The sequence below is a fragment of the Gorilla gorilla genome, chromosome 13 (assembly GCF_029281585.2).
Source record: "Gorilla gorilla gorilla isolate KB3781 chromosome 13, NHGRI_mGorGor1-v2.1_pri, whole genome shotgun sequence".
In the NCBI taxonomy this organism is placed as follows: domain Eukaryota; kingdom Metazoa; phylum Chordata; class Mammalia; order Primates; family Hominidae; genus Gorilla; species Gorilla gorilla.
Window position 1 is genome coordinate 50,365,001 of NC_073237.2, and position 63,117 is coordinate 50,428,117.

At 39.9% G+C, this 63,117-nt stretch overlaps 1 protein-coding gene and 1 pseudogene across 1 annotated transcript; one reads left to right on the plus strand and one right to left on the minus strand.

Annotated features, from left to right (window-relative positions):
• Positions 1-9,582: 9,582 nt before the first annotated feature.
• On the minus strand, positions 9,583-10,032 carry LOC101141427 (ATP synthase subunit d, mitochondrial-like). Its single transcript, XM_055351113.2, has one exon. The coding sequence runs from the start codon at positions 10,015-10,017 to the stop codon at positions 9,583-9,585; it is 435 nt and encodes a 144-aa protein (XP_055207088.1). The 5' UTR covers positions 10,018-10,032.
• Positions 10,033-37,227: 27,195 nt separating this feature from the next.
• Positions 37,228-38,373, plus strand: LOC101145462 (large ribosomal subunit protein uL3-like; annotated as a pseudogene).
• Positions 38,374-63,117: the final 24,744 nt, after the last annotated feature.

The window sequence follows — 63,117 nt, forward strand, 5'->3', positions numbered from 1 at the left end:
GGAGCTGTAGGCAGCTCATGAGCTGCCTTTACATATAAGGCTTGTTATTTTACAGAACACCCTCACTGCCTCTCGTACATGTGACTGTTGAGGAAAATGCATGGGATCTGCATTGTTTTATGGCCCATGGCTCTATTGGATCCATCCCCACCACCTCTACCAGTGTCCTGTACCCGCACCCCACAAGGTACAGAGGGAAAAGAGATTCCTTCCAGAAAGAGACAGAATTTTAAGGGAATCCACCATGTACTTATCACATGTGTTTCTCCCAATTACTCTTTCTCAGATTTTTATCCAATACTGCAGAATCAAAATTTTCTATGTTAGTGCAAAACTTATAAGCCTTTACACCTATTCAGAGAAATAACAGAAATGACAGGCCTGGAGCAGTGGCTCATGCCTGTAGTCCCAGCACTTTGAGAGGCCAAGGCAGGTGGATCACTTTAGCCCAGGATTTCAAGACCAGCCTGGGCAATATGGGGAAACCCCATCTCTACAAAAAATGCAAAACTTAGCTGGTTGTGGTGACATGTGCCTGTAGTCCCAGCTACTCAGGAGGCTGTGGTGGGAGATGAGCTTTGGGAAGTTGAGACTGCAGTGAGCCAAGATTTCACTACCACTGCACTCCAGCCTGGGTGACAGAGTAAGACCCTGTCTCAAAAAAAAAAAAAAAAAAAAAAAAGAATGACGATGTTGGAACTTTGGCATAATAAATTCAAATTAAAATATTTGAAAATAAAATTTCAGCACAATATCCATTTCTACCTCAGTTCTTTGTCTTATTTGTAAAAATCACATAAACAACCTGGTGTTTCCAGTACCTTACCAAATTATCCAGTATATTTAAATATCCCCATTTCTTAACTGCCTTGTAATTATTGCTTGATTTATTAAACAGAAGACTGATTGAATCGAGAATCATTGATTTTTCTATGCCAAAAAATGTTGACTTCTATTAAAGCATATTCTATGCAAGACAATGTAAACTGGATTTCAAGAAAGTGCAGAAGTGGGAGTATATGGGTTTATTGTGGACTTTTATTTGTGAAACTGCTGAGATTGTTTCATAACCCAGCAAAGTAATCAGTTCCAAATTAGTGTTCAGATTAGATAATGATAACTTAAACATATCTCGCCCTATTTGTAAACATAAGCACTCTTTTCCATTCCAGAGTTTTCAGAAAAACGCACATATTAAGAAGTGTAGGGTTAAACCTAATTTTAATTGTACTTTCTATCCTATTGACATCATAGGCAGGGTAAATGAAGGGAAAGGAAGTAATAGTCGCCTTTGCTTTCTTCTTTTGGAAGAAACATATACAAACTAGAAGGTAATCAACCACCTTTAATGAACCCAAATATTAATATTTTAATGTGTGCAACAAAGCCTGGAAAAAGCAAGAATCATATTAAAATTAGGGGGGAAAACCCAAAAGATAAGAAAAAATGTAAATAACATTCTTGGGTAGTAGGAAATAATTAAGACCACAAATTTTTTTTATAAACCTATCAATTTTACATTTTAGTTGTAGCTCCACAATCATCACAGAATTATAGCTAGCTCTTAACTAATTAAATAACTGATTAGACAGAATACAGTAGAGACCAAACAATTCTTAAATGTTCTTGACTTTTTTCTGATACATTTGTGTCCTTCACAAATACAACATATACGTATATCTTCAGTTTTCCTGAGAAGTTCCAATTATATCTACTCATCTCTAAAATTAACTTAATTAAACTTGTAAGCACATTTAATTTTATGTCCTTATAAAAATTTAGCATAGAAGATTATTATTTAAGCAGAAAAATACCCAAATATGTTTTGAGGTTTGGAATAAAAGGTATACCACCAAATCCAGAAAGTACTGGAATCTCACCTGTGAAGACACAAACCCATTGGTCTGGTAGAGATCACATTAATATTCACATTGATCTCTTGCCTGGGTAGCCTGAAATCAAACTAGGTTCTAGCTTATGTCCTTTCTGGGAATACTGATCAAATCGTGAGCATGTTACCTGAGCCAGTGCCATCCATGTGGGCCACCCTGGCTTTGGTGCGTCTCCCCTTCTTGCTCTCTGTTGATGCAGCGCCATTCCCACAGGCTGCCCCTCTGGTGAGAAGCCTGAGTGCACATTCTCTGTTGAGTTTAAAGGAAGGTTGTGAGGAGAAATAAGTCAAATTAATAGCACATGTTAGAAATCACCGAGCCGCCAATGTCAAGATTTTCCTGTTAACAGTAACAAAGGTCCATCACAGAGGATGCTAGAGGGCAGGAAACAGTTCAAATAAGAGGGAAACAGTTTTGTTGGCAGCAATGTAAGAGTAAACGGAGTTACCATTTGTTGAATTATTACTGAGTCATGCCCTGGGCTAAGTCTTTCACTTGTATTATCTTATTTAATCCTCATAAGACTGATAAAAGAGAAGTATACTGATAATACTCTTATTTTACAGATGAGGAAACTGAGGCACAGAGAGACGAAGTGATTTGTCCCAACAAATAGCAGGAAATAATAGATTTAAATAGCATCTGACTAGCAGACCTAAACTGCTTAACGTTTGTCTTAAAATTTGGTCCAATGAAGTATGTGCTTTTTTTTTTTTTCAATATTATAGAACTTGAAGATTTCGGAATTCTCTTAACCCCACATTTTGATTACAAACCAAAGCAACCATTGATCTCTGTTTTCTAGGATTTGTGTGATGCATAATAGTTTGGTCACCAATTTCAGTTTCAAAATTATACACCTCCATACATTTTGGTGAAGGCTGGACATTCAAAACTTAATATATTGTCAGTTATTCTACCACCATATTTTTAAACTTAATTCATCATTGGGTTTTTAGTGAAACAACAGAGTAATAGCTATAATTTATTAAGGACTCATTACTGTGGGTTAGGACCTGTGCTTAATATTTTACAGCCAGTATTTTAAATTAAATTCTCAAAAATAAGCATAATCATTTCCATTTTACAGATGAAAAAAGAGAGATTCAGAGATTAAGCAATCTACTCCAAACTCATGCATTATTAATATGGTGGACCCAAGATTCAAACCCAGGTGTACCTGAATATGAAAGCCATGAACTGCAGTGTGGGATGCTATCTTGTGGCTCTGGTTAAGACCTGGTTCAGGTAGGTGACCAGGTCTCTCACTCATGGTGTTCTCACAGATCTGAGGATTGTGAGAATGCCTAAGATTGCTCTGTGCCCTTGTGAAAACTAAAGCATCCAGAAGTCACAGGACAGAATTATAGCATGTGTAGTGCTCTGCATTCTTCAAGCCTAACATTCTTCAGAGGCAGGAGGAGCACAGAGCCAATACTAACTCTGCCTTGCCCCATGGCTTTGCAGGTACCCAAGATTTGGAAGTAGCTTCATGTGTTCACCAAGAGACGTTGGTGGTTAACTGTTGGCCCAGAAGCCTAATTATGATGAAAGTGGGCTTCCAGGCCTCAACAAGTTTTCTTTCACAGTAGGTGCCCTGAGGAGAAAGGAGGGGTTTTGGGTATGGACTTATTGTTTGAGCCTGCCGTGCAGGTGCAGGTGCCTGCTGCAAAACAATGAACTCCATTGATGGCAATGCCTGGCCCTGCACATGCCAAAGCCAACGCATATTGCTCTAGGCAGGTATGGAAGTCAACAGTGAGGCGTACCCAGGTGGGGGTTCAGGATCTCAAATGGCCTCCTCCTCAGAGCTGACAGAATTAATCATGGCCACGCTGGAGAGCAGACTACCTACAATATATTGAAAAACTGATCTGTGAGTTCGGACAGATACACCAGTGTCAAAGCTCTGGCATTGGGGCAGATGCATCTATTTTCAGAAGTTTCTCCACAAATGGAGAACTGTTTGTCTTAAAGTTGGAAAATTACATGTATTTTACTATTTTAAAGAAGGTATATCTGAATTGCCTTTCCTGCAAAAGAGGAAAAGGAATCCTATGAACATCTTTGGATTTCTTTCTTTCTTTCTTTCTTTTTTGAGATGGAGTCTCACTCTGTTGCCCAGGCTGGAGTGCAGTGGTGCCATCTTGGCTCACTTCAACCTCCGCCTTGCAGTTCAAGTGATTGTCCTGCCCCAGCTTTCCGAGTAGCTGGGACTACAGGCACACACCACCACGCCCAGCTAATTTTTGTATTTGTAGTAGAGGCGGAGTTTCACCTTGTTGGCCAGGATGTTCTCGGTCTTTTGACCTCATGATCTGCCCGCTTCAACCTCCCAAAGTGCTGGGATTACAGGCGTGAGCCACCACACTCAGCCTATTTCTTTCTTTTTTGTTTTCTGAGGAAATAAATATAGATAAGAGGGTAAAATGTATCTTTAAAAAAAACATTTCTGTGATTTTTCAATGAGGAATTGTTAAGTGCCTTATTTCACATGGCTAAGCTTCAACTTCAGACTTGACACTTTTGCAAATCAAAAGCTTATAAGCAGAGGCCACAGACTTGGAAATACATCCAGCCAACTGGAAAGGGGCGGGGTATAGGAGTGTAGTCCAGTCTTGCTTTGAAACACTCTTGAGAGAAAGATCGTTTATGAAACACTTACGAATCTCATATAATCTGGCACTACACAGTGTCTTGGACATCAGTTTTTCAGGCTTCTTGAATTCCAACCTAGGGAAGATAGCTCGCTTTTAAGCAGGAGCCAAGATGGACCATTTTCATTTTCTGATAAAATCTTATTAACAACAACTGTGCCAGCATCAGGATTTGCACTGGGGACACGAGAGTAAGCAAAATCGGCCCAAGCTTTCTTTTTCCTTGGCTCAGGGCAGGGCTTCTAATGAGTGTTTCCTGGTTAAGTAGAATCTGAGAGCAACACGAGTTCAATAGAAATAAATGAGGCAAGTGATGACAAATGCCCCAAGGAGAGCCAAAATTTGTGGGTGAATTACTAAAACTCTCGAGACCTCAGTATCTTCATCTATGAAAAGGAAACAATAAGACCCACCTTAAAGTTTGTTGTGGGGAATTAAATGAGATCATATATTATGCCTTGTACAGTCAGACATGGTGGCTCACGCCTGTAATCCCAGCACTTTGGGAGGCCAAGGTGGGTGGATCACCTGAGGTCGGGAGTTTGAGACCAACCTGACCAACGTGGAGAAACCCCATCTCTACTAAAAATAAAAAATTAGCTGGGCATGGTGGCGCATGCCTGTAATCCCAGCTACTCGAGAGGCTGAGGCAGGAGAATCACCTGAACCTGGGAGGCGGAGGTTGTGGTGAGCCAAGATCAGGCCATTGCACTCCAGCCTGGGCAATTAGAGCAAAACTCGGTCTCAAAAAAAAGAAAATAAATAAATAAAAGAAAAAAATTATGCCTGGTACATAGTAGACCAGAAAGGATGCTAGACATTGTCATGATCAGTTTTGGATCTCTCTCTTCTTGACCTTTTTATAGATGAATTTATGGGCAGCCCCATAGATTGAGGCCACACTTAGTGCCCCTAAGGTTCTAACTTCAAAGGGGATAAAAACAGACTTCAGCTTCTTAAAATTCTCACACTCCTGTCTGATTAGCACCATATTCCAGCCTTCCTTCCTCCAGTGCACCTTCATCAGGCATCACCTCCACATCACACTGCATTAGTTTTCTCTTTCTTCGCGCAACAGGGATAGAGGGATAGAGGACAGGGAGGGTTTCCCCTTTTCTGATTCCCAAGATCACCGTCATTCTCAGTCCCTGCTGAGGGAGCAGGCTTGTCATTCGGGGAGATTTGAAAATCAACCCTAGGGCTTGGCTTGCCAGCATGGATGTGTGGGCAGCAGCCAATCTGAGAAACAATCTGGATATCACATTGGCCAAGAAAAGGGGATGTCCCTCTGGGAAATATGCCTGGCTCTGTTTGTATTGGCTTTCAGAGAACTCTTCTGACCTGACATGGTGCTAACTTGGTATTGTGGGAAAGTCCGTCTGACCACTGGCTTCCTGCAGTTGCCTTTTGATTATGCCAAAGGAGGGACCTAAGAAGCAGTGTGCAGATATGGTCTCCAGGGAGAGATGAAATCCCTCCTTCTGTCAGCACCAGCACCCACCTCCCCTTGTTTGGATGAGAGAAGAGGAGACCAGGGAAGAATTTAACCCAATCTTGGGAATGTTGCACGCTCAGACTAAAAGTTAGGTTTTTCATTTCTTGGCTTAACCTAAAATGTAGGCGCTGGCCCTCCAGTTGGCTGCCATGCGACAAAGGTTGTTTTTCTGGCTAGGGCCAAAAAGAGTGGAATCTCAGCACAGAGTAAAATTTAACTTTGGTTTTTTTGTTTGTTTTTTTTTTTTTTTCCCTCTTATTACACCTTTGACCCCAAACCACACTCCTCCTTCCCTCTCTGCCTCTTTTTCTCACCAACTTCCTGATCAGTCTTCTCAAGTTGCAGCCATGAAACTAGAAATCTATTCCCTGCCTTTGACTTATTGGCATTCCCATGATTATTGGTTAATCTTACAAGAATTAAATGAGTTTTCCTTGGCAGGAGCAGAGAGGAGGAGCAGGTTTTAGGAGGGAAAAAGCAAAGTTTATAGTGTTAAATTACCTTGGCCTTATCTGACCGCTTTGAACACTCACTCCCCTCTTCACTCTCCTCTCCCCTTCTCTCCCCAGTGCTTGATAGGATGCAAGTTCTGGTTCTCCAGAGTATCCCAGCTGATCTCTCCCTCTGCCTGGTTCCTTCTCACTGACAGAAGGGGAGTTAACACATTGAAGTATGAATGACACTAGTCACTAATCTCTTGGCCCCACCCTTTCCACTGTCCCCGAGGTGTTTTCTTGGGCGGACTTCATTTAATTTCGGGATCAAATAATGACACTCTGTAGAAGGTAAGAGTTAAGGACTGGCAATATGGCATAGAAAGACATAAGTTACAGAGCCAGATAGATTTGGGCTCGTTCTAGCCTTTTGGGCAAGTTAACTAACCACTCTGAGCTCTGATATCCCCATTAATAGGGATAATATACCTTTGCAAAAATATAATATACGTAAAGCATCTAGCTTGGTGCCACATAGCGGATACTTAGATACTTAATCATCAATATGATCATTATTATTGGGCTGCTCTGTCTCCTCCTGAGTGCAGTTTTAGGTGGAGGATGATTGTTAAGGAAGGCCACAATATTGGGAGGTATTATTACCACAGCTGCCTTGACCTCCCCATTCGTTTTGTGTCCTGAGGCTCCCTCTGAGGAAATCCAGCAGCCCAAGAAGTTGATGAGGGAGAAGCCGGCAGAGGGCACGTGCTGCTTGGCTTGGAGCCACCACCTAGTGGTGACTGGCTTGGTCACCCAGGGACATATGGGTTTTATTCACCCGAGGAGACCAGAGGCACAGTGGTCTGAGGCTCTTGGATAATGAGCAAAATTAGCTACTCTCTGCTGATGTTGGGGACTCTCTTTCTGAGGGGTTCCCAGCTTCTCTGGTGACCCCCACTTCCACAGGCCACCATTTTCTTTCTATGCCAGTGATTCTCAATACTGGCTTCACATTAGAATCTCATAAAGGAGTGGGCCTGGCTAATGGTAACAGCTCCCCAGGTGAATCAAATGTGCAGAGTTGAGAATCACTGTCTGAGACCCAGACTGAGCTTTTTGGAACTTCTCCTGCAGAGGCAAACTTGGGTTTTTGGTTGTGCTGTTCTCCCCCGGATGGATCCCAAATGATTACTGGAGCTTAATGTAAGTATTTATGTTGCTTAACTTGTGGCATCCTTTAAAACCATGTATTGATTTACTTTGAAAAGTAGACACTCCTTATTCCAACAAGCACAGCCTAATATGGCATGGTCATATTGCTCAGGTAGTATATTTCTTGCTTCCAATTTAAGAAAAAGGAAGAAGAAAGTCATTAAGTTCTTTTCTGGAAAAACAGCAGAGAGTAATCTAGAGTATTAAATATATCTTGATGAGGGGAAGTTGAGGAAACCTTCCTAGATGACTCTTCTATTTCTCTGAACTGGTCAGTTAGCCCCGACACAAAGCCTCACACATAATGATTGTCTCCCATGAGGCCTCCATTGTCTAAGCTGCTCTTTGTGAAAAAGCAGATGCTCTCCAATCCACACACCTGTGACCAGAAGCCTGAACACTAATGGTTGACCAAGTTCCTACTCTCGTTGCAAAGATGAAGCTGTGACATCCCCCACTTTTTGGGAAGCTCTATTTTACTCTAAAGAACTAATGTGAAAGTTACTGTAGGCACAGTAAGTATAAAGAAAAACTGAACTCGATAACACTGTTGATAGCTTGATAACACTGTTGAAGCTTACCTGGAAGGATTGGGTCATCCATTAGTGTAAAATACTGAATTTCTATCACATAGAAGACTGATGTAACTTAGGCTCAAGGAAACACAAGTTGGACTCAGGGTTAGAAGTTACAGTAAGACACATTTCCACTGAGTATTCAGTAGACCCTTTTGCTGGCTGAAGATGGAATGAATGAGATCACACCATAGCATCTGTTCAGCAATCAGTAGCTCGAAGGTCAGAATGGTGAGTGCCAAAAGGGGAGCACCTGGATTACTGGTTACACCCGAGACATTCACCTGGCCAATCAAAAGTTAGTTTGATTGAGTGTTCTACGTGTATGCTTATTTCCAAACCACATTGGCCAGGCATGGTGGCTTACACCTGTAACCTCAGCACTTTGGGAGGCTAAGGAGGGCAGATCACTTGATCCCAGGGGTTCGAGACCAGCCTGGCCAACATAGCAAAACTCTCTCTCTACTAAAAATACAAAAATTAGTCGGGCATGGTGGCACATGCCTGTAATCCCAGCTACTTGGGAGGCTGAGGCATGAGAATCGATTGAACCCAGGAGGCAGAGGTTGCAGTGAGCTGAGATCACGCCATTGCACTCCATCCTGGGCAACAGAGCAAGACTCTGTTTAAAAAAAATCACATTGTACACAATAAATATATATAATTTTTATATATTATAAAAATTTATTCAAGCATTCTATCTTCATGGTTCAATATATATCAGAAACTTGAAAGGTTTTAGAGATTCATATATGAATAAATTATGGTACTTAGCTCACAGACACACTTAAGTGAAATAAATAACAATACAGTATCAAATAGAGACCTAAAAAAAGTGAAAAGGGGAAAGGGCAATACATTCTCTTGGGGCAATTCAGTTTGGGCAATGCGGAGGTAAAGTAGGGCATCAGGCCTGAAGGAAGCTTCTAGAAGGAGTTGGCATTTGAGCTAGGCCTTTAAGAACAGATAAAATTTTGCCATGTGGGGACAAGGAAGGGCATTTTAGTTGGTGGTAAAAAGTGATGCACAGCATTGGAGTGTGGAAGTGTCCTTATGTTCAGAGAAGAATGTGTTGTGTGTTGACTTCTCTAGTAAACACAAGAGGTACATGAAGGCAGTTGGGGGAGGAGGAAGATATCTAGCAAGCTTTAAACTCCAACCAAGGTATATAAATGCATCTTATTGGATTTTTTCTACATAATTATTTTTATTTTTAATGTCCAGAATGTGTAATGTAAGAGCCAAAACTTCCTCCTGGACTCAACTTTATAAATTCTCGATTGGTTGATGAGGCCAATAGGGATACTTTCTCTTGTCTCATTTGGTTTCTGGGAAAGCTTCGTTCAGGTCCTCAGTGGTCGTCTGATCAAATGGAATTAAGTTCCTCATCTTCTCCAGCTGTTTCTCATATTGTCCAGTCCTGGCCTTTGAGAGAGATATCCACTCAGCACAAGTTTTCACACCTTCTTTTTCTTCAGCATCCACTTGGGCAGTATATTTATCCTCTGGTACAGGAAACTTCAGGGCATTAAACTTCTTCTCAAAGTCATCCACCAAGCATGCCTTGGCCACACTGGCCTTGTAGTAAGTCCAGTCAGTAGATGGTGCATTCTCAGGTAAAGTAGCCAATCTGGAGGTAAGAATCTCATTCCAGGATGTCAGGGAATTAGCAATGGCCTTTTGGTTTCGGGATATGCTCTCCCAAGAAGTTACCCAGTCAATGATTTTTAGAGCAAGTTTTTGCCCAGCCATCTTGGGATCCTTCACCGACCCCAGCGGCCCATAGTCCACAGCAGCACCTAGCGGCTCTTACTGGATTTTTTAGGGCAGTTGTGGCTATGTATTAAAATTTGGACTTTATGCTTCAGGAATGGGGAAGAATCACAGGTTTTGGAGAGTAGAGGAAGCCATAATCTAGAAAAATTATGGAATTGCTTGGTATACGGCACCACCAAAGCTTAACTATCTCTGTGGTAGTGATTTCTCCCTCACCCTCTGCACTTTTCCCCGTAGTGAATTTCCCCAGGCCCATTGTTTTCCAACTTAGAGTCTTTAGATTCCTTGCAGATTCATGAAGATGGAAATGAGGGATTCATGAAGTATTTTCAACATTGCAATAAGCTTAAATAAATTATGCACTGACTATCACTATCACAGAGATAGTTAAGCTTTGGTGGTGCCCTATACCAAGCAATTCCATTACTTTTCTAGATTATGGCTTCCTCTACTTTCCCTGTGCTTATTCCCCATTCCTGAAGCACAAAGTTCAAATTTTAATATATGGCCACAACTGCCCTAAAAAACCCTAATAAGATTCATGTATTTACTTTGGTTGGAGTTTAAAGCTTTGCAGGCTGTCTTCCAACCCACTGTTCGCATATACCTCATGCATCCACTGGAGAAGTCAACACACAACACACGTTCTTCTCAGAACACAAGGACATTTCCACACTCCAATGCTGTGCATCACTTTTTACCACCACTTAAAAGGTTAGCACCAACCTTTTCATTGAAGCAAAAGGACCCTTGCTTTAGTTACAACTCTTCAGTAAGGGCCCCTAGCCACCAACTTTGGGAAGGTCTTCCTCTTAGAGAGCTTACATGGTATAGGATTTATAGGTATGGGCTTTAGAGGCAGACAGGCTTGAGTTTAAATATTGGCTGCCACTTATGAGCTATATGATGTTGGACAACTTATTTAATCTCTGTAAGCCTCACTTTCTGTGGTTAACTCATAGGGTATATTGTATATCTGTTGTGTCTGTCAGTATAGTCTTAACTCATAGAATATATTGTATATCTGTCAATTACACACTTTATTGTATAATCTGTCTTATTACGTAAGTATAGAGTGTTGCCTGCCTATAGAAGTTAAAAATGCCGCTAGGTAAATCACAATCTTTTATGTGTCCATCAGCATCATTGGCCACTATTGGTCCTTCCTATTTGGGGTCTCCACTGAAGGTCTTTGAGAGAGGCTGCTTCTAGCATTTAGATGACCACACTCTTGGCTCTCCAGTTTGCTGCTGTGTCTGCTGATAACTGTATCTGAGTGCCTCTGAGCTCCCCAGTGATCTTCCCAGTGCCTTGCTGAGCAGATATCCTGAGGGTGGCTGCTTGCCTCCGTCTTGCAGAGGCCAGAGGGAAACATTCTCAATGCTATTTTCCACCCAGCTCATTAGTCAACTTCAGGACTTCAAAAGGCATGCTCTGTTTGACTCTGCTGTTCTCTATACCTGACACGTATACAAATGTGTTCAATGCACACTTCCTATGCTTCGTCGTGGCTTTGGAAGCCCTACTCGAGACTCAGTGGTTTTATGCTTTTTAGTCTACATTGCCTAAGAGAACTGATACAGAGGCTAAGCAAAGGGGTGGTAAATATGGATGTCATTTAATACTACAGTCATACGGCAAGTCTGAAAATGGTCTTGTCAAAGTTAGTGGTGTGGCCTAAATGGCCACATAAGTCTGTCTTGAAAACGATTTGAATTTTCACTTTCTTTTATTCAGTTGAGTCCTAGGAATATAGACACATGGACAACATGTATCCAGCGCTGTTCATTGTATGGTGCTGGGTAAATATAAAATGATTCTCTTTGGATAGCTGCCCATGTACTTTACTGTTCATGTGCACTTTCCAACCTTTCAGTGCTGGAAAAACATAAAAAAGTCAGGAAGTCTCACCTGAACAAGCTTTCTTGGGCAGATTTTTGGCAGGTAATGCTTCCTGTTACATAGGAAATGCTTTTAAGCTTAGCTTCATTTATAGTACTTTGGTTTGCCTATGAAGCTATGAATTCTGTTTGGTTGCTAGTAACAAATCTTAGAAAGCAAAACAAACAACAGCCACAATGACAAAATGGTGGCTTGAAGACATTGGGGGTTTATTTTTGTCTCATGTAAAACACATTTGGAGATGGGCACTCAGGCTGAGGCAGTGAAAGACTTAAGGCCTTTCTAGCTTTGTGCTCCTCCATTTGTACGACTTTTTTTTTTTTTTCGTGACAGGGTCTTGCGCTGTTGTTCAAGCTGGAGTGCACTGGCACAATCAGATCTCCCTGGCTCAAGTTCAAGTGACCCTCCCACCTCAGCCTCCCAAGTAGCTGGGACTACAGGCTTGTGCCACCATACCCCACTAATTTTTGCCTTTCTTTTAGAGACAGGGTTTCATCATGTTGCCTAGGCTGGTCTCGAACTCCGGGGTTCAAGTGATCAACCTGCTTTGTCCTCCCAAAGTGCTGGGATTACAGGTGTGAGCCACCACGCCCAGCCCTAGGGCATAATTCCTATCCTCCTGCTCTCAAGGTGACTGCTGGTATGCCGGCAATCATGTCCACGTTCAGACAGGAAAAACTGGGTGAGTAAAAGGCAAAAATAAATGTGCCAATTTTTGTTTTAAGAGATATTTGGGGAGTCCTTCTCTCATTTATACTCCTATCACATTACTCATAATACGGTCACGTGACATCCCCCAACTGCAAGGGAGGTTGGATACATATTTGGATAAGCCCATTTCCTCCTTTAGTAAAACTGATGTTTGTTCACAAGGAAAGAATGGCCATTGGGTAAGCAAGTAGCAGCCCCTGGCACATCTACCTTTAATCCTAGCTAGACATTTTACTTATCTTGGTTAAAAAGTCTTAAGGGGAACCTTAAGACTTAACCTTCTAACCATAAGCAGATTTGAAATACTTTTCTAATAATGAAGAGCTAATTAATTATTTCCAAATCTACAACACTGTATTTGAGAAGACTTCCCTTATTTGGTTTTCACTATCCCCTAAGCACTTGGAATCTTAAACCTATGGGGTCTCTTGTATTAATTTGTTCTCTTGTACATGTTCAGTGAAAGCTTCGTGATGTTTTGATCTTATTTTAGGGAAGAAGGACATTTGGATGGAAGATAACATGGAAACTCTAGGCTCCAAGCACAATGCCTAAAATTGTTTTATTGCTTTCTTATAATGGTTGCAATGAGTTAGGTAGTAGGAAGGAAACAAATAATACAACCTGTGACAAAAACTCCAGGGTGGTATAGTGCAGGGTTTTTCAATTATCTTTAGTGGTAAAATTGTGTCTTCAAATGAAATTATACTGAGGACATTTAACTATACAAAAGAGATAAAAAGCTGACTTTCTCTAGTTGAAGTAAGACTGGAGGGACCCCTCCACTCTTTTCACCCACTCCCTATCTCCTTCATGATCCTTGGGGTGCAAGACCACAGAGAGAAAATTTGAAAATCATCATTTCGCTAGGTATTTGTCTCAGCTCTGCCGTTAGCTGGCTCTGTGACCGCGGACAAATTACTTGCCTTCTCTGGCCCCCAGGTTTCTGATGTAAAATACAGAAGGGTTGGGTCAGTTGATCCTGAAAAGTCCATCTAGCCCATGTTTCTAGGATTTTCCTGGCTACCAGTGTGTACATAGACAGCTTCTAGTGATGAGTGTTATCTGTGCTTTTCTCATCAAATTGGCTGGAGGCAAAAGGAAAAAAATCCATCCATTAGTATTGACTAGCAAGAAAAATGGGAAATAAGGATGCTTTTCTCTTAAATATTTTCCTGCTCATAGGAAAAAAAAAAGAACTGAAGGAAAGTTGGAGTGAAATTCAAATCCCACTGCAGCATTTATCACATTGATCTAGATCTATAGAAAGAAGCCAAGGCTAGTGAAAACTGTCGATTTCAGAAAGTCTATTATGTGCAAAATACAATAATAGTTCTTTTATATTTTATTTTATTTCATTTAAATTACACAAGACTAATCAGAGGTGATACTATTTCTTTTATTATACAGGAACCTGGACCAAATTTATTCTGGATTAGAACTTATATCTTCTTTCATTAATGTTTCCATTGAATGAGTTGCACCTGGGCCTAGCTACTATTATAAGCTCAGAATCCCAAACCTAATAAGGCCGCGGGTCTGTCCTAAGGAGCTTTAGTAACTTCTGCCCTTTAAGTCCAGTGTGTTTTCCTTGATACTGTAGATGTCAATCTTTGTCTCAACTTTTGTTATACGTTGAAATTAATGGGGGGGAGTTGATTAAAATTTCAGTGTTTCTGTTCCCCTCCCACTCTACACTACTTCATTTCGGCAGGATCTGGAGTGGATTCCAGGCATCTGCAGTTTAAACTCACCGCTCATAGCTCTGTCGCCCGGCAAAGTTAGGAAACTACAGCTTTATACTGATCAGGGTTATTGATGTGAACTTCTGCCTTCATAGCCAGATCGTGGGCCCTCATTGGTTGAGCACTGGGCCTCTTTTATTTTTTGTATACTTGGCATATTGTAGGCACTTTCAAAAATATTGCAGACTAGAAGAAAAAGAAGAGGAGGAGGAGGAGGAGAGAAGAAAACTTGTATAGCACTGAATTCACCCACACCACTGAAAAATAGACTCCGTAACAGGACACACAAAAAGAGAGGGGTTATGGGCATTTCAGGGTTTTGATGAGATGGCCAAGACGCAGCCCCTGTCTCCTCCCACCCCCATTCATTCTTCTTATGCTGATTTATTTTGTCTAAGAATTTAACACCTGCTTGTTCTGTCCTGCTCACCAAATCCACTACTACTAGTATAAGTTGCTCTAGAGCCAGAATCTGGTCTACTGTTCACTTTTGTACTCCCAGTACATACAACAGTCTCTGGCACATAATGAAGGGAATGAAAAAAGAATTATGTGATGGCCTGAACCACAGCAGGAAGGAGTGAGACTGGAAGGGATACAGGCTAGTCTTGAGTATTGCAGGACTCATGAGGCAAAATGCTAAGTTACTCCAACACTTAATTAGCTATTTTTATTAAGTGTCCAAGCCTCCTTCATTTAATGGGTGTTTTACTGCTTTTATCTCAAGAAAGATGGCAGAAGTTTGTGTCTTTTGGCTTTGATCACATTATTTCTGGGTTTTGTTACTTAATAAGGCAGAAGCTTAAATTAACATCATTCTCCATTGCCTGTTTTTGGGTTAGCTGTACAGTATAGAGTGCTGGCAATTTTTCAATGGAGGAAAGAAAAGGAAACCTCTGTTTGGGAGCTTTAGGGGGAAAGGAGGGAAAGCCATTTACCTGAGCCCCTGGGGCTACATCTGCTTCTCAGAAAAGATCTGCCATCAAATCAAGCCACCGGACCCCTGTGGGGGCTACAGCTCAGGGACAGGTTGAAGGAGGACTGGGCCAGCTATAGCCTTCAATTGTCAAGGCGGCAAAGAAGGCTGGAAGGTGAATTCACAGTCATTTCTGTGTTCAGGGGTACATTTTAATAGCTGAGGTAAAAAAGTGTTGTCAGAATGAACAAAAGCCACCTCTGCAAGTCCCCTCTTAAAACGTGAAATTGCCTGGGCTATGATCTGAGGTTTATGCCAACTGAATGTGCATTTATTTCTTTTTTCCCTCTTCAGTCACTCACTGCAGGGTTAGCTTGATGGTTTACAGAACATGGTAACACTTGCTGCACTTTGGATCACTTCAGCGAAAGGTTTGTTGCTGTATTAATTGGCTTCAGCGAAAACATTGCCTTCACTTAAACGGTTTGAATACCTCTTGTTGAATCATAGGCCTGAGTCAAGTGTTATTAATTCAAGAATCTTTTGTCCATATCAGATAAACGTTGCCATAGCAAATGTAGCGTAAACAGATCTGTTCAAGTCACAACAACCTATAGAAGCCCACAGACAAAGCAGGACCAGTTTTGTCTTCACAGAAGGCCTGGTGCTGCATTAAATGCTATCCAGTTGGACTGGTGTATAGCCACATGAACCACGCGCTGATGAATGGAACCTGGGATCCACAGATCCCAGGCAGAAGCCTTTGTCATCGGGTTTTATCAAATGTGAACAGTCAGTGGAACATCTGGCTTTAATACTGATAGAAACTGTAGGATTTTGGCTGTTCTCTGGCCTTGCATATTTTCCATCTTCTCTATCAGCACTTGTCAGTGATTTGATGAAGTTAAATCGACTGCATCTGCTTCTTCGAGCCCACGAAAAATTGCAGAATGCTTGCTCCTATCTCTCACCCTTACTCAGAGTAAGTTTGCAGTGAGTTGGTTTGGGTCATGAGCCTGAGAATTTAAGGAGGAAAGGGGTGAGCAGAGAACCTTCCAAAGCCTCGTCTCAGACGAACACTCCTTTTGCTCAACAATCAAAGACAGCATACTTAAACTGCAAGGGTGATTCCACTGAACCGGTACCAGCCTTTGCTGGTTTGATTGCAGCCAAGGAGAAAAATATGGCAAGAGAGAGGCCCATGACTGAAATGAGTTTGCAGGGCCTTTTGCTCTCAGCTTTCCCCGGAGGACCTTGTCAATCTCACCAACCCTCTGCCGGTCCAGTTGATGTTGTCTGGCACAACTGGCAATCACAGCGCAGAAAATGACAGGACCCAAGTGAGGATGGAGATTGAATTCACACCTCATCACATCCCATAAAGGGCAATTTTTTCAAGGTCAGTGTTTAGGTGAATTAAAGGAACAGGGTTTGGCAGAGGGCCCTCTGCTCAGCCCTCCGCAGACCATCCATCCAGCTGCTGCTTTTTGTGTGCCTGAACTCGTGAGAGCACTCAGACGCATGCGCAGACCCCATGGGTTCTAGTGAGTGCATCTGAACACGTCCAAGCAGGCTGGTTGGTTTGGGTGCAGCTTGTTTTTGTTAAAAGATGCCCCCATGATGTCTCAAAATGGAAAATTGAAACAGTGACTACAAATACGTCACCGACAGGAAAATAGGCTTGAGAAGGACCAAATTATTTTCATCTGGGAGCGGGAGATTTTGTTCCTCTGTAAGGTACACAGATTTCTGTAATTTACCTAAATGCTAATGGGGGACCTGTGCACCAAGTATTCCCCCCTGGGCTGCTGGCTGTTTCCTGGGGAGCAGCAGCCTCTGATGCGCAGGACTGACTGCCCAACTGCCTCTGGGAAGAAAATGTTCAGGTGTTTTAATTATCTGAGAGTCCTGTAGTGTCAGAGCCCAAGATCACCTAGCCCTACCCCTTCATCTTGAGGATAAACCAGAGAGGTCCAGAGAGGTGGAGTGAGTTTCCCAGTGCCAAGCAGCTAGTGAGAAGCCGAGGCAGGGCTGAAACCTCATTTTGCTAATTCTCGGTCCTGTGCTCCTTAGTCCTCACACTGCCTCCAAGATAAGGATAAGCAGCATCCCTTGCCATCTCCATTGGGGTGGGTGGGGGAGATCTGCCTGGCCATTTGAAATTCCCTGGTTATATTCTATTAAAGTCAGTGAAACCATCATTTGTTAAATATCTAAATGTTCCTGGTACTATTCCATGTCTCGAGGAACAGGGAAGTACAGTCCAGCATGGGAGACTGTAAGGTACACAGATTTCTCATTATGCCATGGTACTATTGTTCTTCTCATGTTGTGGAAAATGAAACTGATGCACAGAGAGGTAGCTAAAAATGTTATGTGAGCCCTAAAGGGGAGAGGGCTAGGAAAGGCTCTTGGGAGAGATGTTTAAGTTGTTTCTTAAGGGATTTGGGAGAGGATTTTGGTGGAAAGAGGTGGAAGAAGACAGCATGGCATGTCAAGAAACAGCATGAGAAATAGCATGGATTCTAGGACCTCTTGTTAATATTGTCTTTTTAAGTGAGAAGTCAAAATCCATTCTCTCTCCCAGTATTTCTGCAAGATCTAACCTAAAAAAGTTGAAATTTGTTATCCTGGAAGTTTCTTCTTGTTCTAGTTCTCTGCTTTGGAGGAGAAACAAAGAAGAAAATATTAGTTAAAAAAGGGCTTTGTGAGTGTATTTATGAATAAATGATGCAGTAAGAAAGAGTGGAACAATGGGTTTTAGGCAGTTTAATTTTGAAGTGTTTATAACTTTTGTTCAAGTGAAGCCTTAGTTAGAAGAGCAACAGAGAAGAGAGTCTTGGAGACTCCTATCCCACCTAACCCCCACCCCAACACACAGCACACATGTACACAAATGCATGCATGCACATTGGCACCTGAAGATGAGGCATGCAACACTCTTAGCTCCCAGATTAGAGTGTGCAGGTAAGCGGTGTGTGTTGAGGATTGATTTTCCAGTGTTACAGCCATAAGTATGTTTATTGCCTTCCTCCAAACTACATTGAACACACTAACCACCACCACCCATCACATACACGCACACATCTGTCCTCTATAATTTTTTAACCATGATTAGTACTGCTTCCATGATTCATTTTCTATATATTTTGGCAAAAAATTGATAGTGTAAAAAGAGTGAACAAATTTATTTAAAAAAAATTTGAGTGCCCTGTTCCATGATACAATTTAGGATATTCCTAGATTGTAATATAGGAATATCCTAAATTTAGGATATTGTATCCAAGTTCAAAAATGAAACATAGTCTAGTTTAATGTTTCTTGAACCTCAGTTCTGCAGTTGGAAAGTTTAAACACCTTGTTATGAATTGAATGTGTCCTCCCAAAATTCATATTTTAAAGCCCTAACCCCCAGTGTGATGGTATTGGGAGGTAAGGCCCTCAGGAGGTGATTAGGTTCATATGAGATCGTGAGGGTTGGGCCCATAATGGGACTGGTGTCCTTATAAGAAGAGGAAGAGAGACCAGAACTTCCTCTCTCTGCCATGTGAGAACACAGCCAGAAGGTGGGCATCTGCAATCCAAGGCCCTCACCAGAGCCCTCAATCCAGGGCCCTCACCAGAATCCAGGGCCCTCACCAGAATCCAGCCATGCTGACACCCTGATCTTGGGCTTCCAGACTCCAGAACTGTGCGAAATAAATGTTTGTTATTTAGCCACCAGATTTATGGTATTTTGTTATGGCAGGCCAAGCTAAGACATACCCCAAAGTGTTTTACTCCCTTTGAGCTTATAATTTACATTAAAGAAAAAAGACTCGTAGCTTTAATGAGGCCTGCTTAAGCTTCCTTATTCCACCCCTTAAAAACTCATTTTAAGCTGTGTGGGCATGATGGCTCATATCTGTAATCCCAGCACTTTGAGAGGTTGACATGGGAGGATCACTTGAGGCCAGGAGTTAGAGACCAGTCTGGGCAACATAGCAAGACCGTATCTCTACAAAAAATTAAAACAAAAAAATTAGCTGGGTGCAGTGACACACACCTGTTGTCTCAGCTACTCAGGAGGCTTAGGAAGGAGGGGCATTTCTTAAAGACCTTCAGATCCTTCAGTTCCACCCTTTAAAAACTCATTTTAAGCTGTGTGGGCATGATGGCTCACACCTGTAATCCCAGCACTTTGAGAGGTTGACGTGGGAGGATCAATTGAGGCAGGAAGCACTTGCCTCTGCCTCAGTGTTTTCATCTGAAAGTTGTGAATGTGCTCTTATTACTTTGTAAAGAAATTCAGGAAATAGCATGTCTTTTATCCATTGATGGAAGAGAAGCTCTATTATACCCAGAGGCATCTAATTTTCTTAAATTTGGTGTGGAGAGGTAGATATTTATATGTAACCATTGAAATGATCATTTGATACTCTTCGGGAAAAAGAAACTAGTTGACTGTTGCTTGGTGTCTTTATGAATATGAAATACCTGGGTTATAACTTTTTCTATTTATTTTTTAATCAGTAAGCCAGAGGAAAGGGAGATGGAACTTTAATTGTTGAAATTCCCAATTAAATTCTTAATGGCACAAACATCTCAGAATGTTTCAAAGTTTCATTTGGCACAAAGACAAGTCACTCAGACACTTTTTCAAACATCGGGTCGAGATATTGGGCTGGACACCTCAGAGAATAAACTTATGAAGACTCAAACGTGGAGAAAAGGTGTTCCCTGTGGAATTCTGATACAGGCATTTCCTATAGGAACTGAGATTTGTGAAAAAAGATAGCAAGTTTGGGTGATTTTGTCACCAAAATGAGTAGACTGAAATGAAGCTACTTTTTTTTTTTTTTAAAGAGAAGTTTTATGTGTGGGTATAGTTCCTAGGTTGGTCCATGTTTTAACAAATGCTGGAAGGAAGAGAAATCTTTCTGATTTCTGTGCCTCCGTAGGGTACCATAATTTAATGTAGTTGGTGGCACCAGACGCTGGTAACCGCAGCCAGCCATTATGGGCAGGGGTTTCAAACATATGGCCTGTGCATTACACCCCCATCCCCTTCCCTCCATGAATTATTTTTATATTGGATGCCAACTTAGGAAATGCCTGGCTCTTGATGCACACTGCCAGCCTGTTACCAGCCAGCCCCCCTCCTTCTCCTCCTCTGCCATATTCTGGAACCCTTCACCCTCCTAGGCCAGAATCGCATGCTGAGCCCTTGTGGTGAACCAAGCGAGGTGACACATGAGAAGGTGTGGGCTGGTGGCACCAAGGGCCTGCCCTTTCTGTCTCCAACTCAACCCCTGCTCAGCGTGCATGCCCTGGACCTGGCCAGCCATTGTGCTCGGTTTCTCCAGCACAGCTCTCTGCTGGGCTGCTGTTAGAGTCGCACAGTGACCTGCAGATCTAAGGGAAAAAACAGATGTCCCAATAAATTTTTGTCAAAACGTAATTACCTCGGGATTAGAAAACCACATGGGGGTGGGGAGGGAAAGGAACAGATGTACTTCCTTCAAATATGCAATCATTATTCTGCAGAAGTTTAAATAATCAAGAGGTTTAAATGATGGCAGTTGAGTGTCTTCTCTCCTCCCCCTGCCTCCACCGCCGTTCTGGTGCCTCCTTTACCTTCAGCTCTGGGCAGTTTGGGAAGCCCCTCCTATTCGCTTTGCATGGATGGAGCTCTGAGCAGGAGGGGGACATCTTGCACAACAGTATCATCCTGAATGCTTTTTCATACATAAATCTCAGCAAATATGACAGGCTATCTTTCCCGCAGGAACCTGGCCAAGTCTTTTCTTCCTCTCCAGCCGACAGAATATGATAAACTATGAATTTTCCCAGTAACCATAAAAGATTCTTATTTTCATGATTTGAACTGTTAGGTACAGGTCAAGGCAGTATATCAGACAGGAATTCTTGAGGGGAAAACCTTTTTTCTGTTTTGCGCTTTCACATTTTGTCAAGTGGGAGGGGTTGGTGGGTGCTGATTGAAGAGTCATTCGGTTATTTGTTCACTGGTTGTCATAGGCCTCTTAAGGTGAGATACTGATCTCTTTTAAGTATTCGCCCATAGGCCTAAGTGAGGAAGTTGATTGAGTGGGAAGCGTGTGAAGCCCCAAGAGGTCCAAGGTTTAAGGAATTTCTGTTGCTGTAGCTCATTGGATGGTGTCTTTATTGGGCAGAGGTTGGGTGAGGTATTAAATAACTGTTTTCAAGCCTGTCTTCAAAACAACTGTACCTGGAGCCTGGGCTGAGAGACCCATTGCACTCTTGGATTATAAAATTCTAGTTACAGTTTTAAGGCTTTTACTGTTATAAAAAATTGTTTTTGCCTTGGACCATATAAGTTGATATTAAGAATAGTTGCCAGTTGTTAAGGGTCTGCTTATTGCCAAGGTCTGTGCTAAGTGCATTATGTATAAACTTTCTGATCCTCCTAGAGGCTTCAGAAGGAAGACATTGTTACCCCAATTTAGAGATGTGGTAACTGAGGCTCAAAAATATTAAATAATTGCCATATTCACAAACCTAGTAAGTGAGAGGACTCAAATTTGAATCCACATATAAATGTCTATAAAGACTTCTTCTATCCATTGGTTTGTTATGGCCTGGGAATCTTTTATCTTGCATGTAACATAACTGAATAAGCTTTGAAAATGGAAATTATAAACCAACAAGAATAACTCATGCCATGCTGTTCTGGTCATGATATATACATCTTCTGTATGAAGCAAGGGCAATGGGGCCTCCCTTGGCTGACAGTAGACTTACTGTAGGCTAGGTTCTTGCTAGCTCACAATTTTGGCCCATTATATTTGGTGCAGAGCTAACATCCTTGGACATGAAAGAGTTAAAAAGGAAATCTTCAGCAAGGCAGTGAGTAGAGAAGGGTTAGTTCCAGCTGCTTCTGGAGATATCTGATAGAGGGAGTCAGTCAGGAAAAGTCTCTGGGGAAGGGAATTCAGAGTAATGGGGGTGTCTTCCTGTAAGCCGTCAGCCTGAAAGTAGTCTTTTCCCACCTAAGTCCTGAGAGATTTACAAAACTCCTTACTTCACAGCAGCATGGGAAGGGTCATTTTGCAGAGAGAACTAACAAAACACTTTTAGCCTGGAAGAAGTGACAACTTTGGAGCATCCTGCATAATGTGGCTTTATAAACTAGCAAATAGAAAGAGTGTTGAGGAAGCTGTAGTGGCTGCAGTGGGATGACTGAGAACTCTGCGGTTAGTTGATAGCTCCGATTTCAAGAAAGGATGAGTCCAATATGAGATGCTGATGCGGACAAGGTCATTCACAGGGCAATCCTGCCTCTCAAGATGACAAAAGGAGATAGCCTAGGACAGAACCAGAGCAGAGACTTTCTACTACTCTAGACTCAGCAGACCTAGTGAGGTGGTTTGTCTTTTTTAAAATTTTAGATGAAAAAAACTAACACTACAGTGACAGTGTGCATATATTTATACAGAAAATCCTCATCACATAAGAATTTATTAATTAGCTTCCTGAAATTAGAAGTTGTATAGGGAAATGGAAAGGGAAAGCAACAAACAAGCAACGACAAAATAAACAGTTGCAATCCTCAACACATGTAAAATCTGCTTCTATCTGAACATTATTTGACACAAGCATATTTCACATTGATCTCTTGATTGGTCAGTCTCTTACAGCATCCAGCAATAAAATGCAAAATATAATAACAATTTCTGGCAAAGTTAAAAACCTTGCAAATGGTATGAAATTTCATAAAAGTGATGTTGGAGAACTACTCTAATCACAACACTTGAGCATCAAGCAGCCCTAGAGCCTTAGATCTCTTCTGTTTATCACAGAGAAATATATTAACAATGAATATCTCTTGCTATTGACTGAATATTTGTGTCTCCTGCAAATTCATATGTTGAAACCCCAGTCCCCAATGTGATGGTCCTTGGAAGTGCCGCCTTTGGGAGGTGATTAGGTTTAGATGAGGTAATGGGGGTGGGGCCGCCATAATGGGATTAATGCCCTTAAAAGAAGAAAAACAAACTGGAGCTCACTGTTTCTGTGCCATATGAGGATACAACAAGAAGATGGCCATCTGTAGTTCAAAGAGAGAGCCCTCACCATACACCCACCCTGCCAGCACTTTGAACTTGGACTTCAGGTCTCCAGAAGTATGAGAAATAAATTCCTGTTGTTTAAGTCACCAAACCTATAGCAATTTGTGATGGCAGCCCAAACTAACACACTTGTGGAGAACAAGAATTTAATGAGATGGTCTGTAGTTCCTTTGATTTTTATATTTCACTAAATATGTTTGGAATAATGTTAACAGATAATCCAATTCCTCTTTTACTGAAAACCACCATCAAGAGTCTGAAGACATTAAAAAATACTCTAGGTCTCTGTCTGTTGAGAGGAATATTACAGGTCACTGTTTAACACTAGTTTCTTTAACTACCCCAAACAAATGTCCAGTTATGGAAGAGTCAGTGAAAACTAGAATGTTGCTTGCCTGCTGCTTTTCTCTACATTTCGTTAACAGACATCAAATGAAGTCAAGAGTTTAGGCATTGGATCCAAAGAAGGGGAAATTTAATCTATAAATTATGCTGCTGTTTCTTTTACTTATAAGTCATTGAGTAAAACCCAACAGCTATCTGTGAGACTCTCTAAAAACACTGTTAATGCCTTTTCCAAAAATAACATTAATATTAATTTTTTCTTAGAGGTAACAAAGTTGACTGTAAAAGGATACATGTTTGAATAAATACTTTAGTCTAGATTGCTAGAGAAGTTTTAAAATTTGGGCAGTAAAGGCAATTCTCTTTTTTTAAAAAAAAACATGTCCAGTTTTCCCTTCCAAAACCTTTTTTATAAAGCACACTTTAATGTCTTACCCCTCCCAAAACATATACTCTCCTTTGATTTAATTTGCCAGAATCTGATTTTCAGTGTTCTTGTAAATTTGTACTATGAAAGCAAGCCAAAAAACAAACAACACATACATACATACGTACACACACAGCCACACACAAACCCCCCAAAACCTTCTATGCTTCCCCAGCGATGTCTCTCTTGGGAGGACCCTTCATTCAAAGGAGCTTTGACAATCCTTTTAACTAGATTAAAGATTCTAACAATCCTGTCTTACAAAACTACACTTTCAAGCTCCTGATTAAGTTAACTTGGGTAAAAATTTCTTTGATTAGCAGGAAAAGTAGCAACAGTAAATAACTGTAGTCTTGCTAGTTCCTAAAATGGCAACAGATGAATACACCTAGGTGGATGCTGACTGTTGAGCACTTTCTATCACCATTTCTTCCTAAGGAACAAGAGTTCATTGGTTTTCTTTGTTCACTCACAAGAGCACAAAAACATCAAAGCCTCAACCTGCCTTAAGCTCTTGGAGTGTTGCCTCAGGAGGGAACAAGAAGAAAAAGTTTCCAGAGTGTTCAGAATGAAAATAATATTGACACCTATTTCAGAGTAAGCCCTGGAGGAAAGAAAACTCATCAGACAAAGCTTTTCTTGCCTAATGCTTAAAGGTGCTGGCATATTTCCCGCTAAAGTTTAATTCATTTTGAAATTTCAAGGACTAAGTTCGATGGTGTGAAATGGGCATCGTTCTATAAGGGCTTCTATGTGCTTTGTTTCGCTGTTTCTGGATACCAACATCTTGGTTATAATGCCAGTCCAGGGATCTGGTAATATAGGTGTTATCTAAATATCAAGATATTTAGATCAACATCTAGATAGTTTTTTTATTTGGACTTTATGAAACCAACAAAAAGGATATTTAGAGAATGACAGAAACAATATGCTGCAATGTTCCTTTAGTAGAATTTATTGAAGATGTACAAGTATCACAAAATAAGAATTACAGAAGAACTCTTACTCTTTTTTTCTTACTCTTTTTTCTTTTTCTTTTTCTCCTCTTTTTTCTTACTCTTGGAGGAATAAATGATTGCCCGTGTCTTCTGTAATTTGGATAACTATCTTTAACATCTGTGTGTCGCTTGATGTTCTCTCTCCATATTTTGTGTTGGAATGTGTGCTCACGTTGTGGCCCTTTTTAAACAAGTGGCCCTTTTAAAATAGGATGTTGTAGTTTTATTTCTGTAGCTGCTCAAAGTTTACACTTCCCACCCCGCCCCGAGACAGAGTTTTGCTCTGTTGCCCAGGCTGGAGTACAGCGGTGTGATCTTGGCTCACTGCAACCTCCGCCTCCCGGGTTCAAACAATTCTCCTGTCTCAGCCTCCCAAGTAGCTGGGATTACAGGCGTGAGCCACCATGCTCAGCGTTTTGTTTGTTTGTTTGTTTTTGTATTTTTAGAAGAGATGGGGTTTCACCATGTCGGCCAGGCTGGTCTCAAACTCCTGACCTTGTAATTCACCCACCTCAGCCTCCCGAAGTGCTGGGATTACAGGCAAAGTTTGCACTTTATGTATACAGTGTTTCAATTATTTTCTACAGAAGGTGAGCTTCTCTGGCAAAGGCTTAAGGAGACTCACCAGTACGTGGTGGGATTATACTTCTCTGCCTACTCCCTCACAGTCACATGGGGCAATGTGACTAATTCTAGCCAGTGAGGCATGAGTAGAAAAATCATGTGTCACTTAAATGCCAGAGCATAGCGTTGCATTGCCATTGTTGAACACTTCTACTTGCTCTTCTTTTGCTACGATGACCATGGGAGCATGTGTTGATGTGGAGGGACTGAAAGATTGAAACTGAATGGTAGGCTGAAACAACACAGAGGACACCAGACTCGGAGAGGTTCCCTGATCGGCGGCAAACTTTGCCTAAACAAGAAATAAATATATGTTTTAAGACACTGAGATTTTTGTGGGCTGTTTGTTATCACAGAATAACCTTTCCTGTTCTGACCTGACTGATACAGCTTTTCTCAATTGTGTTCTGCAAATATTTGACCGTTTCGTCTGTTAGCTAAAATTCTCTAACTTGAGAGCCACTGCTTTCTTTCAGTTGTATTTGCTTTCACTTTAGGTACCTGGGTATGGGGCAGATGAAGACCTTTGGTGAAAAGGAGGTAATTGCTCTTCAGAGATTCTGCTTTAAACACAGATTTTCCCTTAATCACCATGGCACTGCTTGTGTAACACTGTTTGGCATTCCGTAGATGTGTATTGACTTGAGTATTATTTTTAAACCCTCTTGTGCTTGATGTCATGTGAGCTCCAAAGGTTGATTTCTTTTGAGTGTAACAGGATCATTCTAGATGAATACTAATTTATGAACTCTCAGCCCCCTTCCACATCTTTTTAAAACCTAATTCCAGATATTCAATTTCTCCTTGGGCATTCTGAATGCTTAAATGGTTGTATATGCATGACATGTATTCTATGGCATGAATGTGGCCATTGCCTTATGCTGTTCTCTTTCTCTGCCCTGCTGTGTTCAGAAATGAAGATTTTATTAACAATAATGAGAGAATGTTAATAAGTACTATGGCATTAAAGCAGCTACTTTGCAGTTACAAGATGAGAAGCTGCTATTAACAACAACAGCAGCAATACAACAAACCCACAACAGTCTACTTATTGTTCGATAGCTCGTTTACATGCATTACCTTGTTTGACCTAAAGAAAGATCTAGACTTTTACTATCACCATTAAAAACTGGGAGTTAGAAGTAGTTTGCTTTTTAGCAAAGTAGAACTGCAAAATATGCCTTTAGATTGAGTTTTTCCTATATTTGCTTTTCATATTAATACTTAACAATTTACTTCTTTAGATGTAACAATGAAATAGTAGAATTTTTCAGATGTAATCTATATTTCACAGCCTGAGTGAGGATCAGTTGGCAATTTATATCTGAACCGAAATGAATTATAATCCTGTATATTGAGGTTTTGTCTTCTTTTCCTTCTTCCCCACAACCCCCAGCTCACATCCTTGTCTATCCCACCATAATGTAGACTCCAGCATGGTTTTTCATAAAATGTGAAACATGCCTTCTAAGCTGTATGAGGAAATTCTCACTAGACTCTAGTACTTCTGGGAGGAAAGAAAAAGAAATGGCTGTTTGTAAAGTTGTCATTCTAGATGAGTCAGACTGAAGAAACATCCCCAATGTTCCAAAATAAACAAAAGTTGAATTGATATATCTTATTAACATTTTAAAAAGATAAGACAAATTAATCTAATTTGAAATATGAATGATACACTGGTTCAAGTGATATTTTAGTTTTTGTAAGAAAACTGTATGACTTGTGCAGGCAATCTGTCTTTCTAGGTCTCAGTTTCTTCCTCTGTAAAAGGAGAAAATTCAACTAGATTACCAGTATGGGTTCTCTAGCACTGATATTTTGTTCCTTCAGCATTCAAAGAATCTAATGGCACATCTGGAATTGATTCACAAAAGAAAGCGTAATCATACCATTTGCCCCCACCCCTATAGCCTCAAACTACTATACCTTTTCATAGTCACAGAATATCCCTTCTCAGATGATAGCATAAATTCAGAAGATTACACTGGGCTTCTCTGTAACTTTGCTCTAACAGGCTAAAGGAAATTACTCCAGTTGAATTTGCATGCTTGCAAACAACGAATCTGTGAAATCAGTGAACTTCACCCAATATCTTTGTCTTTAAAAAATGTTTCTTAAAGGGCCCATAGTCTACTTATGGCCCTGGCATAATTTCACTAATTTATATGGCAAAGGAAAATTGTTTCTTCCTTTTGTCTATGCAGAGAATACTCTAAATTTAAAGCAAATGTAATCTAGATGCATTGTTCAAAATGTTATCCTATTATGTTTCAAAGGGTACATTTTGACTAAAACTGTGGCAGTTCTGAAAGATGCTGTTTCTTTTGATAATTTTTGGAAGATGTATTTTTTTCAATGTTGAAATAACTATATATTCACTGGAAGTTGCCAAGGAATGCACAGAGAGACACAAACTTTCCCATGTGTTTTCCATAGGCTATTTGTTGGCCACAATATAAGAGCAGACATGAATGCATACAAGAACTAGGAACATTAAAAACGTAACATGATATACATTTAATTGTGCTAACTGAAAAACAAGTGACAGCATTAAACCTCTGAACATAGTAGTTGAAAACCATCTTAAGAATAAATTATTGTGACTGGGTGCTGTGGCTCACATCTGTAATTCCAGCAGTTGGGGAGGCCGAGGCAGGTGGATCACTTGACATCAGGAGTTTGAGACCAGCCATGATGAAACCCCATCTCTACTAAAAATAAAAGCATTAGCCAGACATGGTGGCACACATCTGTAATCCTACCTACTCAGGAGGCTGAGGCACGAGAATTGCATGAAACCGGGACGCGGAGTTTGCAATGAGCCGAGATCGCGCCACTGTACTCCAGCCTGGGCAACAAGTGAGGCTCTGTCTCAAAAATAATAGCAACAACAATAATAATAATAGATTGTTAAAAGATAACTAACAAATATGGAAGAATCTGAGTACATGGGGATTTAAAAATGTTAGAATGAAAATGAATAAAACAGAGTCATGTGCTCTGGGAATTCAAAATTTAAAATACATCCTGAGGCTATTGTAAAGAAACTTAAAAAAACCCCACATTATTAAAAAGACACAAAAAAAGAATCAGGAAATGTTACTTTTAAAATTATTCAATAAACCACAACTATCCTCAAAAAGTCGGATAAAGCTGCATCATATTGTTAACAGCAGTTTCCTCTGGATTATGGTACTTGAGTAAGTCTAATTTCCTATGTTTCAATTTCTGTAATACTCTAATTTTATTAAAAAAGCAAACATTTTCTATTGTTATCAAGCAAAAAAGAATCTAGCAAAGAATTATATAAATTATCTACTTCATTGGCTTTGTAACTTGGATAAAGGACCATTCACTCTGACTTCTCCAGTGTTGACACCTTGCATAACTTTGGTACAATGCCAAAACCAGTCGATTCCATTGGTACAATCCACAGAGCTTTTTCAGATTTCACTCCTTATACATAGACTCACTTGCGTCTGTGTTCAATGTAATCATAACATAAGTAGCTTCATGAAAATGTGTTTTAAAAATAAAGCTATAAAGAAATTTGTATTGGGGGCATGTACAAAACATCAATAGTGTTTTTCTCTAACATTAGCTTCTTCAACAGAAGTTCTGCTTCTGATAATGATTGAACATCTCAGCTGATCAAACTTGGAAAGTAGATCAACTTTGCAGTGATAATAACTAAAGAAGATATTTGTAATTGGGAATAAAAAACTGTTTTAAACCACAAAGTTCTACCAAGACAGCCAGTATTTGTGGGTTTAAGATCCTGTTAAAAAAAAAAAAAAGGAAAAAATTGAGATAAACCTGGTATTCTAGGCAACTTTTTCTCCTTGATATATGCACTTATATATAAGGGGGATGGGGAGAAATGCTGAGACGCCAAGCATAAAGCATCTGTTTAGGCCGGGCGTGGTGGCTCATGCCTGTAATCCCAGCACTTTGGGGGCCAAGGTAGGCGGATCTCTTCAGCTCAGGAGTTCAAGACCAGTCTGGGCAACATGGCAAAATCCCATTTCTACAAAAAATACAAAAATCATCCAGGCATGATGGTGCACACCTGTGGTCCTGTGTACTTGGGAGGCTGAGGCTGGAGTACTGTTTGATCCCAGGAGGTTGAGACTATAGTGAGCCCTGATCCTGCCACTGCACTGATACAGTGAGACCCTGTTTTTTCCTAAAAAAAAAAAATTGTTGAAAGACCCATTGTTTGGAATGGGAGGAAATACTAATTTATACTAGATTCCTAATTTATACTAGATTACACATAGTGTGATCTTTGTTTTTTGTTAAAAATACTCATTGTTGCAATCAGAGGTTTCTCTTTTTTTTTTAAATTTATTTTTATATATTTTTTATTTTTTATTATACTTTAAGTTTCAGGGTACATGTGCACAACGTGCAGGTTTGTTACATATGTATACATGTGCCATGTTGGTGTGCTGCACCCATTAACTCATCATTTAACATTAGGTATATCACCTAATGCTATCCCTCCCCACTCCCCCCAACCCACAACAGGCCCCGGTGTGTGATGTTCCCCTTCCTGTGTCCATGTGTTCTCATTGTTCAATTCCCACCTATGAGTGAGAACATGCGGTGTTTGATTTTTTTGTCCTTGCGATAGTTTGCTGAGAATGATGGTTTCCAGCTTAATCCATGTCCCTACAAAGGACATGAACTCATCATTTTTTATGACTGCATAGTATTCCATGGTGTATATGTGCCACATTTTCTTTTTTTTTTGTATTTTCTTTTTTTTATTATTACTATACTTTAAGTTTCAGGGTACATGTGCACAATGTGCAGGTTAGTTACATATGTATACATGTGCCATGCTGGTGTGCTGCACCCATTAACTCATCATTTAGCATTAGGTATATCTCCTAATGCTATCCCTCCCCCCTCCCCCCACCCGACAAGTCCCCAGAGTGTGATGTTCCCCTTCCTGTGTCCATGTGTTCTCATTGTCCAATTCCTATCTATAAGTGAGAACATGCGGTGTTTGGTTTTTTGTCCTTGCGATAGTTTACTGAGAATGATGATTTTCAATTTTATCCATGTCCCTACAAAGGACATGAACTCATCATTTTTTATGGCTGCATAGTATTCGATGGTGTATATGTGCCACATTTTCTTAATCCAGTCTATCATTGTTGGACACATAGTGTAATCTTTTAACCACTTTAAAAAGGGTAAACTAACAAAGCTTATTAATAAGGGGGAAAATGAAATAATAAAATGTTAATTAATTAAAAAGAAAGCCAGAAAGTAATGAAAAATAAACATAAAATAGGTAGAAAAAAGAAAAGTATTAGATGACAGATTCAAACTCAAATAAATGAACTAATCTCCAATTATAAAATAGAGATTGTGACCAATTTCATCTCAATAGTTCTGCTTTTTTATCCTTCTTTTGTAGTTTTTCAAATTTGGATTTTCCCTTCTTCCAGATTTTTAAGAGAGTATCCTCTCCTCTCTTAGCTTTTCCCGGAATTCCTTTGCTTGGTGAAATCTAATCTATGAGACAGAACAGGAAAATGGGAGGAGAACAGCATTTTGCATCTATCTACGACACTTTGGCAGTGAACATGGAAAAAACATCTCTTTACCTCCTTAGGCTTCTATTCCTTCATGTAAAAGATAAATCCACCAGAATGAATTTTCTCCAAGCCTTTTTCAGGCCTAGGATCCCTTTAAGCCTGGGCTCTGTACCTGTGCCATGGGGCTAAAGTTTATCATAATCTCTTATATTTTGAATGCTTTTGAGAGGAAGTGCCAAGAAACTTAAACTTCAAATTTCATCCCTCTCTGGTCACATATTCTGTACCCACAATACCTCAAATACAAAAAATAAAGATGAACTGTGTGGCAGGATTGTGGTAAGGTGAGACATACTGTGGTGGAGGGATTACTGGCCCTGGGTTCAGGAGAACTAGGTTCTAAGCTCGATTCTGCTCTTAATTAGCCATGTGATATTGGGCAAGTCATGTGAGTTCTTAGCTTTGTCAGAGAATAAGAAAAGTATATTGGAAAACATTTTATATGTTATATAAAAAAAGAACAAGAACAATAAAAATTAAATGTTTTATTACAAATGAGTTCAAATTAAAATACATGTAACAGATTAGAAAATGATTTGCAGCATATCTAAAGGACGAAGGATAAAGTTCTAAAAAATATACAGAGATATTACAAATCAATAAAAAACAGGCAAATAAACCAATAGAATATCAATAGAGGATGTGAACAGGCATTTTGCTGCTAATTTCAGACTTTGGGACAATGTTACGTGTAGAAATGTCCAATAGGAATGTTGTTGCTCATCAATAACCATATTTCTGCTGTCAGATATAAGTTCAACTCATAGAATATATAAGTCTATTAACTACAGTATTTTGATTCAAGGAACTTCACTCTGGTGTTGTATGAAAGCAATGGAAGTAGGAACAAGAGGCACAGATGAAGACTATACTTGCTCTGCAATTTTAGACAATCCACTGAGTCCTACCTCCTTCCCTAGAAAACTGTGTGTATAATAATATTTGCTCAATTTTCCTGATCAAAGACAAAAATAAATAAGAAATTGCTTTGTATTTTACAGATACAAAGTGTTATTATTATTGAAATATTTTATAAAGTAAACTCTAAAGAAGTCTACAAATGTGATTGGTGCCAGTTACAAGGAACTAGAGGCGAGAATGGAATAATTGTTTTCTGTTCACCAGTTACTGTGTTCCAATATCCTAACTCTGCCAATGAGATATGTGACATGAGTTACAAGGAACTAGAGGCGAGAATGGAATAATTGTTTTCTGTTCACCAGTTACTGTGTTCCAATATCCTAACTCTGCCAATGAGATATGTGACATGTCAAAAAGTGGCTGTGGCTGGGCGTGGTGGCTCACGCCTATAATCCCAGCACTCTGGGAGGCTGAGGAGGGTGGGTCACAAGGTCAAGAGATCACGACCATCGTGGCCAACATGGTGAAACCCCGTCTCTACTAAAAATACAAAAATTAACTGGGTGTGGTGGCGCGACCTGTAGTCCCAGCTACTCGGGAGGCTGAGGCAGGAGAATCGCTTGAACTCGGGAGGCAGAGGTTGCAGTGACCCGAGATCACGCCACTGCACTCCAGCCTGATGACAGAGCAAGACTCCGTCTAATAAAAAGAAAAAAAAGGTGGCTGTGATGCATTTTTTCTTTTAATGTTCGTATATACTTGTTCTGCTTTATATTCCCCTGCATGTTCAAGAACTTAAAATTATACCAGTAATCCAAATATATATTCTTCAAATAAACAAACTAAACTAGGCAGAATAAAAAGTAAAAGTTTCCTTCATCCTTTGTCATCCAGCTTCCCCCTCCTTGGAGAAAAATTTGGAATGCATCTTTCTACATCTTTTTTCATGTGTTTATTATGTAAGTATTTAGGTGTTTTTTTCCCACAAAAGTAATCATACTGTACTTGTGTTCTGCAACTTGCCTTATTTTGCTGGTTAACTTAAGAACATGCTTTACAGATCATTTAAGAGTAGTAAATACAACATATTTGATTATTCTTAATTGTTGCATATTATTCCATAAAATTGATATACTATTAAGGTTATTAAAGATGTTTCAACTAATAGATGCACAGTTAGGTTGTTTAAGGTTTGTGTAATTATGTGAGAGTATTTTTGAAGGAGAGATTTCTAAGAATGTAATTGATCAAGCAAATATTTATTACATGTAATTAGATAAATATTGCCAAATTATCTCCCAAAGGCAGAGTTTAGGTTTTCCAAATTGCACTCCCATCAACGAAACATGAAATGCCTTTTCTCCCACACCGTCACAACAATGCACATTCTCAAAATTTAATTTTGGCTCATTTGATGAGAGAAAATAACTCACTGGTTAATAGTGAAGTAAAACAAAATTTTACACATACTTTCTATATATCCTTGCGTTTCTTCTTCTGTGAATTGCCTGTTCATATCCTTCACCTGTTTTCTGTTGGATGATTTGTCTGCTTCTTACTGATTCGTTAAAATCTCTTTACAGTTTTTGAGTCTTTATTTTTTGTCCCTTATATATGTTGCAAATTTTTTTTCAACTTATTACATGTGTTTTAATTTATTAGTGATATCACTTGTCATAAAAGTTTAAATTTTCATTTTTTGTTCTTTTTTTGTGACTTCTGTGTTTTCCAGTGTGCTTTTCCAATATTTTATTGTTTTGTTTTGTGTATTAAGGAATTTTTTTAGTAATCTGGAATTTATTTGGGGATATGATAGGAATTATAAGTTTAACTTTTTTCCCCAAATTGATAGCAAATTATTTCAACATGGTTATAAAAATTAATTTAGTCCTTTCTATGGTTGCTGAGTATAGCATTTTATATATTAAATTTCAATGACACATGATTCTATCTCTGAAGCTCTCTATTCTATTTAATTAATTTAATTGTGTAAGCTTGCATTATAATAGTTTTAATTGTGTCTTTTCTTCTTGAAACTTTGAAAATTTATCTTTTTCTTAAATAATTTTGCCATCTTTTAGATCACTGAACAATTTTTCTCCTTTAATCTATTAATTAATTTTGTAGAATTATAGTAATGGAGTCCCTGATGTTGAACTATCCTTACACTTCTATGAAAAGCCTATTTGGTTGTTGTTTTCATGCAATGCTGGATTAGATTTTCTTACACCGAAGATTTTTTTATTCATGTACCAAATGAGATTGGCCTCAGAGAAAGATTCCTCCAAATCTTTCTCTACACGTTTGCATAAATGGCTTTATATTTTAAAATAAAGATTATTATACTAGATTTTTGGATTGAGCTGGGAACTTTTCCGTCTTTTTCTATGCTTTGGAAACAATTACACAATATAGCAATGATCTGTCCTTTGAAAGCTAGATATATATACCTATGATGTTGCCTGGGCTAACTCTAGTTTTAGAGATAGATTTTAATTTTGATAGTAATTATTACATTTTAGGTGGCTATATTTAAATATAATTGCTTGGTTTTGAATGTTTTTATGTTTTGTATATAAATGCTGCTTAAGGTTTGCTGGTTTCATTGCTTTACTAGCCAGTACATCTCCTGTAAATACTGTACATGATCTTACCACTTCTCCATCAATTGTGTCACAAAAAATAACTCAATATAGGACTCATACTTTGGAGTAAAACAAGCCTTAAACCTTTTAGTCTTCATTTTCTCAGTATCAGCTTTATTATCATTATTTAGTTTACTACTGCTGTTTTCAGAAAAAAATGGATCTTTTCTTGACTCTCCTTCCCCCAAAATGTCACTGAAGATCACCTTAACTTTAGTATATTAAGGATAAAAATATAAATATTACTTCCCTAATTTAGCTAATAATGATGAACCATAAACTTAAAAATAAGCTTGATTAAAAATGAAAGTGGTTACAAAAGAACAAATTATAAAAGTAAATACATGCTTTGTTCCACAAATTTTTATATGCTTTTGGCATTCAGTTAACGAACTAACAAAATGCCAAGTGTTGTCACATGTCATACCACATGTGATTCATCATGCAAGTTCAACAACCCAGCTAGTTTGTACACTGTTCAAGGAGATTTATTGCCTGATCATGGTCTTGGATGTTGCAGCAAAGTCAAGTTGTTTCTAAATACTTACTTTTACTTTCTGTATTTGTTGTGGTCCAGTAGTAATGCATTTGTAGACTGGAACCAGAATGGGGGCCAATGTTGTGCAATACTGTTGTAGGTCACCCCTTTAAGTGGTAGAATCAAGATTCCAACCAAGGAGTGTGCACTGTTCTCTTGCTTTCTCAGTGGGGTGCTTTTGGACCCCTTGGAATCCTACTCTGCCATGATTAGCTATTTTGTTTCCAGCTCCTTCCACGTACACAGGCTTGGAATCAACCAGACCCTCTGTAAAAAGTTCAGTCCTGTTATGTCCTTTTCCCTGGAGTTCATCAGATCCCCTTAGGTGAACATCTGGGGACTTAACTTGTTTCCTAGACCATTATTAGCTGGTGGCAAATACTCATTTCCCTTTCTCTGAATTTAAAGCCAAAGACAATCTCCATCTACTACTTGCTGAAACTGGGTTCTAGTCCTTCAACTTACCATGGAGGAGATATCAGGGATTCCAACAGAGACAGAAAGCATTACTAGTGATGCTTAACTGTGCCTCTTGTTATCAATTTTCTTTTCATTTTTCTTTTTGAGATAGAGTCTTGCTCTGCTGCTCAGGCTGGAGTGCAGTGGCGCAATCATAGCTCACTGCAGCCTCGACCTCCTGGGCTCAAGTGATCCTCCTACCTCAGCCTCTTGAGTAGCTAGGACTACAGGCATGCACCGCTGTGCTTGGATAATTTTAAATATATTTTGGAGAGACAGGATCTTAGTATGTTGCCCAGACTGGTCTTGGACTCCTGGTCTCAAGTGATCCTCCTGCCTCAGTCTCCCAAAGTTCTGGGAATACAGACATGAGCCACCGTGCCTGACCTGTTATCAATTTCTTAGTAATAGAACTATGAAAATGATTAGATGTTTGTCTCTTTATTCAGCACCCATCTATAGCTGCTTAGTCCCACCCTCCCGTGATTCTTCCCTTCCCTTCTTATATAGACTATTAGAAACTATGACCTTTTTGCAATCTTTTCTTTAGAAGCAGATTCACTGCAAATAATTAAAAACTCAAAATTTTGATTAGGCTTCATGTTTGGTAGGAACTGTTTATTTTTCCTCTCACAATATCTAATAAATATTTATTTTTATCTAATAAAACTCCAAAGATATATTTAGGATAGAGAATGAAATGCTGCTGACCAAATTAGAGTCCTTCAGATTATTTAATTCAGGCTAGCTTATTTCAAAGCAGTGGCCATCAGGAGGAAGAGGCTGTAGATAAATACTGAATTACTTAAAAAGTAATTGTGTGCCTCATACTTCCCTTTTTAAATCACAGAAGTAATGAATATTCTTGACAAAGTACAATATATTTCACTAAGAAGTAAAAGGGAAGTAAGTTTAATCAACCTGAAGCTACCACCCAGAGAAAATAATTTACTATATAACCTGCCAGAAAGTTTGTGCAAGTTTACCTATAAATATACTGAAAAGTGTCCATTTCCTCTGTGTGTGTATTTGTATCCTGAATTTTTCACTCATGTATCAGTAAATAAAAGTCTGCCTCATAATGGTGTCCTGGTATTCCATTGTGTGAGCGATTACAATTTATATAGTCATACTCCTGTTATTGGATGTTACATTGTTTCTAATTTTTCACTACTTTAAACACACTGTAACAAAAACAATGGAAGCATTTTGTTTTAAATATTTGGTGCTAATTATATAATGCATCTCTGGGAAAGGAGGATCCACTCAAGCTATTAAGAACTCCTGCTCTACTGGCGGGATTTGATGACAACATGTCTCACAGGAAGTTCTCTGCTCCCAGACAGGGGTCCCTGAGCTTCCTGCCTAGGAGGCACGGCAGCAGGCATTGTGGGAAGGTGAAGAGCTTCTCCAAGCATGACCCTTCCCAGTCAGTCCACTTCATGGCATTTCTGGTTTACAAGGCTGGCATGACCTACATTGTGTGGGAAGTCTGTAGGCCAGGATCCAAGGTGAACAAGAGGGAAGTAGAAGCTGGGCCATTGTGAAAATGCCACCCATGGTGGTTGTAGGAATTGTGGGCTATGTGGAAACTCCTTGAGGCCTCCAGACCTTTAAGACCACCTTTGCTGACCACATCCAGGATTAGTACAAGAGGTGCTTCTATAAGAACTGGTATAAATCTGAAAAGAAGGCCTTTACCGAGTACTGCAAGAAATGGCAGGATGAGGATGGTGAAAAGCAGCTGGAGAAGAACTTCAACAGCATAAAAAAGTACTGCCAAGTCATCTGCATCATTGCTCACACCCAGATGTGCCGGCTTCCTCTATGCCAGAAGGCACCTGCTGGAGATTCAGATAAATGGAAGCACTGTGACCGAGAAATGAGAGTAGTCCCAGAAGAGTCTAGAGCAGCAAGTACCTGTGAACCAAGTGTTTGGGCAGTATGCAATGATCAATGTCACTGGGGTGACCAAGGGCAAAGGCTACAAAGTGGTCACCAGTCATTGGCACACCAGCAAACTGTCCTGGAAGACCCACTAAGGGCTGCACAAGGTTGCCTGTGCTGGGGCATGACATCCTGTCCATGTTGTTTTCTCTGTGGTATGCACCAGGCAGAAAGGCTACTACCACTGCACTGAGATCAGCAAGAATATGGCAAACTGATTAAGAACAATGCATCCACTGATTATGATTTGTCTGACAAGAGCATCAATCCTCTGGATGGCTTTGTCTATGGTGAAGTGACCAATGAATTTGTCATGCTGAAAGGCTGTGTGGTGGGAACCAAGAAGTGAGTGCTCAGCCTCTGCAAGTCTTTGCTGATACAGAGCAGTGGCCTCTGGAGAACACTAACGCCACCTCCAAGTTGGCTATGGCGGCTTCCAGACCCTGGAGGAGAGGAAAGCATTCATGGGACCACTCATGAAAGATGGAACAGCAGAGGAAGAAGGAGCTTAATGTCAGGAACAGATGGTGCAGCCAGTGGGGTATCAATAGAAGTTATTTTTTCTACTGAAAAACAAAACAAAAACTCTGAATCATAAGGTTGGTTGATGTCGTTCATTTTACTTTGTGCTTTATAACTTCCATTTATAAAACAAAACAAAAAACAAATAAAAATACTCCAAAATTATAACAAACCACTCCCTATGTCTAGAACTGCAATATGAGTTTGAAGGTGGGCAAACCTATTCCCCAGCTACTCCCACCCCTAATTCTCCACCCCACATTCTCTTACACTATCTAGAATCATGTGGCCTTAATTTTTAATCATTTTTTTCTCCTTAAAAACGAAGAGATGAGAAAATTCAAAGCAGAGATTTGATATACAGGTACCTTGTTTTATTGCACTTCACTTTATTATATTTTACAGATATTGCATTTTTTACAAATTGAAGTTTGTGGCAACCCCGTGTCAAGCAAGTCTACTGTGTACCATTTTGCCAACAGCTTGAGCTCACTTCATGTCTCTGTGTCATATTTGGATAAACCTTGCAGTATTTCAAATTTATTATTATTATATCTGTTATGGTGATCTCTGATGTTACTATTATAATTCTTTTGGGGTACCACAAATCACACCTATATAAGATGGTGAGTTTAATTGATAAATATGTCTGTCCTGACTGCTCCACTGACTGGCAGCTCTCCATCTTTCTCCCTCTCCCTGGATTTTCATATTCCCTACAACATAAAATATTGAAATTAGGCCAATTAATAACACAACAATGGCCTCTAAGTGTTCAAGTGAAAGGAAGACTCACATCTCTCTCACTTTAAACCAAAGCTAAAAATGTTTAAGCTTAGTGAGGACAGCATGTTGAAAGCTGAGACAGGCAGAAAGCTAGGGTTTTTGTGCCAAAAAGTTAGCCAAACGGTGAATGCAAAGGAAAAATTCTTGAAGGAAATTAAAAATGCTACTCTAGTGAACACATGGATGATAAGAAAGCAAAACAGCCTTATTGCTGATATGGGGAGAGTTGTAGTGGCCTGGCTAGAAGATCAAACCAGCCACAACATTCCCTTAAACCAAAGCCTAATCCGGAGTAAGGCCCTAACTCTCCTCAATTCTATGAAGGCCAAGAGAGGTAAGGAAGCTGCAGAAGAAAAGTTTGAAGCTAACAGAAATTGGTGCAGGAGGTTTAAGGAAAGATACCATCTCCATAATAGGAAAGTACAAAGTGAAACAGCAAGTGTTGATGTAGAAACTGCAGCAAGTTATCTAGAAGATCCAGCTAAGATCACCAATAAAGGTGTCTACAATAAACAACAGATTTTCAATGTAGATGAAGCAGCCTTCTCTTGCGGGATGATGCCATCTAAGACTTTCATAACTAGAGAGGAGAAGTCAATGCTTACCTTCAAAGGACAGGCTAACTTTCTTTTTAGGGGCTCAATGCAACTGGTGACATTAAATTGAAGCCAATGCTCATTTACTATTCCAAAAATCATAAGGCCCTTAATTATTATGCTAAATCTACTCTGCCTGTGCTCTATAAGTGGAACAACAAAGCTTAGATGACAGCGTATGTTTACAGCATGGTTTACTGCATAGTTTAAGCCCACTGTAGAGATCTACTGCCTAAAGAAAATATTCCTTTTAAAATATTACTGCTTATTGACAATGCACCGGGGTCAGCCAAGAACTCTGATGGAGATGTACAAGGAGATGAATGGTTTCACGCCTGCTAACACAACATTCATTCTGCAGCCCATGGATCAAGGAATAATTTCAACTTTCAAGCCTTATAATTTAAGAAATATGATTTTTAAGGCTACAGCTGCCCTGGATAGTTGTTCTGTGATGTATCTGGGCAAACTAAATGGATAACCTTCTGGAGAGACTTCACCATTCCGGATACTATTAAGAACAATGGTGATTCATGGGAAGAGGCCAAATATCAACACTAACAGGTGTTTGAAAGAAGTTTATGTCAGTCTTCATGGATGACTTTCAGGGGTTCACAAATTTAGTAGAGGAAGTAACTGCAGATGTGGTGGAAAGAGCAAGATAACTAGAATTAGAAGTGAAGCCTGAAGATGTTACTAAATTTCTATAATCTCATGATAAAATCTGAACAGATGAGGAGTTGCTTATGGATAAGCAAAAAAGTGGTTTCTTGACATGAAATCTCCTTGTGAAGGTGCTGTGAACATTATTGAAATGATAGCAAAGAATTTAGGATAGAAATAAACTTAGTTGATAAAGTAATGGCAGGGTTTGAGAAGATTGACTCCACTTTTGAAAGAAGTTCTATTGTGGGTAAAATACTCTTAAACACAGCAGCTACAGAGAATCTTTCACGAAAAGAAGAGTCAATTGATGTAGCAAACTTCACTGATGTCTTAGTTTAAGAAATTGACGCAGCCATCCCAACCTTCAGCAACCACCACACTGATCAGTCAGCAGCCATCAACATAGAGGTAAGACCCTCCACCGTTAGCAAGATTATAACTTGCTGAAGGCTCATATGATCATTAGCATTATTTATCAATGAAGTATTTTTAAGTTAAGCTATGTGCATTACTTTTTTGGGCTTAATGTCATTGCATACTTAATATATAGTACAGTGTAAACATAACTTTTCTATGCAGTGGGAAACCGAAACATTTGTGTGACTTGCTTTATTGTGATATTTGCTTCGTCGCAGTGGTCTGAAACCAAACCTGAAAAATCTCCAACGTATGCCTGTACTCAGAGCAATTTAACAAATAAATAATTGTGTGCTCATCTTGTGAGGATGCTAAGATGAATAATGGGACAAGAAGCTAATATTTATTGTTTCCTCTGTGTCAGATTTTAAATATTCATATTTTACTCAATCTTCACAATACCTCTGCAAAGCTGATGTCCCAGATGAGGAAACTGAGTTCTGGGGAAATCATGTGATTTAACCAAGATCAAATCTAGTAAGTGACAGAGACAAATTGGAACCCAGGGCTTCGTGGCTTCACTATACCTCTTTCCTATGGATAAGCACAGCACCTAACCTCAAGAGTTCACTAAATGGTGGCATAATGAAGAAGTTATGGCTGACTATAATTCATTTGCCTACATACTTGTAACTTGTCTGTTTACTTTTCTCTAATGTGAGGGGGAAACCCAGGTAGTTCCTTACTATGAGGAAATGCTATTCTCAAGCAGGATTGAAACGGAAATGGTTATAATGAAAATATGTTTGTGGAGACAATACTGGCATGGCGTAGCAAATGATTTATCCATGGGAGACAGGGACTTTCAAGAATTATAAAAGCAATCTTAAAAATTAGTCAAATATATGTGGTCACCACTTATTCAATGATGAGAATAATAATAATAATAATTTTAAAATCCGCCACTACCACCAGTAAGAATAATTTGCTCACCATCTTCTAAAGTTGGAAAGGAGTAGGGATCAGATGAAGTTTGGAAGTAATCAGCAAGCCTAGGATGGTTTAAAAGGGTCAGTTCACTTTAATAAGTTGGGAAACACCTTTAGTACATGATGGTATTTTTTTTTCTTTTCTTTTCTCTCTCTCTTTTTTTTTTTTTTTTTTTTTTTGAGATGGAGTCTCACTCTGTTGCCCAGGCTGGAGTGCAGTGGCGTGATATGGGCTCACTGCATCCTCCGCCTCCTGGGTTCAAGTGATTCTCCTGCCTTAGCCTCCTGAGTAGCTGGGGTTACAGGCACCATGCCACCATGCCTACCATGCCCGCCACCATGCCTGCCCCCATGCCCAGCTGATTTTTGTATTTTTAGTAGAGACGGGGTTTCACCATGTTGGTCAGACTGGTCTCAAACTCCTGACCTCAAGTGATCTGCCCACCTTGGCCTCCCAAACTGCTGGGATTACAGGTGTGAGCCACTGTGCATGGCCCATGATGGTATTTTCATTTCAGCAACCATACATGAGCAAATGTACTTAAATATATATATATGTGTGTATATATACATATATATATACACACACACACATTTCTTTTTTAAAATTTAAATCTATATACACTTAAACAAGTCTCTTAATTAAGATCCTTCTGGTTGGATTTGTTGCCCAGGAAGCCAGAGAGTGTTCCTGCTGAGTCCTCCTGGAAGGAAAGTGTGTTAGGAATCTTTCCTCCACATCTCTGTTTTTTCACTTCTTTGGACCTTCCTGCTTGAAAGAAATGACAATGCTTAGCTTGAAGAAGAGATGCCATTACATAAGGTGTTAGCCAGTTCAAGTTCTGTTTGAAATGCAACACACAAACAAACAAATGGAACTTTTTTTTTCTGTTTAAATCTAGAGATCAGAAATAATACCACCAAGTGAGAGTTGCAGATAGGCAAATTTTATTTCAAAAGAGAGCTGAATATACTAAAAGCTATGATATGGTGAAAAGAGGACCAAGGTCAGGACTAGAAGTTTCAATTCTATGTCCTCCCCTCACTAGTCATTTCTTAACCTGCCTGGACCTCAGGTTGTTTATCCAGGCAACAGTGAAAAATACTTGCCTCATCTACTTGTCAGGATTACTAATGATGATGAAATGAAACAATATATGTGAAAGTCACCTGTGAACAAGGAATGGTATATACTATTTGTTATCATAGTTATAGTCAATATTATTATTAGCTTCCACAATGCTTGATATAACTTGGTACTTGGTTACAACTTGTTTCTGTTGTTTTAATAACATTCCCATAGCCAAGAGCTGGAGTTTTGGAGCTCTGTGTGTTAGAGCTGGGAGGTAATGTGAACCTATTGAAAAATGATGGCTGATAACCAAAAAGAAGAATATGAGAAATTTGTGGGCTGTTCACCTCTAGTCTGGATTTATCACTCTTAGCCAGCTGGCCAGATTTTCTCTATAGCCCTGATCCCTATGTGTCAATAGGAGTTTCTGTGCTTGGAAAAGAGGAAAAGGTAGGAGGTTTCTTAAACTCACATTAACATTAAAGATAGACAGACACACACCAAAAAACCCAAAGCAAGGATGCTGACAAAACACATTACAGTTGGTCTGTGATTTCCAGAGAACCAGGTTGCAGTGCTCACCCAGTGGTATGTTTTTTGTTTGGGTGGGGGTGAGGCGGTTAGAAAGACCTTTTGTCACAGTTGGATGAAACGGGAGACATTGGCCTGACCACCTGAGTCTAGGTTGAGATCTGGGACGGAAGAAGAAATACAGGTTGTTTGGCCTTATGTATGTCCCGGCATTTTATACCTCCACAGTATTCTACATAAGGATTGGTCAGGACTTGATGGAAAATTCTTTCTCTGAAGCTGTTCCTGAAATTCCACAGAGTAAGAATACAACCTGTTCACACAGTGGATGACCTTCTGGGTTTGTGTTTAAGAAAGGTCCCTATACTCAGAGAAAGGCCAGCCCGGTATGGTCCCAGGGCAACAGGGCCTTCATAGCTGAATGACTGGGAAATGTCAGTGTTGCAATCTTTCCTTTTGAATTACAGTATTGGATTATTTTGCTTGCCTTTCTTCCTCTTTCCTCTCTTTATACATTCATTTTCCCCTCATCCTTATACATTTTCACTCTTCAGAATCCCACTCCTCTTTCTTTCTTTCCTCTTTCCATCTGTTACTTAATGGATACACACCTTCTGCAAGTGGTGTGTTTGTTCTTGTTATTGTTCGTTTTGTTGTTTGTTTGTTTGTTTTGAGACAGTATCTCTCTCTGTTGCCCAGGCTGAAGGACAATGGCAGGATCATAGTTCACGACAACATCAAACTCCCAGGCTCAAGTAATCTTCCCCCCTTAGCCTTCCAAGTAGCTGGGACTATATGTTTGCACCAGTGTGCCTGGCTAATTTTTTAAATTTTTCGTAGACACATGGTCTCACTATGTTGCTCAGGCTGGTCTTGAACTCTTGGGCTCAAGTCATCTTCCTGCCTCAGCCTTCCAAAGTGCTGGGATTACAGGAATGAGCTAACTCACCTGCCCCTGCAAGTATGTTAACTGCTTTGTGTCCCATTTTCCTTATGTGTAAAGTGATAATAAGGATCCTCACTTACTAGAGGTTGAGGGCAGTTTATACCTGTTGATTCCTTTTCCTTCCTTTTCTTATATTTTCCTTATCAGTTTTCTTTAAAGTTTTTTTTTCCATTTTTCTTTCATTTTTTTTCTTTCTTTCTTTTTCTTTTGAGACAGGGTCTTGCTTTGTCACCTAGGCTGGAGTGCATTGGCACATTCACAGCTCACTGTAGCCTCTATTTCCTGGGCTCAAGTGATCCTCCCACCTCCACCTCCCCAGTAGCTAGGACTGCAGGTGCCCACCACCATATCTGGCTAATTTCCAAAAAAAAAAAAGAAAAGAAAAGAAAAGAAATTGTAGATATGGGGGTCTCACTATGTTGCCCAGGCTGGCCTCAAACTCTTTGGCTCAAACAGTCTTCCTGCTTTGGTTTCTCAAAGTGTTGGGATTACAGGTATGAGCCACTGTGCTTGACCCCCCTTCTGCTTTTTTTTTTTTTCTCCTCTGCCTCTCCCTCTCTTTCTTATGTGCAAAACTGTCTCTCATCAACTTACCTTTATGCTTTCAGTAAACCACTTTGGAACATTCTTTTCTATGGTCTAGCCACCTCTCCTTGGCTGCTATGGCAGGTGGAGTTGCTGCCCTGAGTAAGCCTTTCAGAATTGAAGGTAGAGGCTGGGCACAGTGGCTCACACCTGCAATCCTAGCACTTTGAGAGGCTGAGGTGGGTAGATTGCCTGAGCTCAGAAGTTCGAGACCAGCTTGGGCAACATGGTGAGACACCATCTCCACTAAAAATACAAAAGATTAGCCAGGCATGGTAGTGTGTACCTGTAATCCCAGCTACTTGGGAGGCTGAGGCAGGAGAATAACTTGAACCTGAAAGGCGGAGGTTTCAGTGAGCTGGGATTGTGCCACTGTATTCCAGCCTGGTTGACAGAGACTCTGCCTCAAAACAAAACAAAACAGAATTGAAGGCAGACCTGCATTTATCTGTGATCTTCTTCCACAGATAAATGCAGTGTTGCTGAACCCAAGGATATCATAAATGCAGAGTGTGATTTGATGGTTTCCATGTCTTCCCATGCTCAATTGCAACTGGTGGCATTTTCTTTTTTCAGTGAGAACCAAATAGGAAGTAGTTTGTGGAAGTCTTGTCAACAACTAGAATTATTTGATTCTTGATATATTCAGCAAAAATCTTTCACTTTTGAGGATGTAGCTTGCAAGACCCTTTGATTCCTAACAACAAATCTAAGTCCACCTTCTCCCAGCTACTTCTCAGTGTCCAGTTCATTGGAGCTACAGAACGTTGACACTTCTATGTACCTTAGAAAAAATAGGTTAATGTTGACTCAAACATTCAGGGAAGTGTTCTCTGCCAGGAATATGATATGGTTTTGCTGTGCCCCCACCCAAATCTCATCTTGAATTGTAACTCCCATAAATCCCACGTGTTGTGGGAGGGAGCCTGTGGGAGGTAATTGAATCATGGGGACAGGTCTTTCTCATGCTATTCTCATGATAGTGAATATGTCTCATGAGATCTGATGGTTTTATAAAAAGGAGCTTCCCCGCACAATCTCTCTTGTCTGTCACCATGTGAGATGTGCCTTTCGCCTTCCGCCATGATTGTAAGGCCTCCCTAGCCATGTGGAACTGTAAGTCTAATAAATCTCTTTCTTTTGTAAATTGCCCAGTCTCGGGTATGTCTTTATCAGCAGCATGAAAACAGACGAATACAAACAGTGTACCTGATTGAATTGGAAAGTGAGGCTCCATGCTTACAGCTGGCTGGGACCGCTCAGCTTTTGCTCAATCTGTGTTCCCACCACATGCTGGGTGCTGAACCAGGCACCAAAGTTACAATGGTGGGCAAGGAATCTTCTGTGCTCCTAAGTGGTCACCAACTAGTGGGAGTGAAAGCAGGTAAATGGACAGTTTCTCTACCTGTACTATAGGTAAACTCAAAATTTGGGAAGAGTGCCAGTGGTCGTGGGCAACTTCTCTACCTGTACTCCAGGTAAATCTAGGATATTGGGGACATACTAGCGTTGGTGACAGCTGGACATCTTGGGTGTGTTGGTGAGCAAGATTTCCCAGGAAGAAACACCTGACTTGAGTCCAAAATTAGATGAGGAGAATTTAGATTTGAAATGTACTAGGCAGGGAGAAAGAGAATTTTCTAGCTGGAAGGAGCAGCCCGTTCTGAGGCCTGGATATGTGAGTGAGAGAATGGTGCATGTGGGGGTTCAGGTGGCTCCATGAGACAGGATTGGGGAGTGTGGAGGCAGGGATTGGCAGGAAGATAGAGAGGGACATGGAGGCCAGGAAGCTTTGACTGTTATGGGAAGGTATATGGACATTTTTTTCTGTAGGCAGGAAGGAACCCTTGAGGTCTGTTAAACAGGGAGAAAACATGACCATATATACTACTTGAGTAACCTCACTCTTAGTTTTAGTAGAATCATCCACTGACTGGAGAGCAAGACTGGATGCAGGAATCCCAGCCAGGAGGGTGGCTACCAACATGGCTACACCTGGAATTGCTGGGGAGCTGCACAAAGTACGGATGCCTCTGTTTTACCCACAGAGACTCTGATGTAATTGGTCTGGGATGTAGCCTGGGCTTTGGAATTTTTAAAATCTTCCCAGGGGATTCTCATATACAGCCAAGCCTGAGAACCATTGATGTAAGAGAGGCAGAAATGAAGATACTGAAGGACTGTTAGGCTGGCTGGGCTTGGGCAGGACCGTACTCCAGTGCTTCCTTTAGAAAGTAATTTCTTTTCTTTTAGAAGCAGTTGGCAGGTCCAGTCTGGAACTTGATGATCAACTGCAAGTGGGGTCACAAGTGACTGTGAGGTGACCTGTGAGCCTATGAGTTTCATCAGTACAAAGCGCGAGACTTTCATTGATGGGAATTAACAGAATCTCAAGAATGAATTGGTCAGTGACAATTGGGGTTGGTGGAGTGGGGAAGGAAACACATAATATACTTAGAATATATGTTATTTCTGAATTAGCATATGTATATATAACCACTTATACATTTTGTCTAAATTTGGCTTTAATTTTCTTCTTCAAATTGATTGAGATTGGACAGAAACACTTTAAATAAACGACATTGCAAATTTTATATTTAGCCTGCCCAAACTATGGCTAATTTGTGAACAACCAAAACAACAACAACCAAAAAGCAGCGTTTATTTTAAACTTCAAAAAGGATTTATTCAGTTTCTTTCTTTTGTTTTTCCATGCATTGTTTCTCACAGAAAGCACAATACCACACCGCACACTCCACATTTCCCCCGTTTCTATTTAGCCCTTCTAAGAATTGCTCAGCCCGAGAACACTGAGAACATTTGGGCACGTCCAAATACCATGGACTTAACCCCTCCGTGCACAGAAAGGCTCACTGGCTTCTTAGCAGTAGCTTTGCTGGGAGCTGCGGTATTCCAACAGCCCCTAGTGTCGGCTGGGATGATGTGACTTAGGGGTTAAATGCAGTTTGCAGTTTCAAAAAAGAAAAGCATGATTTGTTGAAAGAGGCTCCTGAAGAAGAACATGTGAGTAAGAGTTTGCAACATCTGAGAAGGTGGGAGTGCATGCTCAGGGACTCTCAAACACTCGGATTTGGGCCTGAAATCAGGAGAAAGACTCTACTGGGGTTTCTATGACTCTTGTCAACGTATAAGCCTTCCTGTTGAAATCCCTGACAGTACTTTTGACAGCATGTTATTATCTTACAATAAAATCTGTCCCCAACCCCCTAGTCCTGCTGCCTCCTCTAGTTTCTAAGAAGGTGTGGAACAGTTAACTGTAGGGGGATGGATAGTTAAAAAGTAGATTCTAGAAGTTCCTGGTGACTTGACTCTTTCAGGGGCTAGGTTGAGATAAAACTCTCTAATTTTGTTTTCATTTTCACTGGAGTTGAAGTAACAACAGCAAGAGAACGCCTCCAGGTTTACAGTTGTATGGCTTATTGTGTATATATCCTATAAAACCGAAAACCATATGGAGAATTCTGCTTTCTTGGCTTTTTGTGTGTGTGTACCAGGAAGTAGTAAAATGTTTTGAGATGCTATTAAGTCCTTAAGTTACAAAATCAAGATTCCACCTTAAAAATTTTCCATACTGTAGTTTGTTGCATAGCCTGGGGTGCTGACTGCTTGCCAAATATCTATCAGAGAGTGATTTATGATATATGATACGGTCCCCAGCCCAAGTGGAGACTGCGTAGTTGAAACATGAGAAAGGGGAGGCCTTGCTCTCTGGAAACCATGATGACTGGTTTCTGTTTGGCTTTTCCGAGAGAACACACAGTACAAAACGTGCCACATTTTACAGCACTAAAACTTTTGTAAGAAACACAACACGGTTCAGCTAGAAAGACTTAATTTCTCTTTGCCATTTGTTAACTGATGATTGCTTTCACTCCGAGTGGCTGTTGTCCTTTTTCCTCCATTTCCCCTCCCTCGCCCCGCCCCCCCCCCCCCCCCCCCACCCCGTTGCTGCTCATCTACCGAGCTCTGAAATAGAATCAAACAGCTCTGTTCTGGTAATTAAAATATTTAAAAATGAAATCTCCACTCCATGTTTTCAATATTTCGTGTGCGTTCCATTTTACTATGACTAAGAATGTATTGTGATTTCTGGTGTTTTCTGTTCTGCAAATGTTTCCTTTGCAGCTGCGAAGAAGTCTATCTCCCATATGGCTTTTAGGACACTTTGCAGTATGCTCAGATAAAGCAATATGGACCTGAAAAGGAAAAGAAAAAAAAAGAAAGCAACCAGTCTTCTTCATATGAAAATCTCCCTGGCATTCTGGGTAACTGCAATACAAAGAATAGTGTGATGGTTTGGCTTTCAAAGATACTGTTAGTGGCATTTCTACAGGTTGTTTTGATTGTCTGTGAATGCTGAGAGTTTTTTTGGTGTAAATGTTTATTGCTTTTTTCTTAATATAAAATAAGTCTATGTTCACTAAAGAAAATTTGGTAAGTGCAGGAGAGTACATGGAAGACAATGTACAATAACCCCATTTGGTTTTCCAAATTGTTTTATATCCTTATTTTGTTCAGTGTCACCACATTTTTTTTTTTTTTTAATGAGATAGAGTCTTGCTCTGTCACCCAGGCTGGAGTACAGTTGTGCAATCTGGGATCACTGCAGCCTCCACCTCCCGGGTTCAAGCGATTCTTCTGCCTCAGCCTCCCGTGTAGCTGGGATTACAGGCACCTGCCACCGCGCCCAGCTAATTTTTGTACTTTTAGTAGAGATGGGATTTCACTATGTTGGCCAGGCTGGTCTTGAACTCCTGACCTCGTGATCCACCCTCCTCGGCCTCCCAAAGTGTTGGGATTACAGGCGTGAGCCACCATGCCCGGCTGAAAACATGGTTTGTAATGGCTCCATAATTTATAATAATAGTACCATGTGCCTGTTTTCTTATAAGATATTTAGGGTATTTCTATTTTTAATGGAAATATTGTTATAAATAATGTGATAACTGTGAATATGGATATTTGACTATATTCCTTATTACTTCATTTGGATAGATATTCCAAAACTGGCATTACTAGGTCAGAAATTATGAATCTGTTTTAATAACCTTGCTATATACTTTTGTATTGGTTTATAAAGTCTCTACTATATGTTACTACCACCACTATATGTGGAGTGTATGTGAATTTCATCCTCAAATTCTTCAATATTCTAGTAGTTGGTATTTTTTTTTACATCTTTGCCATTTCAACACATATAAAATAATAAAATTAATATCAATATGTTCCTAATTATTAAAACAATGTATTTTCCCCCTTGTATGTAGTCCATTAATGCTGAAGTTTAGTGGCTTGGTTTAATAACCTTTCCCCAAACCCATATTCTGTATAACAGAAATTTCTTTGGAAAAATTTCAGAATATACATCTCTTTGTAATAACCTGGGAAATAATTTTTCTCTTAGGACATTTACATACTGCATGGAAATCTGGCCAGAACTTGAACAGATGGTTCCAAAACTTGGGGTACCTTAAACTTAAACATCAGTGTAACTTGGGGTCTTCTGCAAGGTCATCCGCAAGGACTGTGAAAGTCCTGCTTCTTGGTATCATTTCCTGACAGGTGTGTGTTAATGTTTCAGGAGTATACTGGAGTGTACTGCTTTTTTATTCCTGATTCTGCTCACAAACTTGTCATTTATTTGACCACTGACTGTTGAAATTAGGATGCTCTCAATAAGGCATATTTGGATCATGTTTATCTCAAAACTGCTTCTACTAGAGGCTTTTGTGACTTGCTTTCACATATCAGGGTTACTGCTAATGTGTCCCTAATACTTTGTTGAGAAGGTGAAAGTGGTAGTTGAAGTCACTTTAAAGTCAGTCCTAGGAATGCCTCTCAAATTCTCCCTGGTTTTCTATTTTCTAAGTTACCATTTATTGAGCACCTCTTGCATGCCAGGCACATTTCACACTTGATCTCGCTTAAGCATTATTACAATCCAATAGAGTTTGGATAACGATGCATTTTCACAGACAAAAGTAACCTCAGAGAGATTAAGTCATTTGCCTGGAGACATAGAGATTATAAATAATGGTTGATAAATACACAGAGGCTCAAGATTCCTGTTTGGTAATTACAGAGGCTGTAGAAATAGACATGTCAAGGGCTCTCAACTACTGAGTCTCCAAAAGTCAACTGGGAATCTTTTAATTATTTACATCCAGGAAAAATCTTTTACCTGTTCCCTGAATAAAATATAACATGTTTTAAGGTCATTTTCCAAACTTTCTTGCTTTAGGTTAATCATTAGTGAGAGACCCCAACATTTCTCAGATTGTGTGCAAACCCTGAAATGATAGCAGAAATTTACACAGTGACCCCAGACTGTTAGATTTATCCTGTAGCTTGGGTTGAGCACCTTAAATTTATATCCATATATGTCTTGCAAATTCTTTTGCTTTGTGGCTTAGTAGCAAGGCATTTACCCTCTGGACAGTGCAGTCGGGTGTGCCCACAAAAACAGGAGTTGATCATTTATGAAAGCTGACTGTGGAATAAGCTAAAGGTGCTTTGAGGACATGCTTTTAGTGTCCACTCTTAGAAACCTGTATTTCAACTTCCCTGGGGCTCAGGATTTTAAAGATCAAGCTTCCTAGCCTCTTCAGCCTCTGCAAGTTCAGATAACCTGTTGCTATTTTTGAATATAAATAGGCCTTATTAGGGATTAAAAGAACTGCCCAGAGGTTTTTCCCCTTTTCTCATTTTGGTGTTTGGATTGTCAGCGGAAGTCTTGAGCTTTGAGACTTGGCAAGGCAGCGCCTTCAAACAAACATCCTGTGGACAAAATTGTCTGGCCCAGCACTCCGTGTTCCAGGATGATTGACAGGAAGCAGCATGTGCTGGGAGGAGGGAGGATGGACACTCTGAGTACGGTGGCTTCCAGTTCCCTCAAACAATAGCTAAGCTCCCAGGGAGCCTCACACCTTCTTTTTCCCATCTACTGGGGTGGTGGGGGTTAGGGAGGATGTGGGCTGGGCAGGAGGTGAGAGGAACCTTGGAATTCAACCCAGCAATTACAAATAACCAACCAAAACCTTTCGATAATGCTTCAACTTGAGGGATAGAAAGATATAGATATGCAGAGATCTGGGATGATGCTTGAATCAAGCAGTGAGCCAAAAGGAGCCATCCAAAGCTAAAGCCAACACTGGTCACCTTGCGGAATGGGGCTTGATGAAGTGAGCAGAAGTGAGGAGAGATCTGGAAGGGTGAAAAGAAGTGAAATGAAACTCACACGTAAAAGAAAATGAACATTTAAAAGAAATCCAGCTATATGCCAGGATTTTGCATATGTGTTTGCTTTTGGTCCTATTGCAGGTATTTGAGGCAGGTATTATATGAATTCTTTCAGATGAAACTGAGGCTCAGAGAAGCTAAATAAAATTATCCAATGTGACAAACTTAGACCATGGCACAACTAGTATTTGAGTTCCAGTCCTTTGGACCCTCAAAACCCATGCATTTTCCTCTATTACATTTCCTCTCTAAACTTGTCTAAATCCTACCCTCTTCTTTCTCTGCTTCAGTCCTGGCGGGGAATATATAGAAGAGAACTTATCACCCTAGCTCAGTCTCCTACAACTTCCAATTTATATCTTCCATTCCTGTCTTCCCAAACCTTTCGCCATTGTCTGAATCATCAGGTATTTCCATATCTCTGGGTCTTTATCATGTTGTTTTGTCTGCTACAATGACTTTCTCTTCATTCACCCTAATACAATCTACCATGCACCCTTCAAAGTACAGTTCAAATGCCAACTTCTTCAAACAGCTCATGTATCTTACTGTCTCTCACTCTCCCAAGGAGGATCAGTACCTTCCTGACACAGTAGTCTTACAGTAATTTGTGTCTATCTCTGTTATAATTATCACATGTTACTTGGAATCTGAATATCCCTAGTTATTACTAAATCATGAACAACAATAACTGAAATCACCATAAAATCTAGACCTATCTTTTGGTGACTTGATTATGGCCCATTTGGGCAAGTGTTAGGCTTCAATCTTAACATTGATAGGAGATCTATCCCTCTATCTCTGAGAGTCCCCAGTTGATTCCTTACCATACTTTACTTTATGAATTAATATAAGAAGAAAGGGTGGGCAGAGACATTGGAGGAGCAGTAGAAAGGTGAATCTCTGTCCAATTCCTTCCTTCCTTCCTTCCTTCCTTCCTTCCTTCCTTCCTTCCTTCCTTCCTTCCTTCCTTCCTTCCTTCCTTCCTTCTTTCCTTCTATAGTTACTAAGTATCACCTAAGAGTTTTGTGCTAGGATAGATGCTGAGGATACAATGGTGAGCAGAACCCACACTTCTTCTGCCGCTGTGGAGTTAGAGTCCATTGAGGAAGACAAACATTGCAAATACAACTCACAAAATATACATTCGTGAACTGTACTAGATGCTATTTAAAAAAATGACAAAGGGGCTACATGAACCTAATTCTGATGGACTTGACCTAGTCTCAGGAACAGGTAGGTGGTGGTTGACAGTCTAAAGTGAACTTTCAGGAAAAGGAGTTAAATCGATCTGAAAAGTGATCAGGTTGCCACTAAATCTTTAAAGGCAAGAGGTGTTGCTCTTGTTCATAGAAGACAAGGTGCAGAGGGAGTGTCTCTTCCATCAGGAAGAGGAGAGATAACAGTCTCATAAGAGAATGCTCTGTTTTTGGCACTTCCAAGATTCGGCTCATATGATGAAATCTCAGAATAATAGAAAAAATAGAAAAGTGCATACCTCCTATTCTCAGAATAGAAAGAATAGCAAGGTGCCCACTTCATATTCTTTCATGCTCAGTCAGAAAAACAGTAGAACATTGAAAGTTGATGATGAAATTCATGAATTTTTTTTTCAAGTTGCATTCCCCCTAAAACCTCCTACAGCTATATAAAGTCAGCTTTTGTGATAGATATATATGTATGTATACACACATATACGTTATATATCATTGTCTGTTTATTAAACCTCTTCCCTTCAATTTGCGGCAAGACTAATTGTTTTTTGTTTTATATATTCTTAGGATTGTTGATAATGGAGGGAAAATGAGGGGTGGGAATGGAGGTGGTGGAGGTGATCAAATGGCCCACTCAGAATTATCCTGTGCATCAAAATACTTAGGGGTAATTCACGGACTGTAGCCTTTCACATGAACATCCCATATGGGGCCTTCTCTGGCTGTGTGAGCCTTGCAGAGAACTTATGATTTGGAGAGGCCCAGTGGCTAGCATGCCAGAGGCAGATGCTGGAGCAGAGATGACACTCCCAAGACACTACACGCCAACCTGCTGTTTATCCACATTCTCTGGGAAGTCATGGAGATATGATTCAACCATATGTTCACACACAACGTGAAACCTTCATGAGACATAGGCTGCTTGCCAGGTGCCCATCTCCCTTCCTTCTTTTCTATTCTTCCTCTGAAGTACTGATTTTGGCGAATCATAGAGACCAAATTGGGGAAGTTATATTGTATTTTCTTTAGTATTTGAAATGGTTGTGATACATCTAGATTTGTAAAAGTTTACATTCTCAATACTTCTGTTTAGAGAACAAAATCAAACTTCCATAATTTGGCATTAAAAACTTCATACACCTCCCAGCATTATCTACTCTGACTCCTTGTCTGAGGCAATCTAGTCTCCTTGATCTTGGAACAATCCTGCTCTCTTTGTTCCTGCTGTTACATCGACCAGGGCTGACCAACACCCACATATACCGCATTCTCTACCTACCTCCAGTCTATCCTCTTAAAAGGCCCTACCTGGTTCCCAGTGCCTCCCCCTTAGCACTTCCAGGTTATCTGGCAACTTTTCCTGTGCAGGTTTCTGAAAAAGCTTGCTTTGCTGTTATTGTATTGTTGTGGAACTCAGGTTATTATTTTATTTTTCCACTTCAGATTCTCCATTGTCTCCTGGTCTCCGTAAGAGCTGGGACCTTTTCTTTTATATTTTTATCACCTTGGCTGCTTGAAACACTGTGTAATCTGAGCAAATCATATGTCTTTAATAAATCACTTGTTTATTTATTGAAGAGATCATTTTCTTCACTTGAACTACCAGAAGAGGGGTCAAGGAGGAGAGAACTGATATCTATTGACAAGATATCATAATAAGGCACAGGGATAAGATTTTTTAGATATAATCTTATTTAATGTATTCCCAGATATGGTAAATTAATTATTTTTATATCCATTTTACAGATACAGACATTTCACTCAGAAGTTTTGTGCTATTTGCCTGGGAGCATACAGAATATGTGTCAAAGCTTGGTTATCTTTTTTCCCCACAAAAATGTATTCATTGAAATAGCCATGAAATAAATGTTCACTGGAGTGCATGTGTCAGGTAGTAGAGAAACAATGATGAGCCACAATCTACCCAGGACTTGCTTTCATGGTAGTCAGGTGAGTGGGAAAATATCTGCAAACCAAACAACCACCTAAATAAATGTGAAGCTGCAAATGTGAAAAGTGCTAGGACACAGAGATCCATCTATTAAGAGAGTATATAATAATAGGGTATTTGACCTTTTCAGGGAAGGAAGGGAACGTTTCCTCATTGAAGTCATACTTGAGCTGGATATGTAGGCTGAGTAAGAGTTTACTAAGTGAAAGGCAAAAGGTCATATTCGGAGAGAGGCCCACAAGTGCGAAGGCCCCGTGGTAGGAAAAAGCATGGCAAGTAAGGAAGACTGAAAGATTCCAGGGTGGCTGGAGTGTGTGTGCCTGGGTGTGATTGTGTGTGTGTGTGTGTGAGAGAGAGAGAGAGAGATAAGGTGTGAGGCTAGAAATATAAGGCTTTCTGGTTGTTTCTCCATTTATCTTAAAAACAGGCATGATGGCTCACAACTGTAATCTTAGCACTTTGGGAGGCCAAGGCAGGCAGATAACTTGACTTCAGGAGTTTGAGACCAGGCTGGGCAATATGGCAAAACCCTATCTCCACAAAAAAATTTTAAAAAATTAGCCAGGTATGGTGGTGCACACGTGTAGTCCCAGCTACTTTGGAGGCTGAGGTGGGAGGATTGCATGAGCCTGGGAGGTTGAGGCTGGAGTGGGCCATGATTGCACCACTGCACTCCAGCCTAGGCAACAAAGTAAGACTCTGTTTCTAAATAAATAAATAAATAATACAGTGAATCCCTTCAAGAGATTGCAGTCTATGAATGACATGATGATTTTAATGCAGACAGCAGATGGAAGTGAGGCAAGAGTGGAAGAGGGTAAGCCAAGCAGGAGGCTATCGTAGCAGTCGTGGTGATCAACAAAAATAGCTGGACTAGTAAATAAAGGAAGAGTGGTGGGAGTGTAATGAAGAAAAAGGGATGGATTGGAAAGTAGTTTAGGTTGTCCAATTGAAAGGACTTTTTCATAGATTGGATATACAGATGAGGAAGAAAAGGTGACAGAGATGACACTAGAAGTTTTGCCTGCAAAGCTTGCTGAAGTGTAGGACTATTCTTTGTATAGGAAACCGTGAAAGGCAATCAGATTTGAGGTGGAAGTTTATAACAGATTTAGATGCATTGCAAGGTATATTTTAGACATTGAAATGGGATGCTAATTTGGATGTGCATGTCTGAAGTTTAAATGAGAGGTCTGTCCTGAAGATAGGAATTTATGACTCTATGTAGAGGTAGTTTTGAAAGTCATGAACATGTATGAGGTGGCTGGAGGAGAACTGATCCATGGGAGAGTGATGCTGAATCAGGAACTGCTGGAGGCATCGAGGACACAATGTCAATGATACTCAGTCCCTGGATTAAAAGTACTTGCCACTTAGTGGGCTGAACTTTGATTTATCAGATTCCAAAGCCCACAGTGTTTTAGTGACATCATCCTCTGAGAAAGCAAAGGCTAAACTGAGTAGGAGTCAGTGCTGTAGTTCTTGACCTTTAAGTTTTTTTTTTTTCATTTTTAGCTTTGTGGTTTCCTGCCACTGTTTTGGCATGCTTGTTGTTGAGATTGAGAAATAGTAGTGTATATTATATTTGGCAATTATGCTTATAATCTGAAAGTGTTTGTGTGAGCTTAGGAGGTGTAAACTTTTTACTTTGCAAACAGGAAAACAGAGGTCCAGGCAGGGCCAGGGGTGTTTTGAGTGAGATCACCAAAGGCCCAGAAACAAAGAGTAGAATCCATGACATCTCAACTCCAGAAGTACTTTCCGTGCCTCTGAAACATGATGCTTCACTTACTTAGGTTTTGATTTTCTTTTTTTTTCACAAGACTAGATAGAAAAAGAAGTTGGTGTTGCTGTCCCAGATGGACTCCTGATCTGTCCAGGTGCTCTAGATCCTGACCATCCTACTAATCATTAGTACCAGAAACATCAGGATCAATCATCACGTTTGCAAACTAAAAACAGTGAAGGTGGAAATTGCAAATCACTTCCAGTCCAATAGCATGCCGTCCATGGTAATAGAAATGAACCACGACAGGACTGGTTTTACAGTAGTTGAGAAGACAAATTTTCAGAAGCAAATATTGGCCTAAAGAAACTTCCAGGAATTAGTGGTTCTCCAAAATAATTTGTATTCAAGGGTGATACGATTTTTAAAAGTTATTTGTTTGAACAAGGAGCATTTCCATTTGGAAAAAATATTCAAACGATGCAGGAAGTACCCAGTGAAAAGAAGCCTCCATTACAGCGCTGCTCCCCAGAGCCGGGTCTCCTTCCTCCGAGGCAACAACTGTTACTAGTATTTTTGTTTATTTATCTAGAGATACTCTATGTATATCTCCCTTTTATAAACAAATGGCAGCTTGTGATGCATGGTGCTTTTTGCCTTGTTTTTTCTCTAGGACATAATTCCATACCTGTATATACAGATCTGCCTTGCTCTCTTTGGTGGCTTCAGAATACTTCATTGCAAGTGTCCCCTAACTTTTTGAACCAGTCTTCTACCAATGGATATTTAGGTTGTTTCTAATCTTCAGCAATTAAAACAGTGATGAAAGGAATATCCTTTTATCATCTTTACATATGTAAATATATCTATAGGAGAAATTTCTAGATGTGTGATTGATGGGTGAAAGGGCATATATGTATTCACAACTTTGATAGAGATTAGAAATATTCCTTTAAAGAGGTTGAATTAATTTTTACTCCCATAAAACATATATGAGAGTGCTTGTTTCTCCCAACCACTTGTCAAATTATCATTTGGTCCTTTCACTAAAATGGGAAATGCCTTTAATGATTTTAAGCTATCTGTTTTGCCCCAACTTCTTGCTTGCTCAGGAATCAGAAGGTTTCTAGATTCTGCTCTTATGGCTACTCAGAGAGACTTAAGAATATCTTAGTTCTCTCTTTGGCAACTGACCTAACTTTTATGCAACAAAGAAGGGAGAAGAGAGTTAACATTCATTGGATGGTCTCAAACGTTTAGTATTCATTTAGCTAATATTTGTTGAACACCTACTCTGTGGGCTCTGTTTTAGATTCTAGGCATTTGTCAGAGAACAATGTGGACATAGACTCCTGACCTCTAGGACCTTACATTCTAGCAGGGGAATGAGACATTAAAAAATATGATAAACACTCAAATTAGAAGGTGGTAAATGTGGAAATACAAAAAAAAATAGAATAATATAATGGAGAAGAACAAGAGGCAAATAAATTTAGGGGATTAGGTAGGATGGCCAGGGTGATCCTCATTGAGAAGGTAATACTTGATTAAAGACTTGATGGTGTTGGGAAGTTAGCCAAGAGCTTTGTGAGAGAAGAGCCTTCCATGCAGAGATTATAGGCAGAATGAAAGCTCGAAGGTGACTGTGTGCTTGAGGCTTCTGGTGTGACTGGTGTGAGTGGGAGTGGGGGAGGGAGAGAGAGAAAGGGAGAAAAGGAGATACAGATTTGATAAAGCCTTACAGGGCATTCATTCAGTGAGAGTGAAATGCAGCAGTACTGCAAGGTTTTGAGCACAATAGAGACATGATCTGATACATGTTTCAAAAAGTAAAGACTTTTTCTTTTCTTTTTTGAGACAGAGTCTCACTCTGTTGTCCAGGCTGGAGTATAGTGGCATGATCTCATCTCACTGCATCCTCTGCCTCTCGGGTTCAAGGAATTCTCCTGCCTCATCCTCCCATGTAGCTGGGATTACAGGTGTATGCAACCACGTCTGGCTACTTTTTGTATTTTTAGTAGAGATGGGGTTTTGGCATGTTGGCCAAGCTGGTCTCGAACTTCTGACCTTAGGTGATCCACCTGCCTCCGCCTCCCAAAGTGCTGGGATTACAGGCGTGAGCCACCACTCCTGGCCTCACAAAGTATGACTTTGAATGCTGTGTTGAATAATAAATATGACAAGATTCCCTGAGGGGTTGCGCATAAGATGTCAGAGGAAAAGAGAAGTTAAGAACAACTCCAAATTTCTCAAAGAACTTAAAACAGAATTCCCATTTGACCCAGCAATCCCATTGCTGGGTATATACCCAGAGGAAAATAAATCATTCTGCCAAAAAGATGCATGTACACTTATATTCACTGAAGCACTGTTCACAATAGTAAAGACATAAAATCAACCTTGGTGTCCATTAACAGTGGATTGGATAAAGAAAATGTGGTATGTTTACACCATGGGATACTATGCAGCAATAAAAAAGAATGAGATCATGTCCCTTGCAGCAATATGGATGCAGCTGGAGGCCATTATCCTAAGTGAATTAACACAGGAACAGAAAACCAAATACTTCATCTTGTTACTTATAGGTGGGAGCTACACGTTGGTAGCTCCCACCAACAAAGAGGGGAACAATAGATATTGGGGCTGACTTGAGGGTGGAGGGAGGGAGGAGGACAAGGGCTGAAAAACTACCTATTGGGTACTATGCTTACTATGTAGGTGAAAGAGTATTTATATCCCAAACCTCAGTGTCATGCAATCTACTCATGTAACAAACCTGCATATGCACCCTCTGAATCCAAAATAAAAGTTGAAACTATTTTTACATAAGAATGACTCCAAGATTTTTGTCATGAGTTACCATCAACTGATATGGTAAAGCTCACAGATACAGCACAATTTTGGGAGGAGACTAGAAGTTCACTTTTAATCATATTGTATTGGAAACATCTATTAGATATCCAAGTGGAATGTCAAATAGGAAGACATATAAATGAGCCTGGAGAGAGGGAGGGAGAGAGAGATCTGAAGAAGGAGGAAAAGCAAGAGAGTTACATATTATATCTCATTTAATTCTCACGGTAACAGGTGATGCTATCTTCAGTTTACAAACAGAGAAGCAAGCTCAGAGTGGCTTGCTCTGACTTATCTGCATTCAAAGCCCATCATCAGCCTCCAGAAGTACATGGCATCAATTTTTCTGCCATACAGGTTCTATGTTCCAGGATTTGTTCAAGGTTCCTTGTCATAAAGAACTTGGGAGAATCCCTTGAACCCAGGAGGCAGAGGTTGCAGTAAGCCAAGACTGCGCCATTGCACTCCAGCCTGAGTGACAGAGTGAGACTCTGTCTCAAGAAAATAAAAAATAAAAAAAAATAACTTGAGACCTGCTGGTTACACGTGGGGATGCAATAGATGTAGGTGAGAACATGGACAGAGTGCGTGCTATGGATGCAAAACCCCAAGGTCTGTGGACCACCCTGAGATGACAGTCCCTTGTGTAGAAGGCACTTTGTGCAGAAGGAGTAATCTGGGGTACCACAGTTTACCCTAGTGCAAGCCTATTTCATAGTACCTAGTTTTTTCTTCCAGCTGTGTTCTGTTGGCCTCACTAAAGTCATAATAAAAGAAGCTCTCTGTTTATTTCTGGTATCTCAAGATGCTTTATCAACAATGTGGTTACGTTGTTGGTCATCCCATAGATAAACTCAGATCCCTCTACTTTCCAAGTGTGAGAAGATTTTGTTCTACAGTCGCTTCTGTGAGATCACCACAGCCCTGGCAAACCAAGGGGGAGGAACCTTGTGCCTTTGAAGTGTGATTCACAGTGCTTGATAAAGTGCCAGTATTCTCTAAAGTAAGTCAATATCACATGCTTTGTATTCTTAATATGGTGTTTGGGCTTTTGAATTTTTCACTTATTTCTCATAAATAAGGTTTTGAGAGTCTATTGAAAAAATTATGCAGTGGGTAAGGATTCAGGTTTTGAAGCCAAGTAGCTCCATCAATTCTTACCTGTCTGACTTGGGGCAAGTTATTTAAGTCTCAGTTTTCTTAAATGTTATTGTGTAGACAACAGTATGGTTTGTTTAACAGAGTCAAGAGGATTACTAAAAGAGATAATCAATGTAAATTCTTAGTATTACTCCTTGCACAGAGCAGTGATAAAAAATAGTTATTGTAAGTAGCCTCAAGCTAGAATATATTAATAATAAGATATATAAACAGTTTATGTAACAAAAGAGTTCTCAAAATATTGTATTTAAAATGAAAACCCTTATATTGTCTAGAACAGTAGCTTGTAAATATTTTCAGCAACAGCACTTTATTCAAATGAAATTTCAAACAATTTCAACTTATAAAATACATAAATAATATTAAAATGATTTAAAATATATTTTTTAAAAAACTAAATGTATACAAACTGTTAAAAAGCCAGCTGATGAGAACCATGGACCTGTTTGGATGAACATAAATACTTCAAATGGGAGTTAGGTGACAGTGCTGGTCTCATACCCACGCCAGCATCCAGCTCATATCTACATTTTATTTTGGGTGCAACATATCAAGAAAATCCTGGTGCACACAGATAAGCAGTTGCTGATTGTGACTTAAAAAAAAAAAACTTACCTTGCAATTCTTAAGATACACTTCAAATAAACTGACCTAGTAGCCTGAAGATGGGTAGTAGGAAAATTTTATTTTGAAATTGAATCACAAATAATTTGAGAGCAGATGAATTGCTCATATTCATTGTTGATAAAAAAGACCCAGACTTTCAATAGACACTAAAACATTTATGCATAGCCCATATGAGACTTTCCATATGATTAGGGGCTATAAAAAATCTTTGTTATTCTCTAACTAGACTTATTTTTATTTCAAGTCCCTTGTTACCCCAGCAGGCTTGAAATAAGTTTCAGGCAATTCAGGGTCTTCTCTCCTCTCCATGGGGTTGTGTCTATTTCTCCTGGGTGCTATGTTGTGTCCAGGCGAGGTGGGGCATCTGGTCCCCCATTATCAACCATTCATGCTGGTTCCCCTGAGATATGATGTCCTTATCTGGACAGTGGTTTCTTGTTCACCCACATCACTTCCTTCTAGTGCTGCCTGTACAACCTCTCTAGACTCAACTTCTTTCTATTTTCTCCCTCCCTTCTCTTCATGTCATCATGCCCTCTGTGGCACACGGGAAACAATCTGTTGAATTGACCACTTCAGCTTCATGATAAATGTGTGAGGGCTTTCCCAGACCACTCTGCTAGATTGCTTGTAGCTTACCTTCCATCTCCTGCCCTTGCTGGGTGCTATAGACAGGTGGGTCCTTCAACTCTCTGAGCCCAATTAGGAAATGAACAGCAAGTACCCTCTGCTTTTGAGGACCCTAAACCCATCCTCTAGCTATGTAACTTTCCTAGATTCAGTCCAGGGTTTGGTACAGGGATTCTAGCCACCCAACCCGGTATGACAGTATGAAACTCACAACCTTACATCTGACATTCTTTTTTTTTTTCTTTGTCTGTGGTTCCTTCCTTCTTTTTTTTTTTTTTTTTTTGAGACAGGATCTCACTCTTGTCACCGAGGCTGAAGTGCAGTTGTGTAATCACAGCTCATTGCAGCCTCGACCTCTTGGGCCCCAGCAGTTCTCCCGCCTCAGCCTCCCAGGTAGCTGGGACCACAGGTGTAGGTACCTAGGTACCATGCTTGCTTGCTTTTCTTTCTTTCTCTTTCTTTCTTTCTTTCTTTCTTTCTTTCTTTCTTTCTTTCTTTCTTTCTTTCTTTCTTTCTCTCTCTCTCTCTCTCTTTCTTTCTTTCTTTCTTTCCTTCTCTCTCTCTCTTTCTTTCTTTCTTTTTTAGAAATGGGGTCTAACCATATTTCTCAGGCCGATCTTGAAGTCCTGAGCTTAAGTTGTCTTCCCACCTTAGCTTCTCAAAGTGCAGGGATTACAGGTGTGATCCACCACGCCCGGCCTCATCTAGAAATATTTACTCAATGCTCACATCTTGTGCTGGCAAGTACAATAGTAGAATTAGAGAAATCTACACCCCTATCTCA

Bases quoted from the DNA above. Each gene is read 5' to 3' on its own strand.
- LOC101141427 (XM_055351113.2), bottom strand. From the start codon at position 10,017: ATGGCTGGGCAAAAACTTGCTCTAAAAATCATTGACTGGGTAACTTCT.